This window comes from Bos mutus, chromosome 18, assembly GCF_027580195.1.
Source record: "Bos mutus isolate GX-2022 chromosome 18, NWIPB_WYAK_1.1, whole genome shotgun sequence".
Classification (NCBI taxonomy): domain Eukaryota; kingdom Metazoa; phylum Chordata; class Mammalia; order Artiodactyla; family Bovidae; genus Bos; species Bos mutus.
The window spans coordinates 37073943-37143847 of NC_091634.1; the positions used below are offsets into that span (position 1 = coordinate 37073943).

The window sequence follows — 69905 nt, forward strand, 5'->3', positions numbered from 1 at the left end:
CCCACAAATTTAATGGAAAGGTGAAGAAACGTGGATTTTGTTTATATAAACTTCCAAAATAAGAAAAACCAAAACTATGTTGTTCAGAGATGCAGATACAGGTGGTAAAACTGTCAGTGCTAGTAAGGAAGTGATGCCTCTAGACATCAGGATGTTTTCCTGCCCTGTGCAGGAAGGTGTGGGGTGGAGAAAGGAGGATGGAGGTTTCAGGGGTGGAGGGGGGGAGTTACGTGGCAATTTGCTCTATAATTTTGGCTAAATCGTGTGTATATCCTGTGAACTCTCTATAGTTCACAATTTATTAATGTTCACCAATAAAGGATTACATCAACAAAACTGATGCACGCACACCACGTGCTCTCCCTTTGTGAGTTCCCCACTGCAGTTACAGACAGGCCACCCCACCGTTCAGGACCCACTATCAGACTTGATGGCTCCCGGCCACCTGGTGGCCAGGCAAGCTTTCCATCCTATGGGCTCCCCCTCCCGACACCCCTCTGAGCCTCGCCCCTCCCTCCATTCCTGCTGTCAGCACAACTCTGGATGCATTTCAGGTCCACCCAAGGACAACCAGAGATGGCTACGCCTCCCTGGATGTCCCTCCAACCTGTCTCCATCCACTGCCAGTGGCCCTTTGGAAACACCACTCAGATGGGGGACTCACCTGGTCAAAGAGCTTCAGTGCCTCCCTACTGCCCAAGCTCCATGCTGGGGCTCTTATCCCTCTGGTTTCTCTCTTGCCTCTCCTATCTTCACCCCTAAGCCCATGTGTCTGCACTCTCTCTCTCTCTCTCTTCCTTTAACCCCCAAACCTCCCCCTCCCCCCTTCCCCTGTCCTACTCTATTCAGCTAGAAGCCTCTCATTTTTGTTTAATTCATAGGCCTTCTCCACCAATGTCAATCCCCATGCAGAAGGTGGGAAAACCCTAATGTGATATAAAAATTAATAATGAAATGTGACATTTTTGCTACCCCAATTTTGTCCACACACATCATCTTATGTTACCATTGCCTGGTATATCCCTGGTCCCACCAGATGGTGAGCCTGGGGGAGAGGGGTGGTGCGAGCAGCAGCTGGCCTCCTCCCTGCATGGGGAACCCCAGGCTGAGCAAACCTGCCCCAACGCAGTCTCTGCGCATGTGAGACAGATAGAGGGCAGGTAGACAGAGGTTGGGTATTGGGGGGATGGGAGGATAAATTGATGGATGGTGGCCAGGTGGTGGCTGGATAAAAGGACAGATAAGTGTATTGATGAACAAATGAAATGGAAAATAAAGGAATAATGAACAGATGGACAGACAGAACGATGAATGGATGGACAGACACGTGAATGAACAGAGACAGATGGGTGGATAAAAGAACAGCAGACATTCCCACAGAAGGATGGGGAAATCTACCAGTTTCCTTCTTTAACAGAGCTGGGAAAGCCAGGTCAGAGTTTAGATGCACTCTTGCTGGAAATGTTCCCATCTTGCAGTTGGCAGGAATGTCGGGGTCCCCCAGGTCCTCTGCAGGCTGCCTCTGGGCTCTGGGACCAGGGAGGAAGGCAGGAGTGGTCAACCGCGACCCCTGGTGGTCAGGATAGGAATGACCGCCCCCGGGCCTAGCTCTGGCCATCCTGGCCCCGCTTAAGGAGCCTACCTTCACCCTAATTCCAGGCGCTGACCTTCTGGCCCATAGGCTGAGGTTCCCATCTAAATATTCTCGGACAGCTCACAGCACCGATGGTGTGCGAGGCAGCAGGCCAGGCGTTCACTCACACCGAAGGGCCTACACCTGACCAAGTCACACTCACCTCTCCCTGACCCCTCAGAGCAGCCTTGGAAATAGCTACAAGACCCCCATTTTACAGGCGAGAAACCTAAGTCTCAGAGGGGCCTCGAGAGGCTTGCCAGGGTCTACAGTGAGTGAGTTGCAGAGCCAGGATTTGAACTCAGACTGTCTCAGATTCCCTCCTAGGCTAGCTTGCTGCCTCCCTGACAGATCCTGCTGGGACAATTGTGGCTGACTATCTGAGCATCCCCGGTGGGCCCACAGCGCAAATACACCCAGCCCCTGGCTCCACAAAACTCACCGTCTGGTGGGCTTGTTCCCACCCCTTCACGGTTCTGATAAGGAACCAGAGGCTGATTTGAATCTCAGCTCCGGCACTGAGTAGCTGTGCGACCTTGGGCAAGTCACTTAACCTTTCTGTGCTTCAGTTTCCTCATGGGTGGAATGAGTCTGATAATAATCAAACTTCTGTCACAGGATTGCTGTGAAAATTAAGTGAGCTAATATATGTAGGAAGTATCGGGTACATAGCAAGGGCTCCCTCTCACCGGTATTCCAGTGAGCGGAATGGGGCTCAGAGGAAGAAAAGCCTGAAAACTCACAAGTGTAGCAATGCCACGCTTACTTTCATTGTTTTTCAGAAGCGAGATGGAGACGAGGCTGCGCAGCAAAATGGGGAGGATGGCGGCTGTGGGCTCTACGGCGATGGTGGCAGTGGAGGACGCCTTCCAGAAGCTTTTCGGCTTCTACCTACAGAGCCGCCCCAGGGACCACAGGCCTGGGAGGGGACACCGACTTCCCACCAGCTCACACCCACGGCACAGGGCCTGGTGCCCACAAGGTGGTCAAGTCTCAGCTAAATGTGTCCCTAGTCAGTGACCTCAGTGACGGAGCAAGACTTCAGCCAGTCAGCAAGCGGCGAGCCTTTGGGCTGTAAGGCTATCTTGGATCTCTTTTTATCCCACACTCCTTCCCAAGTTACCAGTGGCACTGCATAAAGCACTGCCTCTAAGTCAGCGGTCTCCAGCCTATTTGGCACCAGGGACTGGTTTCATGGAGGAAAAATTTTCCACAGACCAAGGTGGGAGGTATGGTTTGGAGATGATTCAAGCAGTGAAAAAGTGAAAATGTTAGTCACTCAGTCATGTCCAACTCTTTGCGACCCCATGGGCTATAGCCCACCAGGCTCCTCGATCCATGGATTTCTCCAAGCCAGAATACTGGAGTATTCCCTTCTCCGGGGTATCATCCCAACCCAGGGATCGAACCCAGGTCTCCTGCACTGCAGGCGGATTCTTTACCACTGAGCCACCAGGGTACATCACATTTATTGTGCACATTATTCAATTATTATTACATCAGCAGCCCCCCCCCCCGCCCCGAGATCATCAGATGTTAGATCCCAGAGGTTGGGGACCCCTGCCTAAGTTATATTCATATGACTAAGGAAGAGACCCAAGATTTGTGGGAACATAGCAAAGAGTTTCAAAGGTATAAAGAAGTGAGTAAATGGAAATCTCAAAGTTTAAGTGACCCTAGGCTACCATTACTTTAATGACCTGACTTCGACTTGACTTTCCTTTCAGAGTAAGTGGCTGCTGATTATGTATTTCAGGGTTTTTGAGCTGAAGCCATGACATGTTATCTGGCCAGGGCTTTTTCAATTTTTTGGAAATGCCAGTTCATGGGTTTTGCTCATTTTTCTCCTAAGTTGTTTATCTTTTCTTATTGATCCATAGGGGATCTTGATACCAACTCTGTGCTTACATCTTTTCCCAAATATGGCTTGTCTTTTCACTTCCTTTAAGGTGTATTTTGGGAAATAGAATTTTTTTATTGGAGTGTAGTTGATTTAAAATGTTGTACTAATTTCTGCTGTACAGCAAAGTGATCAGTTAGTTGTGCATATATATACGTGTGTGTGCTCAGCCACTTCAGTCGTGCCCGACTCTTTGCGACCCCATGGACTGTAGCCCGCCAGGCTCCTCTGTCCATAGGGATTCTCCAGGCAAGAATGCTGCCATACCCTCCTCCAGGGAATCTTCCCCACCCAGGGATCGAACCCAAGTTTCTTGTGGCTCCTGCATTGGCAGGTGGATTCTTTATCACTACCACTGCCTGAAAAGCCCACATGTACATATAGCCACTCTTTTTTCAGATTCTTTCCCCATATAGGTCATTACAGAGTATTGAGGAGAGTTCCCTGTGTGCCGGGGCTGGGTTCGGGCGCCACCTGCCGGGGTCCTGCCCCGGCTGATCCAGGGTATTCGAAGCGGGGAAGGCGTCGGCGACCTATTTATTTAAATATTTTATCAAAGATATAAAGAGTAATAGGATGAGGATAGCTCAGTAGGAAAATTCAGTGGAGAAAAGAGGCTGAGTAGCTTGGTTTACGCGGGAGACCAATAAAACTTCAAGACAAGAAGTTTGCACCACTTACGTAGGCCGCAGGCGTCCTTCCGTTCTCCCGAAGGAGAGGAGACACTGAGGCCTCCCGGTCGGATCTTAGAAGCCCAGGCATAATTAGTAAGCATGGTGGGTTCCAGCGCCCAGATGGAGACTCAACCAGAGTGAGAGAGAGCGACATGGAGAGACCAGTATTTTGAGAAACTGATCCCAATTCTTTATTTTCCATGGTCTACTTTTTATACACTGAGATGTTATGCAAAAGTCACTGGGGTCAGCAGTCCTGACTTTTATCAAAGTCAGGTGCTTCATACAAATGTATATAGAGGTCTTAGGGTGTTACATCATCTTCTGGCCAGGGGGCCTGCTGACAATTTCTGACCCTCTCCTTGTGACAGTGGTCAGTCAATCAGGACACTTATTTCTCCAGGGCTGATTATTCTCAAAACAGATGCCACCCAAATAAAGTTACATTCCTACAGGGTGAGGGTGTAGTGGGTTTTAGTTAAGGAAAGAATTTACTTAGCCTAAGGTCTAACGTGATTAATATCAAAGGTTAATTCTATATATTCATTAATGTGTGTAAGGGCAGGGGATATGGAGACTTAGCAACAAACATTGGCTCAACAAATGAAAAACCCTTCACCAACACAATTTCTAATTAGCCCATTATACTTATACTAATAGTTTTCCAACTTTTCTAAGGAACCTGTTTTTAGAAGGTTTAAAGCATCTCGTGCCTCTCACGGTTGGGAGGCTGTGAGCAATCACATGTGGCCGGACGAGCCTGTCAGGCAGGCTAGAGAACCTTCAGAGGAGTTTGTAGGTTAAAACACTCTTGTCACACCCAAGAGTTTTTATTGACTGGAGCTCTAGGTTAACTCCTTCTCCGAAAGAGGTGGTGGGGGACAGCCCCCTGTAAAGTCAGAGATGTAGGAAAGAGCACAAAGTAGTAAAGTAGGCAGGCTCTGGTTATGGGGGTAGACGCTCGAGGATTTCCAGGGGGACTCCTGAGGCTCGATCCCACCTTTGCGTATGTTGAGCCTCCTTCCTCATGACCTTTGCCATGGGCGGAGTACCTCACTCTGGCCCCCAACATCTGTGCTTTACAGTAGATCCTTATTAGTTAAACTGAATCTATATAGTGGTGTGTGTATGTCAATCCAGTCTCCCATTTATCCCTCCCCTCCCTTTCCCCCTGGTAACCATGCTTGTTTTCTGCATCTGTGACTCCCTCTCAAACCCAAATTAGCATGTGGTCAATTGTATCCATCTTTTCATCATGGTTAACACTTTTTTGATGTTTTCTTTAAGGGTTCTTTCCCCACTTTGAAGTCAGAAAGATGTTAATCTATATTTTCTTCAAACAGTACTAAAGGTGTGCTTTTGACATGTAAACCCTTAATTCATCTAGAGCTGATTCTTGTTTTTTGGGGTTTTGTTTTTATTTTTGGTTTTGGTTTTGTTTTGTTTTTTTTCAGATTTTTGGCCACTCCACAAGGCATGTGGGATCTTAGTTCCCCAACCAGAGATTGAACCTGCACCCCCTGCAGGGGAACCCCGAGTTTTAACCACTGGGCCACCAGGGAAGTCCCTAGAGCTGATTCTTGAGTCCACTGTAAGGCAGAGATTCGAGTGGCCTTCTTTCCCACACGTGTCACCCGCTCCACATGCTGCCCCCTTCCCTGGTCTGCCAGCTTCCACCGTCATATACCAGAGTCCCACATATATCTTCTCCTGCTTCCAGGCTCTCCTTTCCATTCCTTTGGTCAATTTGTTTATCCCAGTGACAAATTTCCAAACATGTGGGGATTTTTAAATTATATTTTTGGTATTACTAGCTCCACTTCATCGAGTTCAAAGAATGTGGTCTAATAGCAATTCTTTGCAATTTTTTTTTTTGAAGCTTGCTTTCTAATCTAGTCTACTGTCAGTTTTAAAAAATAGCCCTTAAGTGCTTAAGGAGAATCTGATTATGGGAGACAAAATTCAATTAATATCCATTACATCAAATCTGTCTCTTATGTCGTTTAGATCTTCTGTATCTTGGCTAGCTTATTCAGCTTTGCCATCCTTAATTAAGAGAAGCATCTGAGGGACTTCCCTGATGGTCCAGTGGCTAAGACTCCGTGTTCCCAATGCCGGGGATCCCAGTTCAATCCCTGGTTAGGTAATTAGATCCCATGTGCTCCAACTAAGACCCAGCAAAGCCAAATAAAATAATATATATATTTTTTTTAATGAGAGAGAGAAGCATTTGAAACATCCCATGTTGCTAGAGGATTTGTCAGCTTCTCCCTAGTCTATCAATTTTTAAAAATCAGATTGGTCGAAGTAAACTTGCAGATGATAAAATTCACTTTTTAAATGATATGGATATCCACAACTACTGTCGCGAGGGAAGGGCAAAGGCTGCGGAGCCAAGAGAAGGCCCCATCCTAGCTTTTGAGGTAGGAGATAGATGGGGCCCCTGGGCTGGACAGCTGGTGTTTGTCAAGTGGAGTAAAACTGAAGCTTTGTTCTCACCCAGACACTCCAAGGACAAAACTAGTTGCGAAAGCTGAGCTCTGCTAAAGTAAAGAGATAAGGTGCCTGCTCCTGAGGTCAGAAAAACTTTTCCTGTCTGCACACGTGCGTGTGTGTAATGTCCAGGAAGGACACTGGGGAGCAGGAAGGAGCAGGAAGACTCCCTGGGGGTCAAAAAGGGAGGGGCACCCTCCATAATAAGCATGGAATGCACCCACAGGCCTCTGCTGTAGGGTCCAGCTTAGCAAGCAGTTGCACACGCATCTTGGGGAGGGTGCTAGGACCAGTCAGGTATAAAGAAAAAAATGAAAGAGCGGGCCTAATGTAAACAAAGACCCGGAAGGACTGTCCTATAGGAGTGATCTGAATCGCCTCTTTACCACGCCCCTCATTCAGGACACAAGCACTCCTCTCCAGGTGTGTGTCTCTGCCTTGCTTCCGTCTTAAACAAACAAACTGCTTCTGTGTGCACTCCCACACCTTATGCTGTGTCTCTATTAATAACCTTTGTACCTGTTTTTACAGTTTTTGTCTTCTTGAAACATTCTTGCTTTCAAATGGGAGGAAAGAGCCAGGGTCACTTTGCATCTCACCTCCACCCCTGGGGACTAGGATTCCTGGTTTTCATCCAGGGTTACCCAGGTTCGATTCCTGGGCAGGGAACTAAGATCTCTCTTCAGGACCACTCACTGCTATCTCTCCAAAATCAGCCTTACCGGTCAAGGGCAGCTTCCTGGTCCAGACAGAGAAATCAGGAGAGGCAGCCAGACTGAGATCATTAGGGTGTGTTGTCATCTTTCTGCAAATGAAAGATCTGAGGGACAGTGTTCTAGGAAGCTTGTACAAGGCCTGGAGGTGAGGAAGGACCTGCTCAGAGAACGTGAAGTAGTTGAGTATGGCAGGAACAAGGAGGACAAGGAAGGAATGACAGGTAGGAGCCCCAGGGCCTTTCAAACCCCAATGGGAAGTTTGACTATGAGGAAGGGGGAGAGTATGGAAGGGTGTCAGCAGAGAAAAACATGTCAGCTTGCAAGATGAAAAAATTCCCTCTGGCTTCTGAATAAAGCTCAGACTGGGAGTGGGAAGCCAGGGAGGGCTGTGGAGAGGAGGATGGAGGCCGGGTCTGGACCACGGTTGATGGGAGGGGTGCCAGAAGGCAGAGCCCTTGAGCATCCTGGTGGCAGCCTTGACTGGCAAGTGGAGCCCGGGAAGAGAAGCCCTGAGTGGAGCTCAGGACTCACCCAGGGGGCAGAGGGTTCCCCAGTTGGCACACGGTGGATAGATGTGAAGGGTAAAGACTGCACACCCCAGACCCCCGAGCCAGTGCTCCTTCCTAAGCAACATAAACTAAGCCTGTGCGCCACCACTGCTGAGCCCCCGTGCTACAACTACTGAAGCCCAAGAGCTCTAGAGTCTGTGCTCCGCAGCAAGTCACCACAGCGAGAAGCGCGTGCACAACTAGTACTAGTGCTCCACAACTAGTGTGCACATAGCGGAGACCCAAAACAGCCAAAAATTATATTTAAAAAAAAAGCATGTTGCCAGGCTTAGCAAAAGAACTAAAGAAAAAATAAGCAGATGGAGATCTACAGGGTGAAATTTGAATTTCAGATAAACAGTGAACTTTTTTTGTATCTGTCCCCCAGATCGAGCATCTTGTGCTTTATTGGACAACCCTCATTCAATACTCCTCCCCCCATACACACACTATGCCTTAAAAAAAAAAAAAAAAAACAGCAAAGCAACACAGAAACTGCTAGTCTGTGGCCTTTCTGGCATCGACTTGTCATCCCTCACCAGGTGCCTCCTTGGAGTCTCTGGCCCTGAGCAGCGGCCCTGCCCAGACACAACCCACACCATCTTCCTGCTAAGTCTGAAAGCCCCTGAAAGCTGCACCCGATGTGGAGTCCGGGCAAGGCCAGGACCTTGCTGGGAGTGAGAGGAGGACATAGAGGCCCGGCAAGGGCTCCCTCATCCCTGCCCCAACACCCAGCTGGGGCATTTCCAGAAAGTGGTCCCTGCCCAGAGCATGAACCCCAACTGGGCTCAGGGCCACATGCCTGGGGCTGTTTCCTAGAATTACTAGCCCCATTCCGTGTCACTGTGGCCACATCTTCCATTGGCAGCCCAGGCTTGGTAGGATCTAACAGGCCAGGTCCGGGCTGGGGTGGGGAGTGGGGAGGGAGCTCCCAGGCAAGGCCCTGCTTTACTGGGCTGCAGAGTCAGCCTGGGACACCCCTCCCTGGAGCTGCTGAAGAGAGGAGATGGAGATTCCCATGATCCTCGGGATCCTCATTGGAATGGGGACCCATCCCAAGGCCTGGGGAGCCTGGTACAAGCCAGAGATGGCCAAACCAGAGGAGCTCGGATAGGGGCTCACATCACCCTGATAGAGGCAGGGGGACACTCTGCCTGGAGTCAAAGTGGGAGAGAGACCTTCTCTGTGGGAAAATTGGAGCGATTTCATGGGAGACACGATAACTGAGCCCCTGAGAATTTCACTAGATCAGAGAATTGGGGAACGGAGGGGTAGGGTGATCAGTGGCAATGGCCTGGAGGCTGTGCCACGTGGAGAAGCTTCCTAAAATGACCAAAGGCCAGCAAGGCTGGGTAGAGGCAGCTCTGGGGAAAGTGGCAAAGCCAAGGGACACAAGACGTGCCCAGAGAGGAGCTGGACCTGCGAGGACGAGCAGACCTGGACCTTAGATGGATCAGCCCCTGAGACTCAGGCGGCACTGCTAACAGTAATAACAGCATATGAATGACAGCGGTGACCATTCACTGAGCACTTACTTACCCTCTGCTAAGTCTTTACAACCAGTCCATTCTAAAGGAGATCAGTCCTGGGTGTTCACTGGAAGGACTGATGCTAAAGCTGAAACTCCAGTACTTTGGCCACCTCATGCGAAGAGTTGACTCATTGGAAAAGACTCTGATGCTGGGAGGGATTGGGGGCAGGAGGAGAAGGGGACAACAGAGGATGAGATGGCTGGATGGCATCACTGACTCGATGGACATGAGTTTGAGTGAACTCCAGGAGTTGGTGATGGACAGGGAGGCCTGGTGTGCTGCGATTCATGGGGTCACAAAGAGTCGGACAGGACTGAGCGACTGAACTGAACTGAAGCCTCTTTATATGGGTTATTTTATTTAACCTTCTAAATAGGTATTACTATTACCCCTGTCTTACAGATGGGAAAACTCAGGCACAGACAGGTGGAATGGTTTGTCCATGGTCACACAGCTGACAAGTGGCAGGGCTGGCATTTGATCCCAGGCCATCTAGCTCCGGAATTGAACCATTCACCACTGAATGAAAGGCTATCTGTGTAAGAAATGAACAGAGGGCAGAGGGTCCCCCTGGGAGAAAAGGGATCTGGCTCCAGTTCCCGCCCTGTGATGTTCAAAGTCACCAAAATCTGTCTGATGGCCCGGAGCCAGTCGCTGAGAACCTGTCCCAGCCCACTGCTCGAGTGCCAGATATGCCCAGAGAACTAGACACCAAGAGCCAGAGTGGGCAGCTGTGTTGGGAAAGAGAAATGGCTATGTAAGCAGGACTGGCATTCCTCCTGCTGGTCACTCAGCACGCACAGTCCTGGAGGCAGGGCCTCTCCATCTGGTGTGTCATCTCCACAGACAGGTGACCACAGCATCTACCCTACGACTTCTGATGTGGACCAACATCGCCCCCTGGTGGAAAGTCTGGGAAATGCGCTGGCTTCCCGAGTGGTCTCCTACTCCGTCTATCAGGACAGGTCAAGGGCAATGGTGATTCTCTACAACAGTGACAGCTAACATAGCAAGTAAGAAGAAAACAAGAATGTGCAGCATGACAAAAGACTTGCATAATTTATACCAATTTATAACACTGTAGGCGCCTCCCAGCTCCAAGAGTATATACCAACAAATGTGAGATTTAGAACACACATCCTCACACCTACCAGGGGGAATTCAAACCTGCCCAGTCATCAAAATGCCTGGCCACTGGAGCTCAGATGGAGGGCAACGAGGCACTCCCTTCCCACCTCCAGGAAGTCCTATGGCCCCAGTCACTAGTCTAAATGGCCTATAGGGGCCTGGGGAGCACTGGAGGAGGAGCCTTTGGGAAGGACAGGATTTTCTGATCTTCGGGAAAGGTGGGCTTGGAGTTAGTCCACATAATCTGGGAGCAAAAGGAAAAGAAACTTCGGACACAGGCTGATGAGGTCTCAAACACGAGGTGGGTCTCTAAGCACTGGACTTGGGACTCCCAGCCTGGGATGACCCTCTCCTCAAGGAAGGAAGCAGGGCCCAGCAGGCCTGTCCAGGACAGGCTGGTCAAGACTGCCCTAGGCCAGCTGCCCCACCCCACTATGACCTCTTCCTCCCTGGTCTCATTTAATCTTCAGAGAACTCTGGGACAGGGCAAGACCAGAGCCATCTGTCCCCAGGTCACAGATGTGGAAACTGAGGGTCAGTGAGAAATGACAGGTCCAAGGTCAGACAGTGAGACTCAGAGCCAGGCACTGAAACATGACCTTTTGACTCCGCAACCAGTGCTCTGGTCACAGGCCTGGCCAGCTGGGCCGAGGCACCAGGGGCGAGTTGGCTGCCCCCAGGTGGGGTTGACTTGCCTCGGAGCAGAATGCCAGAGGAGGTAGAGCAACATCCTGCCCCCTGGGCCTGGGGAAGCCATGGAGGTAGAAAAGGCCCCCAAGAGGCAACAGTGGCCTCTGTCCTCCAGCAACTGGGCTGCCATCTTCTCTTCTGCAGGCAGCCAGAGAGGCTGGGAGCTCCGGGCCAGAAAGTCCAGATAGTCCAGCCTACTGCACCATCTGGGAGGTGAACACCTCCATCTCCGCCTCGGCCTCTGCCTCTGAGCGGCACCTCTGAGAGCAGAACCACAGGAAGAGGAAGAAACCTGCAAGCAAAAGACTGGTCAGTGGGAGCACCACGGAGCACGTGGGGCCTCCCTCCAAATCCAGGCACATTCTTGGTCGGGGCGAGCCGGGCCTCCCTGAGGCCCAGGAGTAATTCTCAGAAGCCCTCACTGTAGGAAGTCAAAAGGGATGGAGCGTAGGAGCGGAGGACCAGCCTCTGCAAGCCTATAGGTTGCCTTTGTGCAAACTACAAGGTGGTGCCCCCTTCCTGTGGGCTGGTGTAGCCCCAAACCAGCCTGTTTGGGGCCAGATTTCAGCCCCTGACCTGGAGCCCTTCAGCAGTAGACCAGTACCTGCTGTCCACCACCCAGCCCCCAGGGGTTTCCTCCACGCTGTCCACAGGCCCTACCGTAGAGCGAGTTGAAGATGGTGAAGAGGAAGAGCTGGGGCAGCAGGAAGACACTGAAGGAGAAGAAGGCCAAGGCCCAGGTGGTGCCCAGCAGCACGGTGAGGCCCAGCACGGTGACGGTGTCCCGGCAGGCCTGGGTGCCCGGCGCCTTCTCCTGTGCCCGCAGTTTGTTCAGGACCCTCAGCGCCCAGGCCAGCACCACCAGGTTGAAAAGGGACGTGAGGCCACCATAGCCCATGACCAGGACACTGTGCACCCAGGAGCTCTGCACCCAGCATCTGCAGGGGATGGGTAAGTGCCGGGGTGGGTATGGCTTCCAAGGCCCGAGGCGGGGAAGCCACCGTCTCCTAGGCCTCTGGACTGTCTCCTGAATCCTGTCCCCATCATTTCTTGCCTGACCGCACACATGGAAAAATCCAGAACCTGGCTTTCCAGCCAGGCCACAGGGCGTGGGGGTGGGTAAAAAATGGGTGAACTGGGTCAAAGGTACAAACTTCCAGTTATAAAATAAGTAAGTCTTGGGGATCTAAGTACAGTATGATGACTATCGTTAATACTACTGCATTGCAAGGGAATTCCCTGGCAGTCCAGCCATTAAGGGTCTTTCTTGGAAAAGACCCTGATGCTGGGAAAGATTGAGGGCAGAAGGAGAAGGGGATGACAGAGGATGAGATGGTTGGATGGCATCACTGACTCAATGGACATGAGTCTGAGCAAACTCCCAGAGATAGTGAAGGACACGGAAGCCTGGTGTGCCACAGTCCATGGGGTTGCAAAGAGCTGGACACGACTGGGCAACTGGACAACAACCACCACCAGCGGTTAAGACTCCATGCCTCCACTTCAGGGGGCACAGGTTCAATCCCTGGTCCGTGAACTAAGATCCCACATGCTGTGAAGTGTGGCCAAAAAGTTCAAAATAAAATAAAAATAAATAATAATACTGCATTGCATATTTGAAAGTTGCTAAGAGTAGAGTTCTTACCGCAGAAAAATAAATTCTATAACTACATATGGTGACGGATGTTAACTACACATATTGCAATGGTCATTTTGCAATATATATATAAATATCAAATCATTATGCTGTGTACCTGTAATTAATATAGTGTTATATGTCAAGTGTTATAGGGCTTCCCTGATAGCTCAGTTGGTAAAGAATCTGCCTGCAATGCAGGAGACCCCTATTTAATTCCTGGGTTAGGAAGATCCAGTGGAGAAGGGATAGGCTACCCACTCCAGTATTCTTGGGCTTCCCTTGTGGTTCAGCTCGTAAGGAATCCACCTGCAATGCGGGAGACCTGGGTTTGATCCCTGGGTTGGGAAGATCCCCTGGAGAAGGGAAAGACTACCCACTCCAGTATTCTGGCCTGGAGAATTCCATGGACTTTATAGTCCATGGTTGTAGCAGAGTCGGACACTACTGAGTGACTTTCACTTTCACTATATGTCAATCATACTTCAACTTAAAAAATAAAACATGTAAAAAAATTGTAAAGAATACATACATATGTAGTAAGGGTTTTTTAAATGCAAGTGAATGAAAGTTGCAAAATCCAGGGTGAGAGGAGAGGGGGAGAGGTGAGGAAGATTCAGGAGAAGCCAGTTCTTAGTTGGGGGGCTCACTAACACCTCTGCACTGACCCACTTCCTGTCCTATGGAAGCGTCCCTTCAGTTATTTTGCCCATGTCAGCAAATTATATAATAAAACACAGATTCAGAGTCCTAAGTCACAGTTCCTCAGAAAAACCACCCGACCCTCACAGTGAGAGGAATTAACTTCACCTCAGCCTCACTCTCAAAAGTCCTCTCCAACACCACAGTTCAAAAGCATCAATTCTTTGGCACTCAGCCTTCTTTTTTTTGAACTGTGGTGTTAGAGAAGACTCTTGAGAGTCCCTTGGACTGCAAGGAGATCCAAACAGCCCATCCTAAAGGAAATCAGTCCTGAATATTCATTGAAAGGACTGATGCTGAAGCTCCAATACTTTGGCCACCTGATGTGAAGAACTGACTCATTGGAAAACACCCCGATGCTGGGAAAAAATGAAGGCAGGAGAAGGGACGATAGAGGATGAGATGGCTGGATGGCTTCATCGACACGATGGACATGAGTTTGAGTAAACTCCGGGAATTGGTGATGGACAGGGAGGCCTGGCGTGCTGCAGTCCCTGGGGCTGCAAAGAGTTGGGCACGATTGAGCGACTGAACTGAATTGAAAAGCCCCACACTGTGCCCAGAACCCTCACTTCCCGGAGGCTGGGGTGGGCAGAGGTTGGGGAGTCAGCCTGCCTGTGACCAAGTCCCGCCTCTGCCTGCCCCCACTGGGTCTCCCTGGGCAGGGCTCCTCAGCTGCCTGTGCCTCAGTTTCCCCGACAGTAAACAAGGGCTGACAACAGCACCTGCTCCCGCTGTGAGGATCAGTCAGCCCTGAGCAGGCCTGAGCTGATCTCAGTCAGGAGGGGAAAAGGCCACATGGCCATCTGCTGGTGATGGGTCTACAGGGGGTTATTAAGCTGTTCCTTCTATGTCGCCTGTTAGAAACATTTCATCACAAGGAAAAGATTAATGTCCTAGGGCACTGGAAGGAGGGGCAGAGTCTGTCCTTCAGAGCCCCCAAAAGACCCCCCTCTCCCCCACACACATACGCGGTGCCCGGTCCCTGGGTTGTTCCCGGCCCCCACAACATTCTCTTCTCCAACCAGGAGGGTTTGAGGGCTGGCGGTGCCATCCTACGCACGGGTCGGGGGTGGGGAGGAGCCAAGAGAGTGAGCGAAGCAAGGTGATGAGGAGAAAGGAGAATCGGGTACAAGCTGAGCTCCACCACAGAGCCTGAGAACCGGAGCCGGTCTGGCCGACAGCTGCCAGGAGGCAGGTGCTTCCTAAAGTTAGCTGGCGGCGGTGTAATAACTCATCCAGCTGGAGACCTTGAGGAACCAGCCGAAGGGGCGAGGCAAAGCCCCCTGGAAACCATGCCCTCTGGAAGCCGCAGCCCCGTCCAGCCCCGCAGCCAGTGCCCCGCCCATAGGACGCCCCATCTAGAGCCCCAGGACCTAGTGACCCTGCTGCCAGAGCCAGGGCGTCTGCCGCAGCCTTGAGCAAACTCACATGGACGTGATCTTGAAGCCCGTGCTGTTTCCGTGGCTATCGGAGAGTTGGATCTTGTAGGGTCCGTAAACTGAGCTCTTGACAGCAAGAAGGAACAGCACTAGGAAGGCCGGGACCCCTGAGGAGTGGAACAGAGGCTTAGTGTCTTGTCAGGAGATTCCAGAAATGAGCTGCTATAACAGTTCTACTTGGCAAGTAGTGGGGAAGGAAAGAGACTACTCTGAGCCCCCAGCCACTGTCAGTGTGGTCCAGACTCAGAGGAATTAGCCCGCCTAGTGGCCTTAGAGAAGGTGATCTTCCCAGGTAGTGCAGTGGTAAAGAATCTGTCTGCCAATGCAGGCGACGTGGGTTCGATCCCCGGGTCGGGAAGATCCCCTGGATAAGGAAATGGCAACCCACTCTAGTATCCTTGCCTGGGAAATCCCATGGACAGAGAAGCCTGGTGGGCTATAGTATATGGAGTCGCAAAAGAGTCGGACACAACTGAGTGCCCATGCTCACATACACGCTTAGAGAAGGCTGATATGAGTGAGGGCTCTCCAGTGGGATTATAGCTGTAGCAGTAGTGGTCCTGCTGGGAGGGTGTGGCTGGGAGGTAATTGGAGAGAGGATTTGGGAACTGGTGGAGAAGGCAATGGCAACCCACTCCAGTACTCCTGCCTGGAAAATCCCATGGACAGAGGAGCCTGGTAGGCTGCAGTTCATGGAGTCACGAAGTGTCGGACATGACTGAGCGACTTCACTTTCACTTTTCACTTTTATGCATTGGAGAAGGAAATGGCAACCCACTCCAGTGTTCTTGCCTGGCGAATCCCAGGGACAGGGGAGCCTGGTGGGCTGCCATCTATGGGGTTGCACAGAGTCGGACACGACTGAATCAACTTAGCAGCAGCAGCAGAGGAAACAATAGAGAGGCTAGGGATGCTGATGACGGTGGTACCAGAGGTGGTGGTGAACACAAGGATGAGGACGGTGGTGGTGATGGAGGCGACCGTGGAGGTGATTGATGATGGTACTGGAGATGGTAATGAGAGTCCTTCTGGAGGTGGAAGTGGTGATAAGAATAGTCATGTAGGAAGTGGTGGTGGGTGTTGGCAGGGATGGTGACCATGGTCATGGCAATGGAGGAGAAAGAAAAGGACAGAGGGGACAGACACCCAAGACCTGCGGGAAGCCTCAGGAAGCAAGAGGGCAGGGAGACCGTGCTTACCCCAGCCCACGGCACAGAGCTTGAGCACGTATCGGCGGATGTAGACGTTGTAGACGCGCCCGAGTAGGAGGTAGAGGTTGAAGCCTTCAATGGCCATCCAGGTGAGGCAGCTGAGCAGCGCGAAGTGCAGGGTGGCGGCCAGCACCACGCATGCTGCCCCGGGCACTGGGGGCGTGGCCAGCACAGGGCTCAGCAGGAAGGTGATGTTGAGGAGCAGCACGGAGGCATGCAGGTTCATGTGGATGCGGGTTACGGAGTCACTCTGCTTCCTGCGGGTGGGAGCATGGCCTTCCGCGACCTGGATGTCACCAGGCAGCGCCGCCCCCTGGGCTCGAAGACACATAATGACCGGGACACGGGTCAAGAGGCTCGGGCAGGGACCCAACAGCAGCCACACACAATGAGGCTGGTCTCCTGCCTCCACTACAGCCCCACGCGCCTTCTGCCTTCCGGGAAAGCCCACCTGACTCTCGCGGGGCCAAGTAGAAAAGAAGGAGGCATTCTGGGCAGCAGAGGGCAGGAGGCCCTGCATGAGGGCAGGGGAATACCTGGCCTGGAGGTGCAGCAAGACAGTGAGCAGCGAGGCCACGATGGAGATGCTGCAACCCACCAGGGAGATGTAGGTGAGAGGCGCCAGCAATTCTGCAGGGACAGGGGCCTGGGAGAGTTGCTGTGGGAGAAAAGGCAGGGGCGGAAGCATGGAAATGCCCTCCCCTGCCTGAATCAAAGACCTGCCAAGATTTCAGCTCCAAGCCCCCGTCCCCTACAATCCCATCCGCGATCCTGACTTGAAAACAGCTGTGGCAGACACAGTGGCTTTTCTGTCTCTCAACTCCCATCTCTCCTTCCTCCCTACCTTCACTCTCTTAGGCACTGGGGTAGACCCTCCCCTGCTCCTGCTATGTGCAGTCAGGCACACCAGGCCTGGCCTATCAGAGCCCTCCCTCCTTCTTCCCACAGTGATTGGTTAAGGGATGGACATGTGACACACTCTGGGGCTATGGGACTCAGTCCCAAGATTTTGGCTGGCAGAATTGGTAAGAAACCTGAACCCTAGTAGGACCTACAACAGGAAACTCTAGCAGCCATATTATTATTCCGTGGGGAGAGCCTATCTGAGAACTAAGCTAGCACAAAGCAAGCACATTGGAGAGACTGAGATAGAGTCCTGTCTTGGTAATATTGAGTCCCTGGATCAAGCCATGCCTGAAGCCTAACCCAACCTTTTAGGGAACATCAACTCATAAGTTTCTTTTTTTTTTTTTTACCCCCCTTTAAATCCCTTTGAGTTGGATTTCTGTCCCTTGCACCAACTTTTACCTTTCTGCTCTGTCCTAGATGTGGGGCCCTCTGCAGCTCTGACCACCCTCATCCAGACTGGATGCACACATACCATAAGAACAGCAAAGTAGGTGAGGTGGTTGCAGCGGCAGAGCACCTGGGAAGGTGTGGGCTGCTCTGTGTGACAGCCCTCAGGGCTCCAGGCCCCCCAGTGGTGCTTGCTGGCTCTCTCCTTCCAGAAGACACAGGTCACTGTGTAGCCTTCCTAAGGGGAAATGCTGGAGTTGGGTGCATCCAAGGGGTGGAGGGGAAGGCCATGGATCAGGGTCTGGAAATTGTGGGAGCCAAACGTGACTTAGCTGCACCCTTGTCAACATTTTACCAGGCACCAGCTGTGCTTTGGCATCAGACAGACCCAGATTCCAGCCCCACCTCCATCCTGGACTCTGAGAGAGACCTGGGAAAGTCACAGAGGTTCTCTGAGCCTCAGTTTATTCATCTGCAAAATGGGATCATTTATACTCAAGATACGGGCTTCCCGGGTGGTGTTAGTGGCTAATGCAGGAGACATAAAAGATGCAGTTTCAATCCCTGGGTCAGGAAGATCCCCTAGAGGTGGGCATGGCAACCCACTCCAGTATTCTTGCCTGGAAAATCCCATGGACAGAGGAACCTGGCAGGCTACAGTCCATAGAGTCGCAAAGAGTCGGACATGACTGAAGCAACTTAGCACGCATGCTCAAGTCACACGGAAGGTGGAGTCATCAAAGACAATGAGGATCTTGAGTACCCAGCTCTGGCCAATACAGCAGGTGCTCTATGATCAACTCTCCCACTTCCCCTCCTACCCATGGGGAACAATGATGATCCAGACCCGTCCCAGTGAGGGAGAGAGTCATTTACAGACAACCCTGATGCCAAGCCATGTGGTTGCAGAGGTAAGGGAAATGAAACAGGCACGCCTTGGAAAGCCACAGAGGGAGGGGTGGAGGAGTCCAGAGAAGGGAAGGGACAACTAGGGGACTGAGGCCTTAAGGACACATCAGATTTTCTCTAAGTGGAGCAAGGACATACCAGATGGTGGGAACTGCAGGGGCAAAAGCTCAGAAGAATGAAATGAAATGATGATGGAGAAATTGGGAGTGCAGAGCAGTTCTGATGAGATTGAGTGAAGATAGGGCCAGAGTGTAGAAGCTCTGGGCTTTGCAGGAATGCCATCAGGGCTTGTGTCCACCCAGCAGCCCTTCTTCCTTCTTTTGGCATCAACATCTGTACTTTCCTTGAGGACCCACCCCTCTCCCAATGACAGGTCATATGAGTCCAGCCCAGTCCCTGGGCCATGTGACCGCAGCCTGGCCAGTCCACATGTTCCATCCTCCTGGGAACAGTGATGGTTCAAGGATGGACACATGATCCAACTGGACCTTTAGGATCTGTTATGGGATCCTGATTTGCACTGGCAAGAAAGAGCCCCCTGAGAAGAGGGGAAGGAGGTCCAGCACTTCAGCTGCCATCTTGCCACAGAATGGAAAGCCAAGGCAGGAAACCACTGCTGAGAAATGGAAACTGAGCCATTATGGCAGCGTATCAGCTCCTGGATCCAGCTGTACCTGAAGCTGTCTTGGACATTTCATGTACAGGAGGCAATAAAGTCCCTTTTGTGTTCAAGCTGGCTTGAGCTGCTTTTCTATCATTTGTGATTCAAAGAATCCTGACCAATACAGTGACTAAAAGCTTCTCTCTCATTTCTTTGGCAGGAATTTTCAAAACACTTCAAAATTTAAAGCGGTTTGTTTCTAAGATAGTTCCACAGGGCGGCTGCTGCTGCTGCTAAGTTGCTTCAGTCGTGTCCAACTCTGTGTGACCCCATAGATGGCAGCCCACCAGGCTCCCCTGTCCCTGGGATTCTCAAAGCAAGAACACTGGAGTGGGCTGCCATTTCCTTCTCCATCCACAGGGCTGGGTTTGCTCAAACCAATATTCAACAGGATAGCTACAAGAGGGTAGGGATGGGCTGGAAATGGGGGTGTCCCCCAACAATACCAGGCTTTGGTTGTGCCAGAAGCTGATGTTCACTGGTTCACTGAGGTTGCTCACGTATCCATGGCTCAGCTGGGCCCCCAGAACATAGTTATTGAGCAGAGATGAGTTGATGTCTTTCTGGAAGGGCAAGAGAAGAAGGGCTGACTGGAGGGAACACAAGGAGACCCTGGATGAAGTCCAAGAGCCTCCTCCCTGGATGAGAACAAGCAGCATGGCTTACATGTGCTCAGCTGTGCCAACCTCCCAGGCTTTGCACATTCTGCCCCTTTCACCTCCTCACAACCTCCACCCTCACTTCCCATTTGTTAAATGGATTCCAGCCTTGTACCCTCCACCTCACCCTACCCCAACTCACTTTCAAAGCCAAGCTTAAAAGGCACCTCCTCTGGAAGCCCTCCTGGATTGCTCCTTGGGAACCATCCTGACCTCACCCTGACTCATTCATCCCTTTGAATCTCTATGATTATACTTAACCTTGAGCTAAAATTAAGTCTCTAAGGTCCTGGTCTAATTGTTGAGATAGAGAGTTCTCTGAGGACAAAGATATTGTGACCTACTTGTCTGCCTCCTGTTTAGGGACAGGCACACACACAGAAGATTTCTTAAGTCTCATTTGCACATTATAATGGTGCCTTCCTACTATTCTGCTCAAATGGAGGCCCAGAGAGGGGCGCTAACTGGCTGAGGTTGCAGAAGGCCAGGAGGAGACATGGATGCCTGCAAAGCCCCCAGGAAGGGGCCAGCACCCACCCTTCATGGCCCACCAGCAGGGGCTGACCTGGAAAAAGCGGGTGCTGGAGAAGTAGATACAGATGAGACGAAGATCCCTAGAGCGGGTCCTGCAGGCATTCCGGGTCAGCTCGGCCGGGAACTGCATGGCGTGCTGGGGCCGGGCCTGCAGAGGGCCAGAGACAGGCTGGGCCCCATGTCCACAGTCCTCCGGACCCACAGCACCTTCACTGTTCCCCACTCACCAGGGAGCCCTCCCGGCCTTGCCCTCAGGCACTTCCTATCTTGGAGCCTCCACCCACAGAACCCTCTCCTGCCAGGCTGCACCTCCACCCAAACTTGCGAGATCCTAGGCCTTCCCTTCAGGCTGTTCTGGTCTTGAGCTGGGGTCTTTTCTCCCACTCAAGTGGGGCCCTGAGGATGGAACATCAGCACCCAACACCCAGGCATTCTGCAGGAATCACACCAGGGCCCTCAAAGGGGGCTACCTCACCCCAGGAACCTGCAAAAGCAGGAAATCAACCCTGAATATTCATTGGAAGGACTGATGCTGAAGCTGAAGCTCCAGTACTTTGGGCACTTGGTGTGAAGAACTGATTCATTGGAAAAGACCCTGATGCTGGGAAAGATTGAAGGCAGGAGGAGAAGGGGATGAGAGGACAAGATGGTTGGATGGCATCACTGACTCAAGGGACATGAGTTTGAGCAAACTCCGGGAGACAATGAAGGACAGGGAAGCCTGGTGTGCTGCAGCCCATGGGGTCACAAAGAGTTGGACACGAATGGGCGACTGAACAACAACTCACAGCTATTAAGGCAGAGTCCAAAGCCCGGACTGGTGGGAAGGCAGGTGATAGACCCTGGGGAAAGTCCAGACCTTCAACCCCTGGAGCATTTGTGGGGTTGAGGCTCTGGGTACCCTCAATCCCTGGGCATCTCTGACCTGGGGGACCTTCTCCAGAGCGGCACTGCTCAGAGAGAGGCCAGAGAAGTTGCAGTTCAGCTTGAAGGCCAGTGCCTGGATGATTTGCGTCTGCAAGGTGAGGTTGTGGCCCCCGAAGCTGGCATTGAGCAGCCTCAACTCTAGGCCATGAATGAGCCTGAGGGTTAGAGAGACAGCCAGAGCCCTGGAGTAAGGATGGAAGCAAGAGGGACCCTCCACAGCCTCCCCCATCCCATACCCCTGTCACTCCCAACTCCAAACATCTGCACACACAGTGTTCCTGGCACACTCTTACCTCTTCACCAGCTCCCCCATCTCCTTCTTCCATTAACTCTTGCTTGGGTCCCATTTTATTGCCACCTCCTCCAAGAAGCCTTCCCTGGCTGCTCCCCACTGGCTGAAATGCCCCACAGTCCCTACACTTCCCTGTTAAGTCATCAGCATTAGCCTGTCACCCTGAGCACCTAGGGTTTTGAGTCAGAGACCTTGGAGAGCCCAGTCCATTCTTGGAGCCCCTTTCCAGAAAAATGCACAGAGACCCACGATTCTGCACTGGTTTCATGGCACCCACGGCTGAGGACCCTCAACCAGACAGTAAACTCAATGAGAACAGGGGTGCGTCCATCCCACAGCTCCAGAGCTTGGTGCCTGGCACATGGTAGGTACTCAGTAAATGAGTGTTGAATAAATGAATGAGCAGTCTACACTGGAGTGACCCTGGGCCACTGAGTCAAGATACAGGCTGCGGGTGGAGGCAGAGCGGACTCTGGGCAGGCCAGGAGGGATGCCCGACTCACTCAGCAGAAGATGTGCTGATCCTGCTCCTGGCTGCCACCTCCATTTTCTCCATCCAGTGCAGGGTCTCCTGGGACGCCTCTGCGAGGAGCGAGTCCAACAACCACCTCAGCCTCTGTCCACAGCTGTCCCCCCCAGCATCCCCCACCCCTGGCCATCCCTTGGCCTCTGGCTCTTCTGCCCCAGGCTGCTGCCCCAGGGCAGAAGTGCCCTCTTTTCAGTCTCCCTTGGTTTGAGGCCACCCCCACTTCACATCAAAGTCAGGGGTCCGGGCTAGGATGGCTCTTGCAGCTCAGGGAAGCCCTCTTACCTGCCGTCCTGCTCTGAGACACCAAGAGGCACAGGTAGAGGAAAGGGGCCCAGCAGCAATTCATGTTGTGTATCAAATTTCCTCCAGGAACTGGCTCCCACCCTGGAAAACGTGCATGTCTCGTGACCACAGTAAATGAGCCTCCTCTCACCCTAGGCATCTGGCCTGTCCCTAGATTAGCAGGGCAGCATCTTACCTGATCCTCACACTCCTGCATTCCACAGATGTGGAAACCACGGCTCACAGAGCAAGGGGCTTGCTTCAAGTGAGGCTGCCTGAAGCCAGATCTCCTTGAAACCCAAATCCTGGACCATTTTTACCAAACCCTGCCATTCGCAGCTCTGTCTGAGTCACTCCCTCCTCCCAAAAAATGGTCTCTCTGGGGACCTCCCCAGGACTCTGACCTCACCCATGGGAAAGTTGGGAGTTGCTTGTCATTAACCCTGTCCAGTCCTGTCATTCACCCACCATGTGACTTTGGGCAAGAATCTGAATCTCTCTGATGAAACTGCCAGCAGCAGCCGCTGTGGGGAATTGGAAAATTAGAAGGGAAAAAGCAAGAACAAAGAGTTTTGGGAGAAGGATAGTTTTGATGACAATCATGGATGATCAGGGGCCACCAAGAATCACGACAGCTGGAGGACAACAGGAGAACCACTGCCTTTGTCCACAAAGAATTCCCCCAATGCCCATTTTAAAGTAGAACGTGATTCGAACATATTCTTCAGTACTGTATTCAACATTTGCTTTGAAACCTCATCTTCCTTTTCACCTATTTTTGTGACTGCCAGAAACCACAGCAGCTGCTAGTTATGAATTAAGATATCAGGCTCAAATTTGTGAAACTAAATCCAATGATTTGGTTTTTTTAAGAAAAGGATCCTGTCCCTTTCTGCCATAATTTCCCTCAGGTTTAAAATGAATGGACCAATTTCTGCTTAAACATAGCAAATTTATGTCTGCCCCTGAAACTCCACTAAAATGAGACTGAATGGGACATCCCTGGTTGTCCAGTGGTTGAGACTCTGTGCTTCCAATGCAGGGGACAGGAGTTCCATCCCTGGTTGGGAACTAAGATCCCACATGTATAGTGAGGCCAAACATTTGTTTTAGTTAAGAAAAAAAAAAGAAAACAAATTTCTAAAAACTAAAAAAACAACATGAGAGTGAATGAATAAAACAGACACAAAGCCACGAAAGACAGAACAATGGGAAAGAAGACAACAGCAGACGAGCGATATCAGTAAAACTTTGGCGGTTACAAAGCCGGTGGCTACCTGGTTTTAAAAAAATAAAAGCAGACCGTGAAATGTTGAACCCAAGTGCTTGTGTCAGGGAGAAGTGAGTACAGGGGGTGTGGGGTCAGTGAGGGACAGGGAGAAGGCAGCGAGGTCAACCACGGGGGAACTTAGGAACTAGAGGCTTTGGAATCTCTGAAGGCGGGATGGAGGGTGAGGCTACACATGGGGGGTGGGGGCTGTTGGTTGTGAATCTTTAAAAGGACCAGCTGGGTCTCCATATCTCCTCTGTCACCTGGAACATCCAGGAGCCTTCCTCACCACCTTCCCCTCCCCAACCCTGTCCCAGCTCAAAGTACGTTCCCTGAGACAGTGCACCAGAGAGACTCGGAAGAGTCCCATTCTGCGGGGTGCCATTCTGGTACAGGAAAATGAAGCCACATCCCCTCTCCACCGCCTCCTCCAGTCAGCTTCCGGAAGACTGCAGCAGCCAGGTAATGATGCTCCAAGGCAGGAGAAAATTTTTCTCTGAAGAACCAATCATGCCAAGAAAATTATCCTCTAGTTACTGACATTTTGGTGCTCCTTAATATAGCGGCAAAGACCAAACTTACGGTGAAGCTTCACCAGTTACCAAGCCCTACCAGGCAATTAAGTTTTTAGTGCCAAGGATCCCTCGGTTCAGTTCAGTTCAGTCGCTCAGTCGTGTTGGACTCTTTGTGACCCCATGGACTGGAGCACACCAGGCCTCCCTGTCCATCACCAACTCCTGGAGTTCACTCAGACTCACGTCCATTGAGTCAGTGATACCATCCAGCCATCTTATCCTCTCTCATCCCCTTCCCCTCCTGCCCCCAATCCCTCCCAGCATCAGAGTCTTTTCCAATGAGTCAACTCTTTGCATGAGGTGGCCAAAGTACTGGAGTTTCAGCTTTAGCATCATTCCTTCCAAAGAAATTCCAGGGCTGATCTCCTTTAGAATGGACTGGTTAGATCTCCTTGCAGTCCAAGGGACTCTCAAGAGTCTTCTCCAACACCACAGTTCAAAAGCATCAATTCTTCAGCGCTCAGCCTTCTTCACAGTCCAACTCTCACATCCATACATGACCATTGGAAAAACCATAGCCTTGACTAGACAGACCTTTGTTGGCAAAGTAATGTCTCTGCTTTTGAATATGCTGTCTAGGTTGGTCATAACTTTCCTTCCAAGGAGTAAGCGTCTTTTAATTTCATGGCTGCAATCACCATCTGCAGTGATTTTGGAGCCCCAAAAATAAAGTCAGCCACTGTTTCCACTGTTTCCCCATCTATTTGCCATGAAGTGATGGGACCAGATGCCATAATCTGAGTTTTCTGAATGTTGAGCTTTAAGCCAACTTTTTCACTCTCCTCTTTCACTTTCAACAAGAGGCTTTTTAGTTCCTCTTCTTTCTGCCATAAGGGCAGTGTCATCTGCATATCTGAGGTGATTGATATTTCTCCCGGATTTTTTAAATGTACACCTTTCTCAGGAAGCTGCTGGAGGATGTGTTCCACAAAATGAGAGAGTAAATCATGAAAGAACACATAGGGTACAGGAAAACCCACCAGAAGAGATGGGAAGCTACTCCCCAGAAAATGCATGAAGAGAAGGCCCGGACTGATGACTGGGCAGCAGGCCTAGGGCACATCCCGTCCAGAAGGAAGCAGAAGACAATAGGTTTCCAGGAGGAACGTCTCAGTGTGTAAAAGAAGGAGGCGAATATACAGATTGTCTGACAGGTCTGAATACATAGGAAAATTATTTTGAGAAATGTCTTACAGAAAGCTTGCAAATGAAAAATAAAAAAGAAGCAATTAACTTCAGGAAAACCAAGTTGTACAGGAAAGAAAACGTAATCTTGCTACACAAACTGACATAAAGTATAAGATGTTTATAGCATTATAAAAACTTTTTTTGGCGGGGGGGGTGGGCTGTGTCACTCTCGCCACATCTTAGTTCCCTGACCAGGGATTGAACCCCAGGGAAAGTGCCAAGTCTTAACCACTGAACTGCCAGGGAATTCTCTATATTTTTAAAATTGTATAAAAACCATATAAAAATGATTTTGACTTCCATTTATGATGTAGAGAGCCACAAGGGAACATCACTCCCATCTTGACCATGGGAAAAGCCAAATGATGTACAAAACTGGTTTTTTGAGCCTGTTAGAGAACTGAAGTCACAAAATAATCAGATAAACTGGTTTCCAATGGTTGATAAGCCCTTCGAAGATGAGGTGTTTCAGCTCAGTGGTTACCAAAAAAGCAGATAAGAACAACTGATACCATAATGGATTCTTTTTTTAACTCTTTATTTTATATTGGAGTATCGCCAATTAACAGTGTTGTGATAGATTCAGGTGGACAGCAAAGGGACTCAGCTATACATATACACGTATCCATTCTCCCCTAAACTTCCCTCCCATCCAGGCTGCCACATAACACTGAGCAGAGTTCCCTGTGCTATACGGTAGGTCCTTATTGCTTATCCATTTTATTTTTTCAATCATTCAGAAACATTGTTTAATAATATTCTTATCAAAATAAAACTTACAGAAAAGTTCACAAATCATGTATCTTGGTGAATTATCACTTGGGTTTCCTGGTGGCTCAGGCAGTAAAGAATCTGCAATGCAGGAAACCTAGGCTCGATCTTTGGGTCAGGAAGATCCCCTGGAAAAGGGAATGGCAACACACTCCAGTATTCTTGCCTAGAGAATTCCATGGACAGAGGAGCCTGGCGGGCTACAGTCCATGGGGCCGCAAAGAGTTGGACACGACTGAGTAGTTAACACACTTTATCCATTTCAAATATAGCAATGTGTACGTGTCCATCTCAAACTCCCTAACTAGCCCTTCTCTCCGTCCTTCCCCTCTGGTAACCACAAGTTCGTTCCCTAACCTGTGAGTCTGTTTCTGGTTTTTAAGTAAGTTCATTTGTATAATTTATTTTTAGATTCTGAATATAAGGGATAGCATATGATCTTAGTGAATTCGTAAAGGCTGAGTATGAATGAGAATGCCAGTTTAAAACCACTGAGAGCCCCAGACACAAGGGGTGTCTAAATCCACTTGACCATTTCTTCCCACAGTCCTCTGCTGGTGCTCATGAGGATGACTGGGGGTGGGGCAGGGACCTGAGAGGGCCCCTGTGGTGACATGGGCATGCTGAGGTTTGAGGGTGAAGCCTATATGAGCCCCAGGCCATGTGTGAGTACGTGATGGTGACTGGCTGCTGCGAGAGACAGACATCTGCGCCCTGGCCTTGCCGTAATGAGACCCACATCCATAGGTCCCTGACTTGTTATAAGGAAAAGGTCTGCTGCCTCTGGCGGAGAAGTGAAAAAAACCAACAAGAGACTTCTCTGGTGGTCCAGTGGTTCAGACTCCACACTTTCAATGCAGGGGGCACAAGTTTGACCCCTGGTCAGGAAACTAAGATTCCACATGCAGCACAGTGCAGCCAAATAAAAACCACCTACCCCAGACCCTGCATGGACATTAGGCAAAAGCTATCTGCCACTGGTATGGAGTGGCCAAACCCACTAGTGCCCAGGATTTTGCACTGTTATAAAACAAGGGGCTGCTTGCTGCTGCTGCTGCTGCTGTGAGAAAGGCAGGAACTTCATTCACACCTCAGACGCCTCCACCAATACATGGCAGGGTTTGGGCTCCATGAGGGTAAAGGAGAAGTCAGCCAGCACTGAAGAAGAGGCAGAAGTTGCCAGTCACTGAATGAGAAATGGGAAAGCTAAGAAAGCCCTGGTCGTGGGGCTCAGGCACAAAGCTACCTAAGACCGAAACTTAGAGCAAGAGAACCAGAAATCTACTGCTTCCATCAAAAATTTTGCACCAAGTAATAAGCAACAGCTGTCTACCACTGGCAAAGGGGCCAGAACACAAAGAAAGATTCCCTCTGTGTTGCATGCATGCAAGGATGAAAGTGGAGTAGGATTACTGAGAAAATCCATGCGGGACGCAAGGGCTCACACTAAACACAGAGTAATGTCCATCCCTCACTGGAGAAATGTGATGCTTATGCTGCAGAGAAGGTACCTGCAACAACAAGACTGTAACCCAAATCGACCACAGACTAGACTGACTCAGTGAATGCCCTCTACTTAAGCCACGACATAAGAAATACCCCTACTTTTGGTGATAGGCATAATTTGGGATAGGCATAATTATAATTTACCTCACTACTGTGCTTTCACACAATGCCTTGGTATTCAGTCAAAGCTTATAACACACACATAAAATCAAGAAAAAAGAAAATACTCTTTGTCAAAAGATAAAAGAGACAAGAGAAGTAGAGCCAGAGATGACCAAAATATTAAAACTATCAGATAGGGACTTAAAGATACATGGGTATGGAAAAGCAGGTGGTGGAAAGGTATACTCCTAAGGACAGATAGGAAATTTCAGGAGAGCAATGGAAACTATTAAGGAGAGACAGGTAGAAATGAAATACTCAATATCATTGATAAAGAATTTCTTCAATTGTGAAGTGAAAAAAAGTGTTAGTTGCTCAGTTGTGTCCAACTCTTTGTGACCTCATGGACTGTAGCCTGCTAGGCTCCTCTGTCCATGGAATTCTCCAGGCAAGAATTCTGGAGTGGATTGCCATTCCCTTTTTCAGGGGATCTTCCTGACCCAGGGATGGAACCCAGGTCTCCTGCATTGCAGGAAGATTCTTTGCCATCTGAGCCATTGAAGGCCTATTAATCAGCAAACCAGACACAGCAAAGTAATCAGTGAATTTGAAGATAGAACAATATAAATAATCTGAATTGAAACACAAAGAGTAAGAAAAGTCAAAATAAAACTCAAATTGGTAGGACAAGAGCAGATGGTCTAATAAACATGTAATATGAGTCCCAAAAGGAAGAGAAAGAACATAGAAGAAATCTTTAAAGAGATAATGGCTGCATTTTTTTCCAAAATTAGTGAAAGACAACATACTACAGATTTAAGAAGTTCTATAAAACTTAGCAGAATAAATATAAAGAAACCACACCTAGACATACAGTCAAACTGATGCAAAACCAAAGATTAAAAAAATCTTGAAGACAGAGAGAAAAAGAAATAATAGATACAGAAGATAAGAAATAAAACAAGAGACTTCTCAAGAAACTATACAAACCAGAAGATAACACAACTACATATTTCAAGAAAAATGTGTTAACCTAGAATTTGATGCCCAGTGGAAATATGTTTCAAAAATTAAAATCAAATAAGGACTGTTTCAGATGAGCAATGGCTTAAAAAAATTCATTTCCAGCAGCTGTGCTGTGCTTAGTCGCTCAGTCGTGTCCAACTCTTTGCAACCCCATGGACTGTAGCCCACCAGCCTCCTCTGTCCAGGCAAGAGTACTGAACTGGAATGCCATGCCCTCCTCCAGGGGATCTTCCCAACCCAGGGATCAAATTCAGGTCTCCTGCATTGCGGGTGGATTCTTTACCATCTGAGCCACCAGGGAAGTTCAAGAATACTGGAGTTGGTAGCCTCTCCCTTCTCCAGAGGACCTTCCCAACCCAGGAATTGAACCAGGGTCTCCTGCATTGCAGGAGGATTCTTAACCAGGTGAGCTACCAAAAAGCCCCATTTCCAGCAGACCTGCACTAAAAGAAATATTAAAGGAAATTCTTTTGGCAGAAGAACATTTATACCAGATGAAAACATGGACCTACACAGAGAAATGGAGTGTTGAAACTGATAAAAATATGTCAAATACAGAATGAATTTTCTCAATTTTAACATCTGTCTAATGTAAAAATGTCTAATGTAAAAATGGCAACACTATATTGTGAGGCCTCATAATACATGCAGAAATTTTAATGTACCACAAAAAATAGCACTATGGCCAAAAAACCACCTATATAAGGGAAAAGTGGATAGCTTGAATTTCATCAAAAATTAAAACTTCTAATCTTTGAAGATCATTGCTAAGAGAGTGAGAATACAAATTATAGACTGAGAGGAAATATTTGAAAACACAAATTTGAAAAAAAATGTGCATCTGGACTATATTGAGAATTCATAAAACTAAACAAGAAGACAAACAACCCAATAAAAAAGGCAAAAGATTTAAAGAGTCACTCAGCCAAAGAAGATACATAGATGCCAAAAAAGCACATGAAAAGATATTCAGTATCACTAGTCATTAGGGAAAGGCAAATAAAACCACAAAGAGAAGTCACTACACACCTTCTGGTGGAGCTAAAAACAAAATGACTGGTAATATCTTGTGTTACTGAGAATATACAACAGCTGAATTCTCATGCATGGATGGAAAGAATATAGAATGGGACAACTACTTTGAAAAAGGGCTTCCCTGGTGGCTCAGCAGTAAAGAATCTGCCTGCAATGTAGGAGTCTCAGGAGACACGGGTTCAGTCCCTGGTTTGGAAAGATCCTCCGGAGGAGGGCATGGCAACCCGCTCCATTATTCTTGCTAGAAAATCCCATGGACAGAGGAGCTTGGCGGGCTACAGTCCATGGGGTCGCAAAGGGTTGGACATGACTGAAGCAACTTAGCATGCACGCAGGCACTTTGAAAAATCTGAAAACAATACCAACTTCCATCAAGAGAATTCCCTGGCGGTCCAGTGGTTAGGACTCGGTGTTTTCACTGTCAAGGGCATGGATTCAATCCTGGTTGGGAAACTAAGATCCTACAAGCTGCACAGCACAGCCAAAACAATTGCATCCAATGGGGAAGATAAACAAACCGTGGTATATCCATACTGTGGGACACTACTCAGCAATAAAAAAGAATGAGCCACTGACACAGGCAACAAATGGCTGAGTCTCAAAATCAGTATGATAAGTGAAAGAAGCCAGACAAAAAGGAGTATGTATTTTATGATAGCATGTATATGATCTTCCAGAAAAGTAAAAGCTTCATGTGAGAGAACACATCCATAGTTTCCATGGGGTGGGAAAAAGGTAACTGACTATAAAAGGAGCCAAAGCAACTGTTCAGGGGGATGTGCTCCACTCAATGGCTCAGTCGTGTCCAACTCTCTGTGACCCCATGGACTAAAACTCACCAGGCTCATCTGTCTCTGGAATTCTCTAGGCAAGAATACTGGAGTGGGCAGCCATTCCCTTCTCCAGAGGATCTTCCCGACCCAAGGATTGAACCCGAGTCTCCTGAGTCTCCTGCTTTGGCAAGCAGTTTCTTTACCACTGAGCTACCTGGAAAGTGGGGATGGAAATAGTATATATCTGGACTGAGATAGAATGTATGTAGGACTCCAAGTATTTGTCAAAACTCATCAAACTACTCTCCAAAAGTGTGAGTTTAATAAATAAAATAAATCAACTAAACAAATAGAAAACTGTAGTAGGTGAAGCATCCGTCTATAAACCGAATTTTTGAGAGTCAAGCCAAAAATATAGTGAGAATATAGGGAAGAGGAAGTGGAAAGGTGTGGAGAGGATAAGGAAGCTCACCTTCCTCCTTCACAGAGGGAGAAAGTCACCAGAAATGCCCCACAGAGTTCCAGGAAGGGAGAACCACAGAACTCAAACACCTGTTTGATGGTAAAGGCAGAGAGAAGTAGTTAAGAGCATGACCTTTAATTTTGTTTTCTTTCTTCTTTTAAATCTTTTGGCCGTACCACTTGGCCTGTGGGATCCTAGTTCCCCAGGGATCAAACCTGTGCGCCTGATGGAAGTGCAGTCTTAACCACTGGACTGCCAGGGATGTCCCCATGACTTTCAAGTTTTTCGCCATTGGATTTGCAAATGTGGTATCACCCAGTGAGAGACAAGCACACCCCACTCCCCATGAGAGTGTCAAGAGTTCAGCCTTTTCAAGAGAATCATTGGACAACACACACTTTTCATTCTGAATAGCCTCTGATCCAGGAAACTCATTTTTGTGAATTTACCCTATGGAAATAAGAGGGCAAGCCAGGTAAAATACATAGAAAAGTATTTATAATACCATTGTTAATCATAAAAAAGCAAAAAACTATGTAAATGTTATTCCTCAATAGAGGAATAGTTACAAAAATTACAGTCCAATGCCACTCTGGAAAAGTTTGGTAATATATTATAAAACTAAATGTACCATATGACCCAGCGATCGCACTTTTGGGCATTTAACCCAGAGAAATCAAAACTCATGTTCACACCAAAACCTGCATAGGAGGCCTTATTCGCCATAGCCTCAAACTGAAGCAATCCCAATGTGCCTTCAATGAGTGAATGGTTAAACAAGCTCAGCCCAGCAATTAGAAAAATGTGTGACACACGACTTGGATGGGTCTCTAGGCAGTCATGCTGGGGGTGGGGGGGAAGCCAGTCTAAAAATGCGGCATTTCTATAATTTTATTTATTTGACATCCTTGAAATAAAAAAATTACAGAGATGGAGAACAGATTAGTAGTTGTCAGTGGTTTAGGGACTGGCGATGTTTCTAAGAAGCCTTGTGGTAACAGGAAGTCTTGTATCTTCCTTGTTATATAAGAATCTACACTTCATAAAATTGCATAGAATTAAACACACATACACACACACACCCATGTCAGTGTATAAAAGCTGATGAAATCTGAATAAAGGTTATGAATTGTACCAAAATCAATTTCCTGGCTCTGATGTTGTACCTTAGGTATGAAAGATGTTACCATGGAATAAGACTGGGTGAGATGTACACAAAAATTTTTGTGTACATTTTTTGCAACTTCTTGCTAATTTATCACCTTTTCAAAATTGAAAGTTAAATATAGTACAGTGGATCGCCATTTCATTACTAAGAATTATGATGTAAACAGCCGCATAGAAGAGGAGCACAGGATGTCACTGAGTGGAATACCATGCCTGCTGCTCATTTGCAATCCCATGGACTGCAGCCCACCAGGCTCCTCTGTTCATGGAATTCCCCAGGCAAAATACTGGAGAGGGTTGCCATTTCCTTCTCCTGGGGATCTTCCCAACCCAAGGATTGAACCCCCAACTCCTGTGTCTCCTGCATTGGCAGGCAGATTCTTAACCACTGTGCCACCTGGGAAGCCCATTGAATGGAAAGGACAGGTTAAAAATAGCTCGTATAACATACTCACTGTGGTATTTGAACTTTTCCACTGTGGTATTTGAACTTTTCCACTGTGGTATTTGAACTGTGGTGTTGGAGAAGACTCTTGAGAGTCCCTTGGACTGCAAGGAGATCCAACCAGTCCATCCTAAAGGAGACCAGTCCTGGGTGTTCATTGGAAGGAATGATGCTGACGCTGAAACTCCAATACCTCCAGGTGTTATTAACACCTGCCTTATTTGCTGCATGTGCAACTTCATTATCTGCCCATTTTTGTATTGGGTTAAACTTTTCCTTATCAACTTCTAGAAACTCTTTACATAATAGGAAAATTAGCTCTTTGTCTATTATATGAGTTGCAAATATCTTCCCTTGTTCGTCACTTGCCTTTTGACATTATATATGGTCTTTTTTTTTTTTTTTGCCAGGTAGCTTTCTTTATTTAATATAGAAATTTTCTATAATAAAAATTACCAGTGTTTTCTCTTTGGGCTTCTGGATTTTGAGTTTTAGGTAGAAAGACCTTCCCCATTCCAACATCATAAAGGAATTCACCTAAGATTCTTCTAATACTTTTAAGGTTTCATTTTTTTATATTTGGAATTCCCAGTCCATTTGTGTTGACCTAGAGTATGCAATATGGATTCAAATTTTTTCTGGTGGTTACCCATTTGTCTTAACACTATTTTTTTGGCTGCATCACGTGACTTGACTTGTATGATCTTAATTCCCCAACCTATGCCCCTGCAGTGGAAGCACAGAGTCCTAACCACTGGATCCTGGGGAATTCCCTTAATGCTATATATTAATATGTATGTTTATTTTTATTTTAAAAGAGAATAAAGACTATGGAGTCAGAGTGTTGGGTTCTTATTTGTTTGGCTATTAGGTTAATATTTGAGTTTTAGGTAGAAAGACCTTCCCCATTCCAGCATTATAAAGGAATTCTCCTAAGTTCCTGCTAATACTAATACTTTTAACGTTTCATTTTTTAATTTTCATTTGGGCAATTCACTTACCCTCTCAGGACCTCAGAGATCAAAAGAAATGATTTAGGGGGGCAAAGGAAACCACTGAATAAGATCATCTGGAATATTTCTGGTGAGAAAACTGAGAACCCAAGAATGCAAAAAAGATTCCCTTGGGAGTACAGATGGGGAAAATGAGGCTCAGCCAGTGGTGTGGACTTGACCTCCAGGGTCTGGACCCTAAGACTGGGTCCCCAGGCCCTTGGCCATGCTGCTGCCAGACAGACATAGGGGGAAGAGGAGTTTAATCCCCCCACCCAGCTGGGGAAATTAAGGCCAAAGCAGAAGTGATCCCTCCCCCAAGCAACCAAATAGAAGCTATGGTTTCCATCCCCTTTCCCAGGAGCAAACCACAATCTTCACTTCTGCTTGCAACCTCCTACATCCCCCTCCCCATCCTTTCAGAGAGACCACCACTCACCATTACCCCACACCCTCAGCCATCTCATTCTCATTCAGCCATCTCAAATAGCACAATTCACTATTTGAAGCCTTATAGGAAATAGGAGGGGGCTTCCCAGGTGGCGCCAGTGGTAAAGAACCCACCTGCCAATGCAGGGGACTCAGGTTCGATCCCTGGGAGGGGAAGATACCCTAGAGGAAGGCATGGCAACCCACTCCAGTATCCTTGCCTGGAGAATCCCATGGACAGAGGAGCCTGCTGAGCTACCGTCTATAAGTTTGCACAGAGTTAAACACGACTGAAGCAACTTAGCACACAGCACAGGAAACAGGACCCCCTTACCTGACTCCCAGGAAGGTTCCCCCTGACAGTGGAAAAACTGAATACCACACAAGAATTTGCCTGGCGTTCTTCAGCAGGCCAGTGTGCAAGCTGAAACACAAACCCAGACTCCAAGTCAAGTGCTCTCCCCTGAGATATGCTGCAGCTTCCAAAAGGTGGCCGGGAGGCTGAGTTGCTACCAGGAAGAACATAACCCTAATCAGGTCAACAGAACATGAGGGGACAGGTGGCACGCAGAGCAGAGCCTTTGGGAGATGTAAATTCTATAACTAGTTCCGTTTCAGCACCTGAGCTGTGAAGTTAGGCAAGGAACTTGACCTTTCTGTGCTGCACGCTTTCTCAACTGTAAAATGAGGCCAAGGTCATCTATTTCCTAGGGCATGCATGCTAAGTTGCTTCAGTCGTGTCCAACTCTTTGAGACCCTGTGAACTGTAGCCTACTCTCTGTCCATGGGATTCTCCAGGCAAGAATATTGGAGTGGATTGCCTATGCCCTCCTCCAGGGGATCTTCCCAACCCAGGGATTGAATCCACGTCTCTTATGTCTCCTGCATTGGCAGGCAAGTTCTTTACTTCTGGCACCACCTGAGAAGCACATTTCCCAGAGACAGAGACTCAACCATATCCACGATCCGCACTCCTGGGAATCTGAGGCTCTAACCCAGATTCCCAGCCAGGAATACACTGAGCAGGAGAACCTCTGCCTTCCTCTCCCTCTCCAGAGCTGGCTGTGTACCACCCTCTCCCCAACAGTACTAGAGCCCACTGAGCCAATGTGCTCCTGGGTAGGGCCCCACGTGCTCCTCCCAACAGCTGCTCCTGCCAACCACAGACTGGAATTCCCACCTCCGCCTCCCCCACGGCCTGGGTGAAAGTGAACCTGTGGTCTCTGCAGGGAAGTCCTGACAGGTGCTATTATTTCCCAAAAGGAGGTCCCACGAGGGCCCAACAGGGGGGTCTATGACCCAATCAGACCCAGAGCCTTTGCCTGGAACACACTGTCTCAGGCTCTAATCCAGGGCACTCAGAGGAACTGCACCTGCTCTGATCTGCCCAACATCAACTCTGTGCCAGCCCCTCACCCCTGTCACCTGAGATGCAGGCTACTGGACTAGCCCCATTTTACAGATAAGGAAACTGAGGTCCAGAAAAGCAAAGTTCAATAACAGGCCACAAAGTGGGTAAGGGGAGTAAAGGTTTGAACCCAGAGCCTAACTACTCCTTAATTGAATTATCTATTTTTCAAAAACATAGATCTCAACAAAAAGATACTCATGTATAACACAGGGAACTATATTCAAAATCCTATGATAAACTATCTTGGGAACTTCCCTGACGGTCCGCTGGTTAAGAATCCGCCTGCCAATGCAGGGGACACAGGTTTGATTCCTGGCCCAGGAAGATCCCACATGCCTGGGGGTCAAATGAGCTGGCATACGGCAACGACTGAAGCCCACGCGTCCCAGAGCCCATGCTCTGCAACAAGGGAAGCCACTGCCGTGAGAAACCGTGTACCACACCCAGAGTACCCCCTGCTCACTTCAACTAGAGAAAGCCCACGGGCAGCCAAAAACTAACTGATTAATTAATTAATTAACTTTTAAAAACCATAATGGAAAAGAATATTTGAAAAAGAATGCATATATACCTGTAACGGAATCACTTTGCTGTACAACAGAAGTTAACATGACATTGTAAATCAAATATACTTCAAGTTAAAAAAGAAAAAAAGAAAAAAAGAAATATGTCCCCACCACCACTGGAAAACAAAAGAAAACCAAAAACATAGATCACTCCAGTCCTGAGATTAGGAGTTGCCATCAGAGGCCCAGGAACCGGTGAAGGGAAGGCAGGTGAGCCCCACCTTGCTGCTCCAGGGATGTCACCAGCCCAACAACCACCCAGGCAGGGGTGCGCCCAGTGCCTGCTGGGGACCCAAGGGTCAGGACAGAGTCTAGGAAGAGCGGGCCATGGAGAGACTCAGACAGAAGGGCTGACCTGTGCGGCTGCTGCTGTCTCGCTGCCCGCGGCTGCCTTCTGCAGGAAGAAGGGGAAGTTGGGAACCTCTGTGCTGCGGGCAGGCGGCCTCTGCTCATTCACCCTACTCCGGCACAGCACACGCTCCCTGCACTTCTTCTTTCACTAGAAGAAGCCTGTTTGTTGCATCCCGAGCTGATAGCCACACCCAGCTCACCCTTTGATAGCAAACCCCCCAGAGCCTGCAGCACTTCCTGGAGGCAGCTGCACATTTGCAGAGATACTGGGTGTCATGGAGAGAGAGGGAGGAGGCCAATGTTGGGGGCACCCTTCAGGGTTCAAGACCCACTCGGCTCTGAACTCTCGGGCCAGAGATGAGGGCTCTCTGGGTCTCAGTTTCCCCAGGAGTAGGAAAAGGAGAATGATCCCTGCCTGAGCCAAGGATCAATGAGGCGGATGATGGTAAAGACCTCAGGCAGGCATGGGGTCACGCTGCCTGGGTTCCAACCCCAGGCCCACCATTTCCTGGCTGGGTAACTTGGCTCAAGTGATGGAAACTCTCTGAGCCTCAGTTTCCCCTCTGCACAATGGAGACAGTGACAGTACCACTTCATGGGGTCATGTGGGGCTTATCAAGGGTAGTGCTGCAGAGTCCCTGGAAGTGTTCGTGAAGCCCTGGGGTGCCTGGGGCCTGGGGGTGCGGGGGGAGGACAAAAGCCTGACCCAGAGTTACCCAGTCCAGAGCCCTCTGGAGAAAGGCCTCACTGAGAGTACAGATCAGAAGACATGGCCAGAACTGGGGGCCTGGAAAGGTGGCCAGCTGCTCCTTGAGCCAGGGGTCTGGACAAGCCTGTCCAACATCTGCCACTTCCTCCACAGAGCCCTGAGCAACAGGAAGAAGTGTCGGTGTGTGTCAGAGAGAAGACAGGGTGCTCTCTCTTGCCAGGGGCCCAGCCGGACTCCCTGGGAAAATTCTGACTCAGGAACAAGCTTTTCTACCCCCAGGGATGAATTAGGGATGCAGCTACAGAGACAAACAGGCAGGTCCCAACACGGTCTCCCTCCTCTCTGCCCCTATGCTGGGGCCCCTGCGGCCTCCGCCAAGCACAGCTCATAGGTAGTTCAGGCGGACTTGGTGGGAGGAAGGAAGGGAGCTGCTCCTTGCAGGACAGGGAGACTTCAGGGAGGCGCAGACCCACGTGTGCAGGCTCCCACCCCAGCTGCAGGGCAGTGACTTTTCAGGGACACCTGTATGCTTGATCCCTTGGCCACGTTCCTGCTGGGTGACTCGGACAAATTCTTGCCCTCCTCCGCACTTTGGTTTTCTGTGGCCATGACCCAGCCCTTGACCTCTAGGCTCTTCCTTCCTTTCTGAGTTCTCCTGGCCACCTCTAGGGTTGCATCACCAGCAGCTGCTCTCAGGGCCCAGGAGGAAGCTTTATTCACCCCAAAAGCCCCTTTATTTTTCATCTTGAATCTGGGCCTGCCTCACTACACCCTGCCTTTTGGGGGTGCTGGTTTCATAGCCCTGCACTCCAGATTCTGGAACTCACTGCCAAGACACACCCCCAGCTCAAGGAGCCGGCAGTGGCTCCCATTGTCTTCGTTGTCTAGCCCCAGTCAGTCACTACTTCCACCCAGTTCGGGATGTGTTTGCCATTGTTGTTTAATCGCTCAGTCGTGTCCGACTCTTTGCAACCCCTCGGACTGCAGCACACCAGGTTTCCCTGTCCTTGCCATCTCCTGGAGTTTGCTCCAACTCGTGTCCAGTGAGTCGGTGATGGTATCCAACCATCTCATCCTCTGCTGCCCTCTTCTCCTGCTCTCAATCTTTCCCAGCATCAGGGTCTTTTCCAGTGAGTTGGCTCTTCGCATCAGGTGGCCAAAGTATTGGAGCTTCAGCTTATTCATCCCAGTCTCCCTGCTCTTATCCTGCTATGACACACACATACCTGGGCACACCAGCTCCTCTCCATCCATTAGGGCCCATCTCAAGTCCTGCCTACTCTAGGAAGCCTTCCCTACTTCCAGTTCCCCTATGGAACATTCCAGATGCTTCTACTTTGGGAGGCATGCCTGGCCCTTGTTCAGTCTCCCAGGCAGGGAGGAAGGCAAGCCACCTCCCACTCCCCACCCTGAGAGAGTCATCCCCAGCCCTAGGGATGTCTCTCACCATGGGGGCTGCTCCCCCTGGTGATCTGCAAGAGGGCAGTAAGTGGCACCCCCTGACAGGACATTAGATAAACTGAGTCACACCAAGAAAAAGTAATTTACTTTTCAGTCTCTCTCAATCCCAGTGACATCCAGGAGAAGTGTCTGTTTAGAACTAAATTATCTCTAGCCCCTTTCTACCACCGCCTTCCATCCTTTTGATTTTCATTCTTCAAACTTATATTGGACATAGAAAACAGGATATCTGATGTTTAGTGATTCTTTTATTGTGGCAAAAATATACATGAAATTTACCATATTAGCCATTTTTAAGTGTACAGTTCAGTGGCATTAAGTACATTTATATTGTTACCATCACCACCCTCAAAGCTTTCCCATTTCTGGAAACTGAAACTTTGTACCCATTAAACACTAATTCCCCATTCCCCACCCCCTAGAGCCCCAAGTAACCACTAGTCTACTTTCAGTCTCTGTTTGACTATTCTAGGAACCTCCTATCAGTGGAATCATACAATATTTTTCCTTTTGTGTGTAGCTTGTTAACTTAACATGATGTCTTTATGGTCAATCTATGCTGTTAAACATATGTCAGAATTTCCTTTAGCCTCCTCTCAAGGCTGAATAATATTCTTTTGAATGTATAGACCACATTGTTTATCCATTCATCCACCAACACACACTTAGGTTGCTTTTATCTTTTGGGGGTATTGTGAATATGCTGCTACGAACGTGGGTGTACAAGTTGTATTCCTTTCTTAACAAAGTGAGGGTTTCTAGCTTGATTGAGGATGTTGCTTATTTACATGACATTTATTTTTATGACTTTCTTCTATTTACAGCAACTGATAACATTTCCTATTTAGCCTAAAATATACATCTGTTCTAAAAAAAAAAGTGAAATGGTTTAAGGAAAAATGCCAAGTAAATAATAGCATAAGAGTTATGTGTTGATGGCAAAAAGTGGTGGCAGAGACACAGGACAGAGAACTGCTGATGTGTGGGAAATACTAACATAAGCCTCAGTGGAAAACCCTACTGTGCTAAACTGGGGAAAGAAACCAGATAAGTGCTGCATCCAGTAGGCTGCCAGGAGGTGCGGTTTTAGCAACAGGAATGAAATGGTAAACTTGAAAGTCAGATCTGGGCTTTAAGATCTCCCAGCGTGTGACTGGAGTCTGTCATTTGGCTTCTAATCCCCACTTTTCTCACTACGAGATGATGGTAATACCAGCTCATAGGATGGCTATGTGTGCATGCTCGCTCAGTCATGTCCTACTCTTTGCAACTCCATGGACTGTAGCCTACCAGGCTCCCTTGTCCACGGAATTTTTCAGGCAAGAATACTGGAGTGGGTTGCCACTTCCTACTGTAGGCAATCTTCCCAACCAGGGATCAAACCCACATCTCTTGCCTCCCTGCATTGGCAGGTGGATTCTTTACCACTAGTACCACCTGGGAAGCCAAGGATGGCTATAACACTGAGCTAATTCATGTGAACTCCCAAGCCTATGGTCAGGACACAGCTTGGTTCTATGAGTGGGTAGCTCTCCCTCCCTCAACCCCTGCAACAGACATGCCTGGGACAATGTTCTTGGTTCTTTTCTTTGAGACAGATAGCTCTATCATGATGATTTTATAACTGGAGCTTAGGGGACTTCTCTGGTGGTCCAGTGGTTAAGACTCCGGGCTCCCAAATGCAGGGGGCATGGCTTCAATCCCTTGTTGGTGTACTAAGATCCCGTATACCACATGATGTGGCCAATAATGATAATAATAAAATAAGCTGTAAAATAACAATTGGAGGTTAGGTTCACCATCAACTCAGCCTCCTCCATCTTCTTAATCCATATCCCCGCCTTCAGAAACTCTAGGAAAGAACTCTGGGATCTTGGTCCACAACTGTCCTTACTGGTTGTGAAACTCTGGGTAAGTCTCAGCTAAGCGCCTCAGTGAGCATTTCCCCAAGTTTAAAATCGGGGGTGTTCCAGCTGTCTGAGTACTCAATATCTGAATCTCACAGGTCCAAAGTACACAGTAAGCAAAGGTCAGCCACTGCAATATTCATAGGTCAGTTCCTTCTCAAACCCCACATAGTGCCAGCAAAATCTGCCCTGAGCTGATTGTCAGATGCTATCAACGTTCAGCCATGCCAAGACAAAGCACATGGTTATGAGTGAAACTACAAATCCTGCAAAAAAGCGTGGGATTTCACGAAGTGGGTGTAAGTGATGCTGTGGAAAACGAGCAGCCACTGACCACAGAGGAAGAGAGCTTCTGTAAAAGAAAGGCCCAAGAACTTGCAGAGAGAACTGTTTGACTGTCACAGGATTCAGAGTGAACTCTGGTGTGAAACTCTCAAATATGTTTGCAAAAGTGATCCTCTTGCTGCAAAGAGCCAATTCTTTATTGATGCTACTGCACGCATGATAGCAACCATAATCTAAATATAGGTTCTTTACCATCTGAGCCACCAGGGAAGCCCCCAAATACAGGCATACCTTGGAGATATTTCCAGTTCAGTTCCAAGCCACCACAGTAAATCAAAGCTCACAATGTATTGAGTTACACGAATTTTTTTGGTTTCTCAGTGCAGATAAAGCTTATGTTTACACTATATTAGTATAGTAAGTGTGCCAACAGCATTATGTCTTTTAAGAAGTACATAAACCTTAATTTAAAAATCTTTATTGCTAAAAAGGGCCTTCCCAGGTAGTGCTAGAGATAAAGAACCTGCCTGCTGATGCAGGAGACAGAAGAGATGCAGTTTGGGACAGAAGAGATGGGATTTGATCCCTGGGTGGGGAAGATCCCCTGGAAGAGGGCATGGCAACCCACTTCAGTATCCTTGCCTGGAGAATCCCATGGACAGGAGTCTGGCAGGCTACAGGCCATTGGGTTCCAAAGAGTTGGACATGACTGAAGTGACTTAACACGCAAGCACATTGCTAAAAAAGTTTTATCGCTTGCACCTTCACCAACTGGTAATCTTTTTGCTAGTGCAAGGTCTGAAATTTTTAGGGTTATCAAAATGTGACACTGAGACAGAAAGTGAGCAAATGCTGTTGGTGCCAAGACTCGCTTTCCACATGAGACTTGTACAAACCTTCAATTTGTACAAAACAAAAACAGAAACACAGCATCTTGCGAAGGGCAATAAACAGACATATGCCTCTATTGTTAATTACCAATTCAAACTAATTTATCTTCTTTATTTTTAGTTTCTTCTTCCACGTAAAGACTCAATACAGCAAGGTTCCCTCCGCCACAACTCTGAACTTCTGGTCCTCCTTTAACACGGATTCACCTCATCGGCCTTCCAGGGGACAGGATGTGGTAAGAAGACCGCTTCCCCCTCTCTCAAAGTAACCGCAGACACTCTCAAGGCAGGAAGCCCCAAAGTGCCAAGGCGCACGCAAGTACCCCTCAAGGTACCGGGACCGCCCCCCTCCCCCCCGCTACCCCGTTCCCCTAGCCAGTTGAGGCCGGCTCTGCACGGGAAGCACCCTAGCACATCCGAGAAAACCTCCTCCCGGCTCCACCCACGCTTCTCAACATGCGCGAGGCTACTATGGTCCATCCTTCTGCTGTACAAAGGGGAAACTGAGGCCCGATGAGGTGCAGGGACTTGCTGCTCCGCATCCACTCGGTGGCAGAGCTAGCACTAGGAAGAATGTAGGTAACAAAAGCATACAAGCTTGGTATACAGCTGCACGTGCTGAGCCGGGGACAGGCTGTGCCCTCTTCTGCTGCTGGGCGCCTAGTACGTCATTGCCGCTCCGGGAAACTTGAGGCGGGAAAGCCGACCCCGCGGGGCCCCCAGACCCGGCCTTCCTTCCCCCTCCTCTAGGCCCGACGGCGGGGTGGGGCCTCCGTCGGTGTCCGGCCCGTTCGGTGGCGATCCCGCCAACTCGGCCCGCGCCCCTCTCCCCAAAGTTAGGCGCGGGTCTCCCACCCAACCAACTCTGCGGGCCAGGGTCAGAGTGGGGCCGCAACCCGCCCGGGCCCCACCGCCCCCGCCTCGCCGATTCCTTTCTCTCCCCTCCCCCCGGGAGGGAGGAGGAGACTCCGCGGCCCTCCCTCGGCCCTCCCGGCGGCGGCCGCAGCAAGCCCCGTGCCCGCTCCGCCCAGCCGCGGCGGATCGGACGTCCGGAGCCCGCTGGTCGCCGGCCGAGGTGAGCGGGGGTTGGTAGTGCAGGGGGCCGAAAGCCACCGCGTCCCGGGAACTCCCTCCAGGCCGCGAACCTTCAGCGGGAGGGAAGGGGTTAAGTTGGAGGGCGTGCTGGAAGAGGAGCAGCGGGGACTCCCGCGTCCGCAGCAACCCCCAAACTCCAAGCAGAACTTCCTAGCCCCCTCCGCGGGCTCCCCTACCTCCGGAGCCCCAGCCTCAGGAGTGATGGGGCTTCGGGAGTTGGGGGAGGGGGGAGGGCAGGGCCGCCCTTGAAAAGCTGCGGGCGGGGGCCAGACCCCAGGGGGGCGGTGGCAGCGGGCGGGGGCGGAATTTGGACCTCTCCCGGGGGACCCAACGTGGTCACCATGGCGAATGCGGGACGGACGGGCGGCGCGGGCCAATCGGAGCACGACGCCCCTGGTGGCTGCCAATGGGGGGCCGCGCGGCGGGGTGGGCGGGACCGCGTCTCGCTGGGCCGGGAGACCCTCCTCCCTCATCCCGCCGCCGAAGTGCTGGGGAAGGGGAGAGGAAGTGAGGATTTAGGCGACTCTTGGTCGTGGGAGGCCAGAAAGGGAATTTCTGGAAGGAGTTGGGACAGGTGGAGCGACGGCTTAGTGTCATGAGAAGGGAGTGGGCCTCCGTTGTCCCACTATTACGATTGTGAGAACTGGTGATATCCTGCAAGCCTCCTTCCCCACCGGGGCTTCAGTTTCTCTGTCTTAAGTGTGGATTATATAGGGCTGTTGGGGAGGTAGGATTACTTCGTGTCGGCACAGATTCTGCCCACTGTTTAGACAAAGCTTTTAGGTATCTTGTTAGTGCCTCTCTCCATCTTACAAGTAAGAAAACAGCATCAGAGAGGGCGTGGCCTTGCAGGTATCAAACAGCATCACAGAGGTACAATTGGGGCTCCTGAGACGTCCGCTGTACTAGAGTGTATAGTTCAAGGAGTTGCTCAGAACCCCGGGGCTGGGGTCCACCCCATGAAAACCTCCCATCCTCTCCCAGCTGTGCTTGGCCTGATGACTGAGGACCCCATAGTGTAGGTGGTCCCAGGGGCACCTTGCCCCTCAGGTAATCATGACCCAGGAGGGGAGGCATCCAATCCCAGCAATCCAGCGACCCCACCCCCCCACCTGCCAACACACACCCAGTTTTGCTGCTGATCCTTGATGTGGACCAATAGCTGTACCTCTGGATCTCAGGTGGCCCATTTGTAAAAAAGGAGTTCTGATTAGTGGTCCAGGATATCTTTGGCTTCTCTGTCTGAGATGGAGTTACCTGGGAACTGATTAGGGGTGCCTACCCACCAGGGCTCAGGTTCAGCCTGCAGGCTCAGCTTGCCTCCCTGTCCTCTCCTGGAGGTCCAGTGATGGGAGCACGGGTGACAGGTCAGAGGGACAAGCGCCCACAGTTTGTGGGCTGACCAGCCTTGGGCCCTGCACTTATCCAATCAGGCTGTCCTCTGTGGTTTCCTGCTGGGCTCTGCTCCCTGCCCACAGCCAGGCCTGTGGCCACAGGCCAGCCCCACAGCCCCACCTGAAAGGTTCTGGGAAGTTATAGAGGGTTTCTGAGCTGGAGGAGGAGTTGGGCCATCCCATCCCACCCCACACCCACCCCAGCCCCCTAAGCTGGGCCCCATCTAGGCCTCAGCACTGCTTACTCTTCTTACTAGGTATGAGCCATCAAAACACTGTAAGGACAAAATAAACTTGTCCCCCTGCGAGTCAGTTAGACTCCTTCAGGTAAGAGGCCTGATCCTTGACCTGGCCATGAGATGACCTCTGACTTTGACCTTGGCTACAGGCTTTGACACCTACCTGTCTCAGAGCCTGACCCTAAAGTGACTCCTGATCCTTAGAATGGTGCAACCCTCCCCGATTACAGAGAACCCCTAGCTGTCCATCTTCTACCCATCAGCCTGGGAAGCATTAGTGCAGCATTTGCTGTATGCTGGGCCCTGTGCTGACAGCCAGTGAGTCCAGGATGCCCTTGTGGTTTCTCAGTGTGGCCACTGCTGAAGAACAAGGAGGTGCCATTTTGGGAGCACTAACATACTCTTTGTATGAGGTTGGGGAAGGCTACCCAGGGGATCATTACCCAGAGGTATGTCCTAAAGGATGTGTAGGAGGTACTGCTAGAGAAAGGAGAAAGAACATTACAAACAGGTCCACTAGAAGCAAGGGCCACCGGTCACTTTGTCTAGACGAGGCTGATGAAGGCCTTGCCTGAGGCAAACATCCAGTCAAAACATTCTTCTGTTCTGGCCAGCAGCTGCCTGGAGCAGTGAGGATGACTGTGGGGCTGGGGTTCAGGAGCTCTTGAGTCCCATGTGGACCTGTGCATGCTTGCTAAGTCACTTCAGTAGTGTCCTACTCTTTGCAACCCTATGGGCCGTACAAAGCCCACCATGCTCCTCTGTCCATGGGATACTCCAGGCATGAATACTGGAGTGGGTTGCCATGCCCTCCTCCAGGGGATCTTCCCAACCCAGAGATCAAACTCACATCTTTTATATCTCCTGCATTGGCAGGTGGGTTCTTTACCACTAGTGCCACATGGGAAGCCTTCCCAGGTGGCTCTGCTACCCAGTTAAGGGGATGTGAAGCCATGGTTCTGCTTTCTGCTCTCCACCCCGCCAGCCAACTTTGAGCACATCCTGTGTGCAGGGCCTGTGCTAGTGGCTCCGGGTGGCACAAGTGTCCTGCCTGGGTTGGGGAGGCCTGAACTGCAAGAGGAGAGAGGGCAGCTGGCCAGGTCTGGTTCTGGAAGGTTGTGGGGATATACTCCCCTGGCAGAGTGGGGCTGGGGAGACCAAGGCATTTCCGGGAGGGAGGTTGTGGAATTGAGCCTGAAGGCTGGGTGGGGTTTCGGAGTCTGAGCGGGGCATCCCAAGTAGGGGATCAGGCTGAGCAGAGATCCTGAGGGTTTGAGCAGGAATAGACCCGTCTGGCTGGTGCTGGGGGTGGGGGGTGGGCACAGGAGAGGGGAGGGTGAGTGGGAAGGACTTTCTGGGCCTGTGGAGGCTGGTCCCTCCTCCACCTGCTCCATAGGGAGTGGTGACACCCTGCAGGAATCAGGAGGCCACCCCGCACACATACTCACATCCCAGGGGAGGAAGACGCTGATCCTGGTGACGAAGGGCAGGCGGGGTAGGCAGTGGGAGCCAGTCTACAACTGCCAGCTGAACCTCCATGTGGCGTCTCTCTTGGTGAGTGTGTACGTTACCAGGGCTTGATGTGTGTGTGTCTGCCCCTAAGGCTGTGTTATGTCAGTGGGGTGGGGGTAGGGGTGAGGGGGAAGCATTGCTAGGCAGAGACAAGCTGCCCTTGAGTGTGTACGCAGGGTTCCTGGTGTGTCCAGGGGTGGGCTTCTCCAGAAGACTAACCTTGGGACCCCCCCCAACCCCCATCCATTTATACATGTGTGCACACACACCCTTCAGGGGACCTGGGCCTGTAGGAAGAAAGGCAGGAGGCCCGTCCAGAGCCCCTCTGACCCCCACTCCTCCCCACCCCCTCCCTTGAGCGTGGGTGCCTGGAAGCCATTAGGGGCCTGGGTGGCGCCTGCCCTGGCCCTGCACGACAGGCTTGGGATTCCTGGAAGGAGCAGGCCACCCCTCCCCGCCAAGCCCCATTCAGCCCTGGCAGCTCCCAGAGGCAGAGAGGATGTGGCAGCAGCCCCCTCCCTGCCGCCCTCTCGGTTTAGGGGCTGCAGGAAGGGCCCAGCAGACAGGGGCCTGGCCCCAGGGACCCCCACCTCTCGAACCCCCATTCCCAGCACAGCTCTGGCCTCTGGCGAGGCCACCGGGCTGGCACTCAGATTTCCTGCCTCCTTCCCCTCCCCCGCAGGCTCTCACATTGTTTTTCTTTTCCAAGAGCTTCTCCATGTGGAGCTCGGCCAGGAAACTGGGGAGAGGAGGGCTGCGAGTGTCCGTATATGTGTTCGTGTGTGTGTATATGTGTGTGTGTGCATTTGTCTGTCTCAGGGATGAGTATGTATCTTTGCGTGTCTCTATGTGTATCCGTGTGGGCATATGTATGTCTTCAGGTGTGTCTGTGACTCTATCTACAAGGAAGCATCTCTCTGAACATATATATAGTTCTTGTGTGTGCCTATGGGGCCACCTCCGTGTATGTGTCTGCCTGCCCACGTCTTTATCTATATTTACATGTATGGGGTTGCTTGTGTGTCTGGGTGTGCGCATGTCTGTGAATGCACGTGGGATCTAGGCCAGTCACCTCATTGCACAGGTGGAAAGACAGAGTCACAGTGGGTACTCAGCCTTCCAGGGATCCCTTGGGGAGTCGGGTGTACAGGGAACTGGAACCTAAGCCCAGAGGGCTGTGTCTGGGGGCGTAACCTAGTCTGTGCAGGTGTTACTGGGGTTGAGATAGACATGTTTGTACATACGGAACTATGGGTGGTGACACGGCATCACCACTTACTCAAAATATCCCACAGTTGGATGGTTAAAATGCAAATCTCCGGTCCCACACCTACTGAACATGATTCTCTGAGGAGTGAGGTCCAGGAACTGCATTTTAAGCAAATGTCCAGGTGAATCTGAAGGACTTCTTGCTCTAGAAGCACTGGCCTCCCTCACCCCTCACTCCAGTTCTACCAGGGGAGAAACAGGCCCAGTATGGGGCAGTGGTTTAGATGAGGTTGATGACAGAGCAGGGACTAGAGCTGGTGCCTGGTGAAGGAAGACAGACAATAAACTAAGGGCAAACGCACTGGAGAAATACATTTGAATGGCCAAAAGTTTCATTCTGGTTTTTCCATAACATCTTAGGGGAAAAAACTGAAATAAACTTTTTGGCCAGTCCAGTAGTAGGATCACTGAGCCGTGCTAAGGAACTCTGACTGTAATAGTCATGAATTTAAATGAACACTGGTCCACAGTGGTGGAAAACCTGTGATGCCTGGTTATACGGGTGAAGGCAAGAGCAGGCAGAGCAGTGGAAGCAACCAGAGGCGGCACTGCCTGGAGAGACAAGAACAGTGAGGTAGCTGGAACACTGAGGGCATTTGGGTGGGTGTAGCAAGGAGAGAAGGAACAGGGTGGGCAGTGGGGACAGTGAACAAGTCAGGGAATCGATGAGTTTTTAGTGTTGGAGCCTTTGAGAGAGTGAGTTTGGAATTGACTGTAGAGAGGGGAGGGGTCGCAGCTACTGGTAATGGCAAAGGTGGTGGCCAGTGGCACGATCTGGTTTGTGTTTTTAAAAACTCACTCTGGCTGCTGCTCTTGAGGATGGATTTGAAGGAGGCAAAAGGGGACAGGGGGATGGGACAAGGAGTGGCTGCAGTCTCCCCAGTGGGAAATGATGGTGGTGGCCTGACAGGTTAGTGGTTGAGGATGAAGAAGGTAGGAGGATCCCCGTGATGGGTGGCAGACAGACTGACTGGACTTGGAGGTGGAGAGAAAGCCAATTCCAGGATATTCCCCACAGTGTGAAGAAGTAAAGAAGCACTCTTCTCCCGGAGAGGGCATCCAGAAGGAGGCTCCAGTTGTGGGGGGAATGGAGACAGGGAGTCCCATTTGACCAAGCTGAGTCTGAGTTGTCTGAGGGACATGTGAGTGGTTCTGGAGAGCAGCCCAGGCTGGGAGAGAGACTGGAGGTTACTGCGGACATGGAGAGATGGCTCAGGCAGGGGCAGCCAGGAAGAAGAAGGCGGCCAGGACTGGGGTCACGCCAGCACTGCAGGGATGAGCCCAGGTTGCCAACCCGAGAAGCTAATGGGGGACCACTGGAGAAGAGGAGGAAAACCCGGAGAACATCCTGGGAAGGAGTGATGCAAGAAAGCAGGGCTGGAAGGTGCCCAGAGCTAGAGAGGGCATACCTGCGAGAGCTGAGACATGCCCAGAGGGTAGGGCAGGGGGGTGGAGGCCAGGCTGGTAAGGCTTGATGAGAGAGGGCGAGGGAGGTGCACAGTGGGGAGACAGCAAGCATGGCCCACTCTGGATTGGCCTGGAAAGGGAAGAGACAGAGAAGGGAGGTGAAAGTGCCAGGAGAGACTTCAGCAGGGAGCAGGCTCCTTGGAGGGGGATCACTGGTTGGGGTGGGAGAAGCTGGATGGGGGGGCCTTTGACCCAAGGTGGGAGAGCCCCCCATCCTCTTCATGGCAGAGAGGAGGTAGCTGTGGGGCTAAAGGCAGGACAAGGAGGGAGTGCCAGCCTGATAGCTCCTCTTTTTACCACAAACTGTGACATTAGATGTGCTGCCGAGTGGGGGGCTTAGAGGCTGGAAAAGGGTGATGAAGGGACACAGCCAGACAGTATTGGGACACTCTTCCAGGATGCTGAGAGTCCCACCAGCAGTGCCCTGATGCGTCACCCAGAAAAGGAAGGAATAGCGATCAGGGCAGGTCTCAGGGGCTGCAGTGAGGCTCTGAGGGCCAGGCCCAGCTGAATGGGGAAGGAAGTATGAGATAGCCCAAGGAGCTGTTGGTGGTCAGCATGAAGCCACTCTGAGGCAGAATGTGGCAGACTGGGGACAGAGCGGGCATGTGTCTCACTTATTTTAAAAGGGATGTGGCCAACGAACAGCAGAGCTCAGTGGTTGGCATGGGGAGACACCTCACCACACTGCACCCCTATCTAGACCCCAGTTTACTTCCATCATACCACCAGCACATGCACGTATTCACCAAACCCACGCCAGTGTTTGGACTTCTGGTTGGTGTATCTGGATCAACTCCAGGGCTTACTTTTGCTGAGTCTCCCTTTCCTCTTCAGTAAATGTCTATAGTTGCCCTTGAGTCTGTTGAGAGGATAGCTTACATAGGCATGGCCTGTAGTTGGCCCTCCATAAATGTCATTATTATTGTCATCATGTGCTGGGACAAAGACCAACAGCCAGCCATCCCCTGCCCTCAGCAAACTCATAGCCTGGGGTGAAGATGGGGTGCTCACAGGGACACAGAAAAATAGTACAGCGAGGCTGGCTGGTGGAGACCTGGGCAGGGGCTGACCACCTGGCCTGAAGGGGTCCTGGAAAACCTCTTGGAGAAGATGCTATTTCAGGTAAGTTTTAAGGATGGGAAGAGTCAGCCCAGCGCAGGAAGAGGCTGGGAGGGACTCCTGGCAGCAGGGCCAGCATGGAAGCACATAGCATTCCGGGTGGAGAGCGGTATAAGCCATTCAATGTGTGAGATGGGACCTGAAGGTCAGGGACAGCAGATCAAGGTTTCAGATCATCCGTGGCTGCTCCAGGGTGAAGCGACTCAAGGGGGTTATCTGGAGGCCCGTGAGGAAGCGGCTGCAGGCCCTGGCTCACCATTCCAGCCTCACTGGGGCTCCTGGAGGCGACCAGTTGCACTCCTTCCACCTTTGCCCATGCTGTTCCTTCTACCGGGCGAGCTGTTCCCTTCGCTTCCCATGGCTGAGCTTAAGGATATGGGCGGTTGGTGGCCACCTCCAAATAATGGTTGTGTTCTCCCACAGGTCGGAGGGAGCGACCCCTCCCCATAGCCCGGAGAGCAGCCAGTAGCAGTGGCCATCATGCACAGTGGTTTCGCATCTGCTACGCGTCCCCCGCGCTTCCTCTGAGTTCGGGACTTCCAGCCCAACACCCACGAGCCTGCCCGCCCCCACGGCCACGCCATGAGCCACGGGCCGAGCCCACGGCTGGCCGAGTCCCCGCAGCTGTCCAAGGGCAGCCTCCTGACCATCCTGGGCAGCCCGTCGCCCGAGCGCATGGGGCCGGCCGACTCGCTTCCGCCCACGCCTCCCAGCGGCACGCCCTCGCCAGGGCCGCCACCTGCGCTGCCGCTGCCGCCCACGCCTGCACTGCTGGCCGACGGGGACTGGGAGAGCCGCGAGGAGCTGCGGCTGCGGGAGCTGGAGGAGGCGCGCGCGCGGGCGGCGCAGATGGAGAAGACCATGCGCTGGTGGTCGGACTGCACCGCCAATTGGCGCGAGAAGTGGAGCAAGGTGCGCGCCGAGCGCAACCGCGCGCGCGAGGAGGTGCGTCAGCTGCGCCAGCGCCTCGACGCGCTCACCAAGGAGCTGGCGGGGGCTCGGCGCGAGCGCCAAGAAGCGCAGGGCGAGAGCGAGGCGCGGGGCCGCGAGCTGGCGCGGCTGCGGGGCGCCCGGGGAGGCGTGGACAGGACGCCCGATGGGCCCGAGACGGAGCCGGAAAGGGAACAGGAGCCGGTGCCGGTGCGCGACGTGGGATCCGGATGCGAGAGACCGCAGGGCAGCCAGGTGCGCGGCGAGGGGCGGGGCTTCTGGGCGGAGCCTTCGCGCTGGGGTCCGGAAGTGGGAGGGGCTGATTGACCCGGGCGGGAGCGGTGGCTGTAGGGCTCAGAAAGGGAAAGGGCCTGGCACTTGGGTAGGTATCACACCTTCTGGGATTCAGGCTCTGCCCTGCAGGGCCCCAGGTTACCGTCCTCCCACAGACCCCAAGGGCAGAGTGTCCCTGATTATGGTGGTCCCGCCGCTCCCATACCTGCTGCTGCTGCTAAGTCACTTCAGTCGTGTCCGACTCTGTGCGACCCCAGAGACGGCAGCCCACCAGGCTCCCCGGCCCTGGGATTCTCCAGGCAAGAACACTGGAGTGGGTTGCCATTTCCTTCTCCAATGCATGAAAGTGAAAAGGGAAAGTGAAGTCGCTCAGTCGTGTCCGACCCTCAGTAATCAACAAAACCAACAAATCATCCTCTCTGAGCAGGAGCAAGTTGTAAGAACTTACCTCAAAGACATCCATTAGTCGCAGAGCTGAATCCCTTCATTTATTCAATTTAGAGAAAGGAGTAAACATTTTAACAGGTGTCTTATCAAAGCTGAGGGATTGGGGGTAGGGAGTGTCAGGACAATGTGAGCACAGAAGGAGGTACCTGAGCCAGGCTCTGAGGAGGGAGCTTCACCGAAGCTTTTCTAGAAGCGGTCCCATTTAAGCTGAGATAGGAGGAATTGAGGAGAAGGCGATGGCACCCCACTCCAGTACTCTTGCCTGGAAAATCCCATGGATGGAGGAGCCTGGTAGGCTGCAGTCTATGGGGTCGCAAAGAGTCGGACACGACTGAGCGACTTCACTTTCACTTTCCACTTTCATGCATTGGAGAAGGAAATGGCAACCCACTCCAGTGTTCTTGCCTGGAGAATCCCAGGGACGGGAACCTGGTGGGCTGCCGTCTCTGGGGTGGCACAGAGTCGGACACAACTGAAGCGACTTAGCAGCAGTAGCAGCAGCAGGAGGAATTGATGGTGAAAAGTGCAGGAATGCATTACAGGTGATGGAAATTCTGTGCAAATAGCGAGAGGCTGAGAGTGCTTGGTAAATCTGGGAAAAGCCTCCGTCTTTCCATGGGCACCCTTACAAAATGCTAGGCTCTGCATACACACTATCTAGTTAATTCTCAGGGCAACCCAGGAAATACTGGCTTTACAAATGAAAACACTGAGGTGCTGAGAGGTTAATTACCAGTGGCTCCCAGCTGGTGACTGGAGTCGCTGGGAGTTGACCCCAGATGAACTTCTCAGCCCATGGTGATAATAATTAGGCCATCTGGAACATTAATGATATGTACGGAGGGCAGCCTCCTCTGAACAAGCAAGACTCACCTGAAGGCTGTCTAGGGACAGAGTCCAGGCTCAGGTTGCTCCCAGCTCCATCCCCAGTCAGGCCAGCTCCTAAGATTCTTAGCTGCCCTCTCTCCTCTCCTGCCTGTGGGCTAGAGTGGGCACTGCTGCCTCCTGGTGGCTGCAGCCCCCTTCGCCGGGGCCTGACTGGTGCAGGTGACATTCCTTGCTCTTCTTTGGGGCAGAGAATGAGCCTCTGTATATCAGCCAGCCTCGGACACTGTTCCTGTCCTCTCTGTGTTCGGTTATGAGTCACCCCAGGAGGTAGCAGGTACCACGTCAAGAGCTCGGAGGATGCAGCCTGAGTTTGTTTTCCAGCCCAGTCATGTCTGTGCTCTGTGACCCTCCAGCAATTCCCTTCTTCCCTCCCTGGTTCCTCAGTTGGGAATTGGAGCTTTGGACCAGATGGCCTCAGAGGCCCCCACCCAGACAGTCTGAGATAAAAGAGGAGTAGAATTTCACTCCTCAGGCCCATTGTCCTAGTCTTGATAGGGAAACTGAAGGTCAGTCGAGGAAGGGACCAGCCCAAACTCATCTGGAATGACTGTGGGAGAAGCCAGGCTGGGACAGAGGCCACGGGCATCTTGGATCTGTGGTCAGAGGCAGGCCAGGGGGCAGACAAGGGCAGAGGGGAAGAGGAGCCTGACAGGGAGGAAGAGGGCTCAGGGTTGTGTTAATCAACCCTTACTGCTTTCTGTCTGGGAGCTGGTTCTGCTCTCAGAGGCCGCCTTCCTGTGCATCTTTTATTATTGTGGTTTAGTCGTTCAGTGGTGTCTGACTCTTTTGTGACCCCATGAACTGTAGCCCGCCAGGCTCCTTGTCCGTGGGATTTCCTAAGCAAAAATACTGGAGTGGGTTGCCATTGCCTTTTCCAGGGGATCTTCCCAATCCAGAGATTGAACCTGAGTCTCCTGCACTGGCAGGCAAATTCTTTACCACTGAGCCACCAAGGAAGTCCATGCATCTTTTACCATGTCACTTATGTTTCAGGTGATCCCACTGAAAAGTGGGATCTTTGAGCAGGAATCCCTTTTGAGGGAATCTCGTCCTTATTCCTTGTAGGAATCCCTGCTTCTGCATTCATCAGTGTCCCACCAAATATTTGCATACTTCCAGCAGCAGAGAACTTACCACCTCTTCTGGGGAATCTTCCAGGATTCAGGGAATCTGAGTGGCTGACTCTGTGCATTTCTAAGTAGCGAAGGGGGAGGGTGTGGCCCTCCCTCTCCAGGGGTGGAGAGACAGGCAGCAGAAGAGGAAACGGGGGTCCAGAGGACTGTGTGACTTGCCCACGATTACCCACCAAGCTAATGCCAGGCCCTGGACCTGGGAGAGGCCATGATGAAGGTCAAGAGGGTGAGGACTCAGCGATCATTAGTCCAGCCTCTGCCTGGGTCCCCATAGGAGCTCGAGCTGATGGAGAGCCTGCTGAAGAACAGACCAGAGGAGCCAGAGGGCTGCTGGGAGGTGCGCAGCGCGGGGGCCGGGGCCCCACGGGGCAGCTCGGGCCGCCAGGAGCGCGGCCGCCTGCCCTGGGAGGACACCACCGTCGAGGAGGATGCCTCCAAGCTGACCGCCCTGCGGCTACGGCTGGATGAGTCCCAGAAGGTGCTGCTCAAGGAACGAGAGTGAGTCCCGGGAGGCAGGCAGGGGCTAGGGGGCGGGCCAGGCTGTACCAGGGCCTCCTCGGAATCACAGAATGAAAATCCATGTCACAGAGGTGAGACTCAATGAAAGGGAATGGGGCTTCCCCTTTGAGTCCCATCGATTCTTGGGACTTGAAAACAGTGGTACGGTACCCAAGGACCCAATATGAGGGCTTTTTAAAATTAATTCAACTAATATGTGTCAAGGATCTGGGTCAGGCACTGTGCTCGGTGGGGATACAGTTATCCATGAGACCAGCAATCCCTGCCATCGTGCAGGGAGAGTGCCGTGGGCGAAAATCAAAGCAGGGAAGGAGGGATAAGGGGACTGAGGGGTGGAGGCTGGGAATTTGGTTTTGGACATTTTGAGCTTGATTCAGCAGAAAGGCATTTGGGGATGTGAATGAGTCTATAGAGTTCATGAGACAGGTCTGGGCTGGAGGTAGAAATTCAGGAGTCATCAGCGAATAGATGATGCTGAAAACCATGAGCTCGGGTGAGAGTGGATAGGCCAGAGGTCAAAGGATGGGGCCCTGGAGCCAACCAGCTATAGAATCAGAGGAAGAAGGAGGCAGCAAAGGATACAGGAGGAGGGAGCCAGTGAGGGGGAAGAGGAAGCAGGAGGAACCGTTTCATGGATGAGGGAGCAGTCAGCTGGTAAAGTCGGAAGAGGACTGAGCACTGACCAGTGGATTTAGGACTTGGAGGTCACCAGTGACCTTGATTGGTCATTTTTGCCTGATTATGTTGAATATTTAGTAACACCCCCTTTTCCATCCAGAAATTAAACACAAAGATGGTATAAGATAACTACACACAGAAATCTTTTAAAAATCAACACAGTGCCCCTGTGAAGGTAGAAGCAGAGATCATGGCCATGCTCCTGCAAGCCAAGGAGCACCAGCTATTGCCACCAGAAGCCAGGGAAGAGGTATAGGACAGATGTCCTCTCACCACCCTCGCGTGGAACCAACACCTTGGTCTTGGACTTGAAGCCTCCAGAACTGAGATGCTGCATTTCTGTTTAAGCCCAGTGAACAAAAATCAACCTGTTGTACTAACTGAAATGTAAAGTGATACTAAACTCAGAATGGGAGGCCAGCATGGTGTGGGGGTTGGTCATGAAACACTACATAGGGCCAAATACCCACGGCGCCTCCTGCACATTCAGGGCAGAGTGAAGGGTGAGGGGCGTGAGAGCGGTTTATGGGACTCCCACCCAGTGATGGTGACAGGAAGGGACTCCTCCTTCAGAGAGTCACTGGAAAGTGTTTTCCAGCTTTTCTGACTGCAAGCTGTGTGTTCACACCAAGTCAGCATAAAACAGATAGAGGGCAGTGGAGGTATTATTTGATGGATGAGCCCAGGGCCTGGTGCCCTGGAGAACCAGTCACTCCCCACAGCAGGGGCTGGACTCCCACAGTTGTGTGGAGGGTGGAGCTCCAGGAGATCGCACACCCAGGTTGCCTGCCACAGAGTGGGGTGCTAAGGCCTGGAGCACGCAGCAAACCACCAGAAGCCAGGGAAGCGGCATAGAACAGATTACCTCTCACGACACCTTGGTCTTAGACTTGGAAGGGACTGGAGGACTATGCAGGAGGACTCAGCAGAGGGCCCCAGTGGGCTCACCCCCACGTCTCCCCTCCCCAGGGATAAAATGGCACTGAGCAGGAACATCGAGAAGCTGGAGGGAGAGCTCAGCCAGTGGAAGATCAAGTACGAGGAACTGAGCAAGACCAAGCAGGAGATGCTCAAGCAAGTGAGTGTCAGAGACCAGGGTGGGCTTCCTGGAGGAAGCAGTACTGTGTCATTGAATTTCAGCAGTGGGAAGGGGAGAAAGAGGGGAATTCAGTCATTCACTGTCAAGCCCCAGCCCTATGCCATGTGGTGATCTGTGGACTGGGGCAGGAGGTGGAGGAGGGGTTGTGGGGAGAAGGCCAACAGTAACCAGGTAGATAAATTCAGAAACTGTGAAATTCAAAACACAATTAGAGAGATGAGGTGGTGGGTCATAGAAAGGTCTCTCTAAGAAGGTTACACAAGGCAAGACCTAAAGTGATTAGAAGAAGCCACTGTTGAGAAGAGGCAGGGGGCAGAGTTCCTGGCAGAGGGCACAGGAAATGCAAAAGTCCTGAGTCCAGACAAGCCTAGTGTGTTCAAGAAATAGAGGCCAGTGTGGCTGGAGGGTAGTCAGTGAGAGATGAGATTGTAAGGGGATCCCACTGGCCTTGTAGACCAAGACAAAGAGGAGTCTGGATGTTCATTGGGCACATGGTATGAGATCTTGCTAGAGCCTCACAGCAGTCAAGGAAACACATTTGGTGTCCCCATCTTACAGATGAGGAAACTGAGACTCTAGCTGGCAGAGAGGAAATTCCAGCCCTGCAGTTTGGGAACTCCTGCATGCTGGGGTCAGGCTGGGCTTCCCTTACTGCTTCCCTGTGCTCACCCTGATGGCCACCAGAGGGCGCAGCCACCCTGCTTTTCCAAAAGGTGGGTGGCTCACAGACCCCAGAGCCTGAAACTGCCCTGGAAGATTGGTCTTTAAGTAGAATCTCTTTAAGGAATCTCCTAAAATAAAGCTTCCCAGACCCTGCCCTCACTCTCCTGAGTCAGCATCTTTGGGGCTTAGGTCCAGGAATCTGTTTTTTTAATCTTTTCAAATTGTGTAATCATTTGAAGAAATGTGGGATCCAACTGTGCAGTTTTACAGATACTTAACTATAAAGATTCTCATTAGTATCTGGGTTTTTTTTCCCATCAACATTGCATATTTAAGGTTCATTCATGCCATTGCAAAGAGCATTCCTCTGACAATTTTCCCTGCTCTACAACAGGGACTCTGTACTATTTTAGATCACCCCAGGCAATTCTGATGTGACCAGCCCCCCACCCACAGGCAGATCCCCTGGGTGTGTTCAGCCAGTGTTCACTGAGGGTGCCCAGGCCATACACAGATACGAAGGCGGACAGACAGACATGCTGTCTCCTGTGCTCACATTCTTGGGGAGGTAGGGGGATGGAGAAGCACCCCTTCTAGGCAGGGAGGACAGGAGAGGCCTCCCTGAGGAGAGGGCATTTAGGCCAAGACCTGAGAGTGAGAAAAGTCAGCCCTTCAAGATACCTCTGAAAGAGGGCAGCGAGCAGAGGGAACCGCCAGTGTGAAGCCTGCAATGGACAGGAACTTGTGCATTTGAGGACTAGAGAGGAGGCTCAGGGACCTCTGGGGAGGAGAGTGGGCGATGCGGTTGATGGGAGATGGCTTTGTGGGACCATAGGGACAGGTTGGTTCTTAGGGAACCTGGGGTTGGGGATATGATTGGCTGTATCTTTTTTTAATTAATCAGTTTATTTTTTGGCCGCACAGAGTGGCTTACTTATAGGATCTTAGTTCCCCAACCAGGGATGGAACCTGTGCCCCCTGAAGTGGAAGCTCAGAGTCCTAACCACTGCACCACCAGGGAATTCCCCTGGGTTTATCTTTTTTTTAAGATTAAGAAAAAAGGGCTACTGTTGCGAAAAATGGGTTTATAAGAGAAGGTCAGGGGGCAGGAGGGGGCACCCAAGAATGGACACTGGGAGGCTGGATGATAATCAGGGAGAAGGTGAGAGATGTCGGAGGAGGCAGATGCGTTCAGATTCAGGGTCTGTTCTGGATACCCCGTGGCCATTTGGGCACCACATGAGACTCCTTGCTGAGCCCTCCGGCACCAGCGCCCACCCCTCCCTGGAGCTAGTGGTCCTCACCTAACCAGCCTGTGCTGTATCACACAGCTCAGCATACTGAAGGAGGCCCACCAGGACGAGCTGGGCCGCATGTCCGAAGACCTGGAGGATGAGCTGGGTGCGCGTTCCAGCATGGACAGGAAGATGGCGGAGCTGAGGGGCGAGGTGAGACCACCGGCAGGGCCCTGGGTCTGGGGACGCCCGGGGGGCCCTGCCTCCATCAGTCATTCACTCACAGGAGGACAGGAACCAGCCACAGCCCTGGGTGCTCCAGTCTGCAAGGGGTGGGCCTCTCTTGCTCACACCCCGTGCGCTGTGAAATAAGCCCGGGTTAATTATAGCTGCTGCAGCTGGACTTGCTTCCTGGAGCCAAAACAACTGCCGGAGGAGGTGGGGAGGGGGAACCTCCCGCTCAGGCCGTGCTGTGCCCCTCCCTGTGGACCCCTCCCGCGGTCCTGCCCTGTTGCAGATGGAGCGGCTGCAGGCGGAGAACGCTGCCGAGTGGGGTCGCCGGGAGCGGCTGGAGACGGAGAAACTGGGCCTTGAGCGGGAGAACAAGAAGCTGCGGGCGCAAGTCGGGGACCTGGAGGAGGCGCTGGCCCGGCGTCGGCGGCAGACGGCCAGCGCGCTGGACTGCGACCTGCGGGCAAGCCAGGCTGCGCTCTTTGAGAAGAACAAGGTGGCGTAGTGAGGGGGCCGCAGCCAGGGCCGGGGCAGACCACCTCCTGGGCGTCCAGCTCCAGACTGCAGGGGGCCAGGGACCCTTGAAGTAACGACTACAGACGGAGGAGGTGATTGCCTGGCAGCGGCTCCTCCTGGGCACCCGCTGTGGGCCAGGCTCAGTGATACCACCATCATGGCTGGGTTTGTGGGGCACCACTGTGGGCCAGGCTCCCTGCTGGTGCTTTTTGCCCGTGCTATGGAGAATACTTGGTGACGTAGTGGTAAAGAATCCACCTGCCAAGCAGGAGATGCAGGTTTGATCCTTGGGTCAGGAATATCCCCTGGAGAAGGAAATGGCAACCCACTCCAGTATTCTTGCCTGGGAAATCCCATGGACAGAGGAGCCTGGCAGGGTACAGTCCATGGGATCACAAAGAGTCAGAGACAACTGAGCAACTAAACACAACAACATCACTTAATCCTTTCAACAGCCCTTTTATCGGTCCAACAAATGTTTATTGAGCTCCAGCTGTGTGTAGGCCTTGTTCTAGGTGGTGGGGACACAGCCGTGAACAGACAGGAGGGACGTGGCCTCCCCTCGTGGAGCTGATAGCTGAGGGAGATATAGACGTTGCTCCCTCCGTCACACACCTATGCTGGTCACACAGCTCCGTGGCCGTGGCCGGGAGAGAGAAGAGGGGATGCCCGGGGACCTGGCTGAGGCCCAGGTCCTGGGAGGCTTTTCTGAGGCAGTGACGTTTAAGCCCAGGTCTCCAGGGAGAGTAGATGTTGACTGGCAGTGGACTGACTCCAGGAGGAAATTTGGAAAATAATGTGAATGAATGTCCCATGGTGACAGGGACCTGGAGCTTTGGAGGAACAAGGGAGGCTGCTGTGGCTGGAGGGGAGCAGGCAAGAGGGATGTGGTAGGTGAGGCAGGAGGCCTGAGTCACCTTTGAAAAGTGAGAGGTAGGTGAGAGCAAGTTGTGGCTCTGAGCGCTCACTGGCTGCGGGGTGGAAGACGGATGAGAAGGCAAGTGGATGGGGAGTCTGGGCCATTCCTGGGGGCAGCGGGAGATGATGGAGGCCAGGACCAGGCTGAGGTTGGTGGACATGGAACAAAGAATGGATTCAAGAGGCCATTTCACAAATGTGAAGACTGAGGGCTCAGAGAGCTCCCAGAGCTCAGGTGTGGACAGCTCCTCTCCTGGCTGCTCATCTTCTTCCCAGCCATTCTGGCATCAGATCTCTTTGCTTCCGAAATGCACTCTTCAGCTGACCCAGAGCTTTAATGCCATTTTGATACATCAAAGAGTCCTGACTTTATCCCTCCCCAGAAAATGAGACTCAGCTCAAGTAGCCTACTGCACACCTCATGTCATCTCCAGCAGGCACCCCAGAGTTCCCCGTCCAGAATGGAGCCAGCAATTCCACCCACCTCTCCCCTCATCAACCCCAGGCTTTCTCACCTCACTAGATGGCACCTCTAGCCTCCAGCTCCTCACCCGACTCTAGTGTTGGCATTTCAGAGAGGTTCCAGGGAGAAGGGACCCCAGTACCCCCAGAACCACCTGACCTCGTGGACTTCCCGGCATGAGCCCTCCTCCGTCTCCGCTCTCCTGCAGGAGCTGGCCGACCTGAAGCACGTGCACGGCAAGCTGAAGAAGCAGTTCCAGGAGAAGGTGGCGGAGCTGGCCCATGCCAACCGGCGGGTGGAGCAGCACGAGGCTGAGGTGAAGAAGCTGCGGCTGCGAGTGGAAGAGCTCAAGAAGGAGCTGGCCCAGGCTGAGGACGAGGTGAGCACCAGCCTGCAGACCTCAGCTGGGGTCGGTGGGGGTGGAGCTGCAGGGCCCTCCTGTGTCACTCCGTGCTGGGTCCCCCGTGCCTGGTACAAGCCTGACTCTCGGGAGGCACTCAGGAGAGAGTGGGTGGGTGACAGGTGGTGTGTGGGTAGGAAGATGGGAAGAGAAATGGACAGATAACGTAGATGAGTGGTTGAGTAGATTAATGAATGAATGAGTGGGTGGATGTGGAGTTGGTTAAAGGGACAGGATAACACCATGGATGGATGAACAGATGGATGAGGGGATAGATGGACAGATGGTTGGGAGAGAGGAGAGATGGATGAGATGTAACAACAGATGTCTGATGGGTGGTTGGATGAATGGATGAAGGGGTAGGTAGATAGATGGGTGGATGAATGGATATGTGGAAAGATGGATGACTGAGTGGGTAGTGGAAAGGTGGACAGACAGCTGACTTTCAGTGGGTGGAAGAGTGAATGGACCGAAGGAAAGAAGGCAGAAGGATGGGTAGATGGGAAGACGGGTTTGGAAGAGTGGAAGGACACAAAAGTTGTATGAACGGGTGGCTGAATAGATCAATGGCTGGTGAGTGGGTCGGTGGGTGTCTCCATAGGCAGATGGATATTTCCATGGATGAATGGTCAGGTGAACAGATTCATGGGAATATATGGGTAGGTGAGTTGATGGATGGATCAGTAGCTTGGGGCATTGGAGTGTGGGTGGATTTGGAAGGGAGAGGCAACAGGCAAGAAGAGGCAAAAAAGGGATGTTCTACTGGAGGAGCTGGGCCTCAGTCTAGGCCTCAAAGGAGAGACAGGGATTGCTCTCCAGGAGGATCGTCCTCACAGAGGAACGGCAGGAGTGGCTGGTCCTCAGCAGACGGCAGGGCAGGTTGGCCCAACCCAAGGTAACTCCTATGCTCTTGGCTCCGTTCACCCCCACAGTTGGACGAGGCCCATAACCAGGCGCGGAAGCTGCAGCGGTCGCTGGACGAGCAGACGGAACAGAGCGAGAACCTGCAAGTGCAGCTGGAACACGTGCAGTCCAGGTGGGCCCAGCGTGCCGCCCCAGGGGTGAGGACTCCCGGCCGGGGTGCACAAACAGGCAAGGGTGCTTCCAGCCCAGGGAGGCCCAGGGTCGGGGTCAGGGCTCCAGCCGAATGGGCCTAGAGGGGAAGACAGGGAAGGAAGAGATCCGGACGTCCTGGGGCCAGAATCCTGTCCCCTCCAAGCAGGAAGGGCCAGGGCTCGGAAACCAGGGAAGGGAGTGCAGGAAGTAAGACCAGCTGGGAGCCTGGGAGTTGTGTCCTGCAGTCAGCGGATATAGAGGGAGCAGCCAAAGAAGTCAGGCCCAACACGGGGCAGCAGGGAGGGCGGGTGGATCTGGGCAGTCTCTGATGAGAAGGACAAGCAGCCTGCAAGGTCCTCAGGCTGGGGTGACTCTGGACCAGCTGGGATCTGTGGGATCCCAGCCCTGATGGCAGCCCAGACCCCTCAGCTGCAGACAGGACCCATCTGCCTCAGTGAGGGAGGACCAGGAGGTCTGGGGGCCCACCCAGCATGCTCTGCCTCCCACCCCATCCCAACACCCCAAGAGTGGCTCTCTCCCCCAGACTCCCCTTAGAGCTGGGGTATGTCAGAGAACATCTAGTCCAGGCCCCACCCCATTTCACAAGCTCCCACTTGAGACTGATTTCCTGTGCCAGGCCAGGCCCTTACTTCCATCCTCTTATTTCATGGAATAGACAGCACCCAGTCTCTGCTGCCAAGACTGCCTGGGTGGTGGGAACTCTGGCTCTGCACTAAGTAGCTGTGTTATTTTGGGCCACTTACTTAACCTCTTTTTTTTTTTTTTCCCAGAGTTTCCTCATCTGTAAAATGAGATTGATAACAGTTTTTATTACTTCTTGATTGTGGGAATTAAATAAGCTGATTTGTGCTTATAAAAGGACCAGGCCCATGATAAATGCTAAATAGTAGCGGAGCTTTAGTATCGGGGTCAGATATTGTGCCATGGTTGGATAGCATCACCAACTCAATGGACATGAGTTTGAGCAAACTCCAGGAGAGAGTGAAGGACAAGGAAAACTGGCGTGCTGCAGCCCATGGGGTCGCAAAGAGTCGGAAACGACTTAGCGATTGATCAACAACATTGTGCTTTAAGAACCACGCTCCTAGGAGAGACAGGAAGGAAAATTTTTTTCTCCCCCCAGGGGGCCGGCAAACAAGGAAACTAAGGCACAAGAGGGTTAAGGCCTTTCACCACCACACAGGTGGTGGGTGGTCAGGTCAGATTGCCTCCCTGGCCGTCTGCCACCTGAGCCCTTATTTGCAGAACATGTACTGTTAGATATGTGCTGAGTGTCTGTGGCTAAGAGCACAGACTGTGGAGCCAGACCTGATAGCTGTGTGACCTGGGGAGCCAAGGCTCAGTTTCCCCAGATGCTTGGGATGTTGCCTATGAAGTGTCGTGCGTGCAAGTCAAGCTCAGTGTCTGGCCAGCTCTGCCCACTCGACACCCCTCCCCGCCTCCCTCTGCCCCGCCACTCCAGCACATACCCCTCACAAGCACATACCCCTCATACCCGCCTAGCCTCAGGGCCTTCCCGCAGTTTTGGCCACATTCTTTGGGAGCCATAAACTCCCGAAATGGGCAGGCAGGCTGGCTCTGCCCAGGCTCTCAAGTGCTTCCATGAGGAGGGCGGGGCTGCCCAGGACCGCTGCCTCATCTTATTCCCCAACTTTTTGTGCTTTAATGTTCCAGGGACAGCTCACTAAATCACCAGGCAGTAATGGAGGCCCCTGCCCGCGCCCCTCCCCACCGTGTTAATAATTCATGCCTTCCAGTAAGATGCAGCCAGGCGGCTACTCCGCTGGGGGTGGGCGCGGGGAGCCAGGGAGGAGGGGGGATGGGCATTTCCTCCACTGGCTCTTCTTAGAGAAGTCTGCCTCGTAAATTTTGGCTTTAGGAATTTTAATGTGGGGAAGAACAAGGATGGAGGGCTTTCTCACTGACATTAGGGATGTAGGGGACTCAGAACCCCCACCCCTGGACTCTCTTCCTGTGGGCTTTGGAGCCTGGCTTGGGTTTAAATCCCAGCCGCGTTACCTTGAGCCGGCTGCCTCACCTCTTCAAGCTGTGCCCCCCACCCCACCCTACTCCAGAGCCAGCCATCCAGTTCAGAGCCCAGCCCCTGCTCGCTGTCGTCTGTGGGACTTAGTGCCTCAGTTTCCCTGTCTGTAAAATGGGAGTGACAGGAGCACCTCCCTCACTTCGGGGGCTTCTGGAAGGATGAAGTGAGACGAGGTAATGTTTGTGGAAGGCCCAGTCTGGTGCCTGGCAGCAGGAAGCGCTAGGGGAGGCTTAGCTGCTGTCAGCACCAGTGGATCAGGCTCGTCTCTGACCCGCCTGTCACCCCACCCCACAGGCTCCGCCGACAGCAGCAGAATGCCCCCCTCTTTGGGAAGATCCGCAGTGCTCGCTTTGGTGCCGAGGAGGCAGGGGACGGAGCCAGCGACCTGGACGAGGACGAGGACCTGCAGATCCAGGTGGCTTAGACCTGCCAGGGCTAGGCAGGACTGGGCGCCACCCCCCAACCCTGGGTGCCCAGGCTGCCCAGCCACTCGAACTGATGCAGCTGTCCGTGCTGACTCTGGGAGCAGACCCCAGTCCCTGCCACAGACAACTTCCTTCTCTCCCACGGTGGGCATTGATGGTCCCGCCTTACTGACACTCCATGGAAGGGAAGCCGTGGCCTACGCTTTTTATATATATATTTTTATATATATATATATATATGTCATATATATATTAGTATATATGCCTGGGGTCTTTGGACTTATTTGGTTTTATAGACACAGGACCACTCCAAGGCCCAGTCAGGTGCCCCCACCCACCCAGGACTTTCTTGCTGGGGGAGGGGGTGTCAAAGGAGAGCTGTTAGGGGCCTCCATCCAGGCTGCCTCTCTGGACCTTGGAGGTCTGGCAGGGGCTGTGACTGTTCATAGTACAATGTGATAACCCAGTCTTTTGTAATAAATGGAGTTCATGTTCTCAGGTGGAGTCCTGAGTGTGTGGCAGATGCAGGCACGCATGTGGGGGACAGACAGGATCAGCCTGCCCCGGCACCAAACCTGAGCTCGGGAATATTGATATGCAGTCACTTGAGTGACTTAATGAATGAATGTGAGAAAGAATGAATGAATGAACAGTGGAACTGATGAATGGTCTGGAATCCAGCTCCTGTGAGGGGAACGAGAAGGGATGGTGCATGTTTAATCTGCAGGAGACTTCAGTTCTGACTCCAGATGAATTCAGGTATCTGCTCTGGCCCTTACTGGTTGTGCAACCTTGGGGAAGTTACTTGTCCTCTCTGAGCCTCAGTTTCTCCATCTGTAAACTGTCTCATAGAGTCATCAGGAGAATTAGATGAGTTCACCTGGAGCTCAGTAAAGGTGAATTATAATCGAAATACTTGAAGGTATGCCCTGGAGAGAAGGGATTTGCCAGCTGGGTTCAGCCGTAAGGGATGACATTCAGGCAACTGACTGGTGGGCATTTACCCAGAGCTGGGTATGAACACACCTGTAACCCTTTCGTCATTCTCCTAGCCCTGCTCTAGGTAGTGACATTATAGATTTTATCTTTTGATTTTTAATTCCTACACCTTCTATAACCAGCCAGTGTATATTGAATCTGGTAGGAAAGGTTATTCAAAGCATGGTAGCATACGTTATTGAATCTTCGCAAGTTGAGGGGGCGTTTTGAGTCACCTGCCCTTGATGAGAGTTTGACATGAACTCTTAGCACCAGGGCCTGCTTTCTGCAGGAGCAGGCACTCTCAGAACTGTCCTAGCCCACAGGCCAAGGCGAGTTCCCTGTGTTCAGAGGTGAGCACGGAGAGGCTGGGCTCAGAGCAAGGGCCTGGCACCCAGTTCAGTCACTCAGTTGTGTCCGACTCTTTGTGACCCCATGAATCGCAGCACGCCAGGCCTCCCTGTCCATCACCAACTCCCGAGAGAAGTTAAATTCAATTGATCAAGGTTGGGGGGCTCCCTGCCTTGGGGTGGGCAGCTGCAGTTAAGGACTTCTCTCTTGTGGCCCAGTCTAGAGGACCCTTGGGGCTATGGTGCTAGGACCCACAGCTGCCACAGGCCCTGGGGGCTGATAGGAGGCGCCAAGCAGGCCCAGGAGCCCCGCAGGGGATAATAAATAGGTCCCCTGTTGCCAAGACTGAACTGACCATGCTGGCAAGGTGGGGTTTGCTGTCATGCCCCAGGTCCCCTCCTGGGCTCCAAGGGGGAGAGAGAGGAGTGGGAGAAACCCCACATGGGCCTTTCCCCACAAGCCAGAGCCAGCAGAAAAGAAAAAAGGCTCTGGGGGAAGAGGAACATTTCCTGCGGGGGGTCTTGCTGTTTTCTCTCCCAAACAGGAAGTGGGCCCCAGAAAAGGCTGAAAGCGCTGCCCTTTGACCCCCGGGAGCCAGGAGCCAGGCACTCACAGACAGCAGCCCTGAGAGCTGTCCCCCCAGGCAGCCAGGCGGACCTGCCATTCCCAGACACAGAGCAGACCGTCCAGCCCGACGGGCTCCCCCAGACTCCCTGGCACCTCTGGAGAGATAGCGTGGAGCAGGGGCCCCATTACAGCCCCTGTCTGCAGGCGGGGCCACTCCTGAGAACCTCAGAAAAGAGAGGATCTGGCCTCCCACCTCCCATGTACAACGGAGCCGGGAAGTCTTGGGAGGGAAGCGCAGCCACAGACACAGGGCTGGAAGGTTCTCTGGCCCTGGAACTTGTGCTGCCTCTGAGCAAGGGCTTGCTCAGAGCCCTTGCATCCTGGGGGTCATGGCAGCAACATCTACCAAACAGAAGCATCAACTTGGCTCACATCGTGCTTGAAAAACGATATTTAATGCATTGCTGATGTTAATAATGGGAAGTTTCCTCATAAAAAATGTGGATTTCCCCCTCTTGAGACCTCAGCAGGTCAGACCACACTGGGCTCACACTCCTGCGTGGCCGCAGCGGTGGAGGTGAGAGGTAGGTGCTCCCTGGAGGGGCACACAGGCACCCACGAACCACAGTCCCCACCACTCCCTGCAGCCTCCCCTGCACCCTCCTCGCCTCTGTCACCACCTGGTCCCCAGAAGCAGGCACGTGTCCTGCCCCTGGCCTCGTCCCTTCTTTGAACAAGTGAGGAAAGTGAGTGACCGAGTTGGGGTGGTGGCTGAAGACTGTGAGGCACAGCCAGGCCAAGTTCACATGTCACTCTCCCTCTCAGAACTCCTGCAAGCTCCTTGTCACCATGGGCAGGAGTGCCAAGGGCAGTTAACGTGTATTGAGCCACACCGTGTGATTCACGACCCTGTGAGGCAGGGCATCCCAGCGTCATCTCACTTTACACCAAGGATGCAGGGACTCAGAGGGAGCAAGTCACTGTCCCAAAGCCAGGCGGCTTCCCTAGTGGCTCAGTGGTAAAGCATCCACCTGCCAATGCGGTAGACATGAGTTTGATCCCTGGTCTGGGAGGATTCCACATGCCACGGAGCAACTAAACCCATGCACCACAACCATTGAGCCCACACTGTAGAGCCCAGGAACTGCAACTGCTGCGCCCACATGTCACAACTACTGAAGCTCATGTGCCCTGGAGCCCGTGCTCTGCATCAAGAGAAGCCCCAGCAATGAGAAGCCTGCGCAGCAACAAAGAGCAGCCCTTGCTCACTGCAACCAGAGAAAATCTCATGCAGCAATGAAGACCCAGCACAGCCAAAAAATAAAAAATTTTAGAAATTATTTAAAAAAAGGAACCAGGTAAGGAACAGATCATACAAAGCATGCTCTCAGACCACACACACACACAAAAGAGGAACTATCCCAAAGCCACACAGCTACTTAGTGGTGACCCTGGCATTCCAGGTCAGGCAGTCTGAAGCTAGAGCCCACACTCCTGATGATGACCTTCCCCAACCCCTCCAAGGCCAGGCCCCATGTGGTACAGCCCCTGCTCTCTGCAGCCCCACCCCACTCCACAGACCCTGCAGCTCGAGCAATGTTGAACCCCCTTCCTGCCATTCAGATTTGCCCCTTCCCCTTCAAAGTCCCACCAGCCTCTCAAAGCTCAGTCTACTTGGTTCATTTGGGCTGTGTATTTGCTTCTTCCGCCCCAACAGATGCTCCTGGAGGGCAGAGAAACCTTCCAGCAGTCAGCACAGTGCCCTGGGCCTAGTGAGCATCTTTAAAAGAGGGAAAGAAGGAAGGATTGATGGCTGGATGAATGAGATGGTAGAAGGTTGAAGCCAGAACCACCACCACCACCGCTCCCCCCACCCCCACCCCTCACTCCGACTCCAGCTTCATTGCAATACTCGCAGGACCGGTCCTAGAAGACTTTCTACTGGTCAGCTGAGAAGTCTCCCAGTCACTGAAAGCTGCAGCAACCCGGGGGCAGCAGTGCCAGGGCCTCTTCTCACAGACCTGGAGTGCCCGGACAAGCTGCAGAACCTGACGGGCCAGATACTGCCCTGCCCGGCCCCTCCTCCCCCTGCAGCGTGAGGCTGGGGGCCCTGGCATTTGTCCTCCCCTTGATTTCCAATCAAGTTTGTGTTGCCCCAACCAGGCAGCCTCTAGGGGTCCCTGCCTTGAGATTTATGCCCAGGAGTGAGTCCCCACCTCCCAGTCCTCCAGGCAAGCTTGAGTTCCGGATCCCGCTGCTTTCTGTTTGGCTGTGTGTCTTCTGGCCAGCTCCTGCCCCTCTCTGGGCTTTCGTTTCCTTATCTGTGAAAGGCAGACAGTAGCAGCTGGATTCTCCCAACAGAAGATGGCTTCACTGTTGGTGTTATTTTTCTGGCTCTCCTTATGCTCTCCATCCCCTCCCGAGACCCTAGCTCCTGGTTGGCGTGGGGGCCCACCAGCCATCCTGAACACCCTCTGGGACAGTGGGTGCTGAGACGGAGACAGAGGCAGCGCCCAGGAACCAGCTGCAGCTCTCAGCCCGCTCCCTGCCTCCCCCACCACCACTCAACTCCTCTGTTTACTAATTGTAGGGTTGCAAGCAGCCAGCTGCCTCCCAGGCCCCAGGCGGGTGCCTCCCAATGGATCAAGGGCTCCCTGGAAAGCCTCCCAGCTCCCCACCAGCCCTACAGACCCAGCTGCACAGGAGTGGTCTCCATGGTGCTCAGACTCCCCTCTCCTGCTCTGGGAGGGGGCCAGGAGAGGTGTAAATGTGAAGCCTTTCTCAGCCTTTCTCATTTCCCAGGCTCCCCCCACGTCAGAGAGGCACATCCTGGGCCCACCGCCCCAACTCATGAACTAGCCATGGGGTTCAGTGAGTGGGAGGGAATTTGCTGCCAATGCAGGAGACAGAGGTTCAATCCCTGACCTGGGAAGATCCCACACGCCACGGAGCAACTAAGCCCCTGCTCTACAACTGCTGAGCCTGTGCTCTAGAGCCCAGGAGCCACGACTTCTAAGTCCACAACTAGAGAAAGGCCAGAGCAGCAATGAAGACCCAGCGCAGCCAAAAATAAATAAATAAAATTATTTTTTTAAAAAAAGAACTAGCCATGGCTCTCCACTGCTGGACAGATAAAGTCTTGTTCTACATCCTGACCCGTGGGTGGGGGAGGTTCAGACATGCCCTTAAGTACATTCCCCAGCGGCCTTGGTCTCACGGCCCTGTTGCTCCAGGATAAAGTCCTGACAGGCCCCTCTTTTCTGCCCCCACTGGCTTCCACAGCGTCCTCTCCATATCTGCCCCACGGCTGGAGTGCCGATGGCGCAGTCAGACAGGTTGACAGCTCCTCAGTGACTGCAGCGGTCTGCTCGCACGAGGACCTCAAGCTCTGAAGGCCGGGGCCCCGCCTGTGGAAATCTCCTTCTCCCACCCGCCTTCCCCAGGAAAGGAGTGTGAGTATCATTCAAAGCACAAGCATCACCTCCAGAAGTGGACAATGGCAAGATGAGGAAACCGAGGCCCAGAGAGGGAAGGAACCAGCCAGTAAATCACAGAGCCAGGATTCGAATCCAGACAGCTCCAAAGACCAGGTACTCTCGGCTAACAGCCCTCAGCCCAGATCTGGGCCCAGTTCAAAGCAGAGGCTCTGTGCATGTTCGGGGGCAGAGGGCAGCGGGGGAGTGTAAGATAATAATGGTGTGACCACTGTCGCCAAGCCCTCTTCCTTTTCGATCACTCAAGACTTTCTCCTCCAGCACCTGACTTGATAACTTGATGCTCTAACTTAGGCCAGTCAGATTTGGGGACCTCTTTACACAGATGAATTAAACTGAGGTCCAGAGAGCCAAGTGGTGTATGCAAGGGCACCCAGCAACTGTGTCCTTGGAATCTCCAGGTTATTGTGATAGGGTCATAATCCTTCCCTGGTGGCTCAGCTGGTAAAGAATCCGCCTGCAATGTTGGAGACCTAGGTTCGATCCCTGAGTTGGGAAGATCCCCTGGAGAAGGGAAAGGCTACCCTCTCCAGTATGCTGGCCTGGAGAATTCCAAGGGCTATACAGTCCACAGGGTTGCAAAGACTGAGTGACTTTCACACATTAACCTCCGTTATAATAAGAAAGCAGTCAAGGGGCTTCCTTGGTGGCTCAGTGGTAAAGAATCCACCTGCTAATGTAGAAGACACGGGTTCAGTCCCTGGTCTGGGAAGATCCCACATGTGGGGCAACTAAGCCCGT

At 51.7% G+C, this 69905-nt stretch overlaps 2 protein-coding genes across 5 annotated transcripts; one reads left to right on the plus strand and one right to left on the minus strand.

Annotated features, from left to right (window-relative positions):
- Window positions 1–8507: 8507 nt before the first annotated feature.
- On the minus strand, window positions 8508–36599 carry ADGRG5 (adhesion G protein-coupled receptor G5). Of its 2 annotated transcripts, XM_005899887.3 has the most exons (12): window positions 36469–36599; window positions 22395–22496; window positions 22087–22165; window positions 21290–21446; window positions 20396–20512; window positions 19618–19734; window positions 17687–17839; window positions 16842–16963; window positions 16294–16562; window positions 15084–15201; window positions 11975–12252; window positions 8508–11606 (listed from the first exon to the last, which is right to left on the minus strand). In XM_005899887.3, the coding sequence occupies exons 2-12, from the start codon at window positions 22456–22458 to the stop codon at window positions 11509–11511; spliced, it is 1572 nt and encodes a 523-aa protein (XP_005899949.2). In that variant the 5' UTR covers window positions 22459–22496; window positions 36469–36599; the 3' UTR covers window positions 8508–11508. The 2 variants fall into 2 exon arrangements, with proteins under 2 accessions (XP_005899949.2, XP_070244470.1); XM_070388369.1 differs by lacking the exon at window positions 8508–11606 and having other exon boundaries at window positions 12118–14152.
- A 5671-nt stretch (window positions 36600–42270) lies between these two features.
- On the plus strand, window positions 42271–64272 carry CCDC102A (coiled-coil domain containing 102A). 3 transcript variants are annotated; one of them, XM_070388373.1, is made up of 10 exons: window positions 42423–42791; window positions 45861–45998; window positions 50238–50999; window positions 53781–54004; window positions 55673–55781; window positions 57797–57913; window positions 58218–58427; window positions 60037–60207; window positions 61161–61264; window positions 63644–64272. In XM_070388373.1, exons 3-10 carry the CDS (start codon window positions 50397–50399, stop codon window positions 63771–63773), a joined length of 1668 nt encoding a protein of 555 aa, XP_070244474.1. In that variant the 5' UTR covers window positions 42423–42791; window positions 45861–45998; window positions 50238–50396; the 3' UTR covers window positions 63774–64272. The 3 variants fall into 3 exon arrangements, with proteins under 3 accessions (XP_070244475.1, XP_070244474.1, XP_070244473.1); XM_070388374.1 differs by lacking the exons at window positions 42423–42791; window positions 45861–45998 and adding an exon at window positions 42271–42291; XM_070388372.1 differs by lacking the exon at window positions 45861–45998.
- The last annotated feature ends 5633 nt before the right edge of the window (window positions 64273–69905 follow it).

Coding starts and splice junctions, on each gene's coding strand:
- ADGRG5 (XM_005899887.3), bottom strand. CDS start 22,458: ATGAATTGCTGCTGGGCCCCTTTCCTCTACCTGTGCCTCTTGGTGTCT. Junction 20,513..21,289: donor CTCTGGAGAAGGTCCCCCAG/GTCAGAGATGCC, acceptor GGCCCTCTGCAG/GCCCGGCCCCAGCACGCCAT. Junction 15,202..16,293: donor GCTCTGTGCCGTGGGCTGGG/GTAAGCACGGTC, acceptor TCCACTCCTCAG/GGGTCCCGGCCTTCCTAGTG.
- CCDC102A (XM_070388374.1), top strand. CDS start 50,397: ATGAGCCACGGGCCGAGCCCACGGCTGGCCGAGTCCCCGCAGCTGTCC. Junction 54,005..55,672: donor GTGCTGCTCAAGGAACGAGA/GTGAGTCCCGGG, acceptor TCCCCTCCCCAG/GGATAAAATGGCACTGAGCA. Junction 58,428..60,036: donor CGCTCTTTGAGAAGAACAAG/GTGGCGTAGTGA, acceptor GCTCTCCTGCAG/GAGCTGGCCGACCTGAAGCA.